The sequence below is a fragment of the Sinohyriopsis cumingii genome, chromosome 13 (assembly GCF_028554795.1).
Source record: "Sinohyriopsis cumingii isolate HCF-2022 chromosome 13, ASM2855479v2, whole genome shotgun sequence".
Lineage (NCBI taxonomy): Eukaryota > Metazoa > Mollusca > Bivalvia > Unionida > Unionidae > Sinohyriopsis > Sinohyriopsis cumingii.
Window position 1 is genome coordinate 31,949,895 of NC_142973.1, and position 72,089 is coordinate 32,021,983.

A 72,089-nucleotide genomic window follows, 5' to 3' on the forward strand; every position below is an offset into this window, starting at 1 on the left:
TGTCTCTTATTTCATTAAAAATGGAATTCTTAAGAGAAAATGCAGACCTCCCGATGTACCTGCTGGTGATGAGTGACCAGTGAACTATGACATTGTAGTTCCAAAACCTTACAGACAGGAAATACTTTGTCTGGCCCTTGCAACTCTATTGGCTGGTCATTTAGAGATTAATAAAACTTATCACAATATCTTGAGTCACTTCTATTGGCCAAAAAGTCAAAGTTGATGTTGGTAAATACTGTAGATTTTGTTATACTTGTCAAAAGGTAGGAAAACCCAACCAGAAAATACCTAAGGCTCATCTACAACCTATTCCTGCCTTTCAAGAACCATTTGTAGAATTGTGGTAGATTGTGTTGGTCCCTTACCTAAGACCAAGTCAGGTAACCAATACATGTTGACCATTATGTGTGCGTCAACAAGGGTTCCAGAGGCAATCCTCTGAGGAATATAAAATCTGAAACAATAGCAAAAACTTTGATAAAATATTTACTCAATTTGGCCTTCCTAAATCTGTCCAGTCTGATCAAGGCTCAAATTTCTCGTCTGGAATTTTGCAGCAAGTGATGTACGAATTAGGCATCCAACAATTCAAATCTTCTGCCTATCACCCTGAGAGCCAAGGGGCATTAAAAAGATTCCATCAGACTTTGAAGAATTTAATTCGATCATATTGTTTTGATACCGGTAAAGATTGGGATGAAGGCATTAATTTACTATTGTTTGCTGCTAGATAATCAGTTCAAGAATCTTAAAGCTTCGGTCCCTTTCAACTGGTTTTTGGACAAACTGTGCATGGACCATTTATGTTATTGAAAGATAAACTTCTTTCTAATAAAGATACCGAAATTAATCTTCTTGATTATGTTTCCAATTTTAAGTATAAGCTGTCAAAAGCTCGTGAGGTCGCAAGACCATAACTGCACTCGACTCAATCACAAATGAAGTCAGGATATGATAAAAATCAGAAGGAAATGAGCTTTCAGCCTGGTGATAGAGTCCTGGCTCTCTTGCCCATATTACAAAATCCTCTTCTGGCCAAGTATTATGGTCCCTGTACATTTGACAGGAAAATAAATGATTTAAATTACATCATAAATACTCCTGGGAGGCGTAAACAAAAACAACTCTGTCACATAAACATTCTGAAAGAGTATATTGAAAGAGATAGCCAGCTTAAACATGCAATTAATTTAGTTGTACCTGTCCCACTCATTGAAGATTTAAGTGAAGGAATGTCATCGGATTCTACTGATATTCGAGTGACACATCTTCGGAATTCAGAAATCATGAAAGATCTGGACCAGTAAGTTTCACATTTGCAAGAGCAAGAAAGAAATGAACTTATACAGTTATTATTTGAATATGAGCACTTATTTCCAGATGTTCCTATAAGAACAAACAAAAGTTTCCATGATGTTGAAATTTTAAATTCTAAACATGTGAAACAACACCCGTACATGATGAACCCTCTCAGACAGGAATACTTGAAAAAATAAATTCAGTATTTTCTGGAGAATGATTTTACAGAGCCCAGTAAAAATGACTGGAGTTCACCATGCATACTTGCTGCAAACCCAGATAAAACTATCTGTATGTATACTGATTATAGGAAGGCGAATAGTGTAACAAAACAGATTCATTCCCATTACCAAGAATCGATGACTGTATTGATAAGATCGGGAATGCCAAGTATGTCACCAAATTTACCTTCTGAAAGAATTTTGGCAAATTCCACTAACGGAAAGAGCAACGGAAATTTCGGCATTCATGACTCTATATGGACTTTACCAATATAAAGAAATGCCGTTTGGGACGAAAGGGTCGCCAAGTACATTTCAGCGTCTCATGAATATGATTACCTCTGGTCTAGACAATTGGGATGCTTACATCGATGATGTCATCATCTACAACGACACCTGGAAAGAACATCTAGCAACAATTCGGAAATTCTTTGACACTCATTGATGCATGTTTGACAATTAGTGAGTTATATCATGCTAGTGTAACTTTTCTAGGACATTTCGTGGGACATGGACAAGTTAAACCCATAGATGCTAAGGTCAAGGCTATCTATGAATTTCCTGTGCCTGTAAATAAAATGCAACCGATACGATTTTTAGGTATGGCCGGATAGTATCAAAAATTTTGTTCCAATTTTTCTATAATTGCTGAACCTCTGGCAAATTTATTGAGCAAAAAAAAAAACAAGTTCCTTTGGACTGAAAAATGTCAGGAGGCTTTTGACAAGTTAAAAACCATTCTTAAAAGTGCGTCAGTTCTTACAGCTCCAAATTTCAGCCAGTTATTTAAATTGTCTGTTGATGCAAGTAACGTTGGGTTTGGATCAGTTTTGATTCAAGTAGATGTAAATGGTATGGATCATCCAGTGTGCTATTTTTCTAAGAAATTAAACAAGCACCAAAGAAATTATTCAACAATCGAGAAGGAATGTTTGGCTTTGATACTGGCATTACAACATTTTGAAGTTTACCTTAGTTCAGCTCCTTCTTCGATTATTGTGTTTAATGACCACAACCACCTTACTTTCATCGGCAAGATGAAAAATAAAAATTAAAGACTATTAGGGTAGAGTTTGCTTTTACAGGAATATGATATTGCCATCAGGAACAGCAAGAGAAAAGATAATTTAATAGCAGCCTCACTTTACCGTGTATAACACTGTATTATTTCATGTACACTGTGTGTAATTTATGCGTTTTTTTTAACTTCATGTATAATTAGTCTGTGGGAAAAGAAAGCTTGATCATAAAAAAATCTTCTTTTTCTTTATGGGGAAAGTGTTATGTATGATTTAATTTATATCTTATTTAATTGCTTGTAAGTTTTAAAATCTTTTTATTTTATAATTTCATTATATGTCAAAATAATGTAGTTTTGCTTACTAGGAACTCGATACTTTCCCAGAAAATAGTTTTACCTTGACTGTTCATTTTTGTAAACACATAAGGCTGACCTTAATTCAAACTTAGTAACAGTCGCGTGAACAAGTTTTGTTAATTTATTTTTATTGCAGGAATAATACGGCTGAGATCAAGGCTGTGTTGGACACGTGACCATCGATTTGTAAATATTTTTTAGTGAAGTAAACAACTTTTTTTATTTTATTCTCGAAGTAAAATGATTGGCTTTTATCAGAGTCATACAGGAGCTACATGATTTTTTTATAAACATGATCACGTGATCCTCTTTTTAGCAATTCAGGCATTTCCGAAATTGCTTATTACTTAGTTTTAATAGTGATACTTAGCACGAGATCTCTCAGTCGGGCTTCTAATCGCAGAGACGTAAAGGTGTTTCTTTTGTTGTGTCATTTTGGGAATTACATTTTAATGTTTATTCGAATTATTTTGATTCTAAAGGTTTAATTCTTTTTTCTCTTGAAATATTTGTGTGCTTATACTGAATTCTGGACGAAAGACATTTCTTTAAAAAACATTATTCAGATTTTGAACACCGGAATATTGTTTGTGAATAATACCGAACTGTAGACATTCCAACACCAGAAAGGGTACAGTATATGTCATCGCCTTTCATTACTAAAATTTTATTAGTGGATTATTTTTGGATTATTTTTGGATTTGATTCTTAAAACCGTAAGTACTTAATTTTTATTTTTACAGCATTTTTCCAGGGAAATAAATAATTTGTTAATTTTTTCAAAGCTTTTAGTTTTCACTCTTTCTTGTGTTACTGTTCGAGCCTAAACACGTAACATAAGAATAGGCTATACATGGCGGCCCGCTTTGACCGAGCCTGAGTCTCGAACCCACGCGGGCAGAGTTGAACGACAGTGATAAATAAAGCGATTTCTCTAGACGACTGGACTAGCAGGGGTCCTGGACGAGATGGTACTGCCATCAATAAATTCTGTCCATTTTTACAAATTGCTGAAGGTCCAGTTGGTTAAATAACAAATAAATTCTTCTTCTTATTGCAGATATAAACAATTATGTTACTTCGTCTGTGAATGGCAATGGCGATATTGTTTATGATAATAATAATAATAATTGTAGCAATAATCATACTGAGGAGGAAAAGGAGAAAATATGAAGATGCAAAAGAGATGTATGGCATAGAGTGACTTGTGGGGCTTGCATCAGCATGAGGAGATGATTGTGTAGGTATCAGATTTACAATAACATGTGTGTGTGTGTGTGTGTGTGTGTGTGTGATTTATAATTCACTACACGTGCGTTTCTTCCTATGTGATTTGGTCGAAACGTGTTTTAATTTAATCCATTAAATAAATCGTAAACGATAAAATGAATGAGGGGAAAGTACTGAAATTACCTTACCAGTGAATAATTGAGACATGTAAATGGTTAACGTTTGTGAGGTAGTTCGCAACTGGGAATCATTCCCTTGCATTCAATGATGATAGGTTTTCAAGTCACTGACTGTGGTAATATCAAATTCGGTACATAGGCATGTATGGCTGCCAAAAAAGGTTGTACTTAAAGTGAACAATGTAGACATATTTTGAAATTATTTACCCTCAAAATGGAAGACGTTGCTGGAGATAATGTTAGTGTAACATTGCTACACAGATACGTGTAAATCAATATTATGCTAGACTCTCGACTGGACTCAGATAAAGGCACGCAAGTATTAATATCGCTGACTGCTTCCGTTTCAATATTTACATAAGGAATTTCTCTTCCCCTGCGTTAATACCGGATAAATTTTATTGTGTAGTGAAAATAAGTAATACCTCACAAGAGGCGATTCCACGAGCTAAAATTATGTATTGTTATTAATAAGAACAACTCCCTTTTCATAAATACAAACATTCCTTCTCAATAAAAGCCAAGAACCAATTAAGGTTCATGTTCTGTCGATCTCGGGAGTTCCCGGTCCATTTATTTTTAGCAACCCGCCCGAAAAAGTGTTGAATTTCGTGTTATATCATTATAACCATTATATTCCGAAAGAAGATTTTTACATTCATAAATGAGGAAGTTTTCATTTTATTGTTGAAGCAAAAGGTCAACAGAGCATGACCTGGGTGTTCGTCAAATCTCTTCATATGTCGGAGAGCTCTTTTTTTCTTTTTGCCAGACTGAGCAAAGAAGAATGCATTGCCATGCAATCCATCGCCATGAAAGGTTCACCCTAACTTGAATTGTATTACTGAGCATATCATAAAAAATAGAAAAATAGCAGCGGTTATTGAGAACATTATTGGATTACCTAATATGTTGCAATAAATTTGATTTTGAACATGGCACGAAAATATTTAATCGTATCTGATCTCAACATGTTGGATGTAGCGAGGTGAAACAGACGTTTTTACATTGCCAATGCCTACATTATACATGGCTTCGTAGTTAAGGGAACGGTGACGAGTCATAAGCAGCAACTTTCTATGACTAAAAGGTAATGGAGTTCATTTACGGATCGAACTATTAATTCATCTCCCATTGAACGTAATGCTAACATAATTTTTTTAAAATTTCCATTAGATTTGAATCAAATCCACACATGTTTCCATTCATGAGAGTTAAAAACACCCTTCTCAGTCTTGAAAAACTTGTTTCTGCGGTATTTCTTGGAACCTCGTACTGTTAAACAGGTTTGCACATAATAACAATTTGCAACAAGAGTTCGTATGTTACTTTGTCATTAGAAAATGAAACAGAAAATATAAAATAAAAGCAAGTATTTTGTGGTCAGTTATATTATATAGATTGAAGTGTATGAAATCAAAAACTGGAAGCAAACTAAATCCATTTACCAGCCAACGGACGCGTCACAGAGCATGCATTACTCTAATTTTGTATTACCCACCAATAGACAGCTACTATGGCTGTAAAACAATAAATATTTCGATATCTATACCGAAAATCAATATTTTTTTGTTTGTTTATTGACAACCTTAGACACCAAAATATGCACTATATAAATTTCGACTGTATTCTTAGCACAGAAAAAGATCATGATCAGTGTGTATACAATGCCAATAAACGATAATAATCAGTCTTATAGATCAAGGAGGCACAAGGATTTCATTTAATTTCTATTGCAACTTTTTCTGCTGTTAAACGTTCATCTCTGATATTGCGATTTGCATTGGCTTGCAAAAAATCCTCTGGGCCATGAAAATTTCTTTGATTTCACCATTTGTGCATGATGTGCTTTTACAGTTTCATGTGCGCACAAAATGCCGGGTTTACTGAGACATAATGCGCCTGAATTTATTCTTTTCATCAGTAACTGGGCGTCTACAAAATGTGTTTGTACATATATTTGTGTGTACGAGCGTGTACAACCCTCGCATATCCTGCGTGTGCGAGTGAATTTATCTTTATATAATATAACCCTCAAATTTTGCTGAGTGTGCGTGTGATTTGGATTTTTAACGAAGTTTTAAAAAAAAATTCAGTCATATCGATAGGATGTCTACAGTGTGTCAGTTTACAGTGATGTCTAGCACTGAGGTATCATGCCGCAGACATGTAGCATCAATCTCACCTAGTCACAGTATCCTGACACCAGGCCGACCAGTCCCAACACTTACCTCTAAATGCTGAGCGCCTAGCGAGGCAGCTGTTAGTACCATTTTTGTAAGTCTTTGGTATGACTTGACCAGGGTTTGAACCCGCGACCTCCCCCATCCGAAGCAAACGCTCTAACCACTAGGCCAGTGGAGCGGTCCTCAAATTATGCTGAGAAGAATATGGCAAACGAAAAATTCATTATTAAATCCACTGTCTTCACTAAGCAATTATTATTATTATTATTATTATTATTTGGGGTATAGAGGGCTCTGAATATTTGTAGTACCTTTGTTGTCTGGCAGCTGCATTCTCTGAATGGACGAACGCACTGGTCCTCATCCATCTCCCAAATCTCTCACGTCTGCCTCCAAGAAGGAATTATTCCCACTAAGAAAAACAAAGACTGCTTTGATAAAAATGACCAAGAAATCCAAGAGCTGCTTGCTAAAAAAGATCAGCGTAGCAAGCCCACCTCACTCAACCAGCCTGTTAACAGAAGAAAGCAACCTTCCGATTTATCTGCAGCTTCCTCCAGTGCAGGCTCTGAGACGTACAAAATGAATGGTGGACAAAGCTTACAGAAAGAACTCAGCTGTACGCTGACACTGGTGACTACAAAGGGTTCTATGAAGCGTTGAAAGCAGTGTATGGTCCTTCCTTCCAAATACAGAGCCCCCTACAGAGTGCAGATGGCCAAAAGCTACTCACTGACAGGGAATCTATCCAGAACCGCTGGTGAAAGCACTTCCACGCCCTCTTCAGCACTAGCCGTACAGTCCAGGAGGCAGCTACTGATTTCATCCCACAACGGCCACCAAAGATGGAACTCGATGAGGCACCCACACTGCAAGAGACTATAAAAGCCATGGAACATCTGAAGACTGGAAAGACTGCAGGAAAAGATGGTATCCCACCAGAGATATGGGAGAGTGGAGGCCCAGCAACACACACAAAATTCCATGAGTTCTTAGTTTGCTGCTGGGAGCAAAGGAAACTTCCACAAAACCTCCGAGATGTAGTCATCATCAACTTGTACAAAAAACAAGGGGGAAAAGTCTGACTGCTCAAACTACCGTGGGATAACTCTGCTCTCCATTGCAGACAAAATCCTTCCTATAGTGTTGTTGAACAGACTGTTGCCCACCATTGCAGAAGAACATCCTCCAGAGAGTCCATGTGACTTCAGAGCCAATAGGGACACAACTGACATGATGTTCGTCCTGAGACAGATCCAGGAGAAATGTCCAGAACAAAACAAAGGACTCTGCATCACATTTGTGGACCTGACGAAGGCATTTGACACGGTGTTCAGAACTGGACTGTGGAAAATCTTTGAAAAACTTGGCTGTCCTCCAAAGTACCTTACCATGGTCATCCAACTACATGAAGACCAGCTTGGTCAGGTCAGAAAGAATAACGACCTGTCACAGACCTTTCTCCTTGTAAATGGCGTGAAACAGGGCTGCGTGTTAGCCACCACACTGTTCTTAATCTTCTTCAGCATGATGCTCCAAAAAGCAACAGAAGATCTTGATGACGAAGATGGCATCTGTATCAGATTTCGCACTGATGGCAACCTCTTCAACTTAAGGCGCACACCAAGACCTTGGAAAAGATTATAAACTTCTCTTTGTAGATGATGTCGCCCTTGTTGCCCACACGGAAGCCGCCTTACAGCGCGTAACATCCTGCTTTGCAGAAGCTTGCCAGCTCTTTAGACTTGAGGTCAGCCTAAAGAAAACTGAGGTACTTCACCAGCCTGCTCCCAAGACATCGAAAAAGATACCAAGACTCCTTGAAAAAGACCCTCACCACCTGTGGCATCGATCACCACCAATGGGCATCACAAGCTGCTGAACATGAAAGCTTACGATGTACAGTTCAACGGGCCACTGCCACTTTTGAACAAAACAGATTGACAAGCTTGGAGGAAAAGCGATGGCGAAGAAAAAAAAGGGAGCTATGGACAGCACCCACCACAAGCCAGACAGTTCCCTGCAACATATGTGGACGGACGTGCCTGTCACGTATTGGGCTCTTCAGCCACAAGCGCGCGTGCAACAGACGCGGACATCCCCCTTCCTAAATCTTCGCAAGCGAAGTCAAGCCAATAACAATTCTTATTATTATATAGGGTGGTCTCCCATATTAACCATCTCTTATACATTGGTCCATCACATAATTCCAAGCGGTTGCAGTAATACATATGTTGTTTTGTGCTTCAATATGCTTACTTAACTAACTCCATGATGTAACATATCTTTAAACGGACGACACCTTCTTACTAAGAAACTGTATCACCATCAATTACTTAATCCAATTTGTTGGATCCGTTATTATTTCTTACATGGAAACACCACCCTGTTCATTTATCCATCAGTCTCCTACATCCATTCTTAATTCCATTCGTCCATCAATCAATCCATGTATTCAAATATAAATTCATACATGTGTATCGTCCCTGTCAAGTCACACAAATAAAAAAATTCAAATTTTTAAATTTTATTGTTCTATTGTCAAGATAACTTTTTGTGATTATTCTTATAGAACCTTAAAATGCGCAAAGGAACCACGTATCGCCATTTCGATGAACTGTTATTGTATGTATGTATGTATGTATGTATGTATAAACAACGTAAGTTACGCGTCGTTCAATTCCATGAATTACACTTGGAACAAATTTCCATAGAATTTTGTATACATTTAGTGAGTGAGTGTTCATTTATGCAAAAATAAATATAAAAAAATAACTATTGCTTATAGCTGATAAATGAAACGGCAATACTATGCAAGGGAAAAAACCTAGTCTATGTTGGTATTTTGAAAACTAAGAGTTATGCCGCCGGACAGCAACGAACTATTATTTCTAATGCGAAACATTGAAGTAGTAACACTTTCTAAAACGGTTGATAAAATTCGTAACTGAGTCATATATACATATTTATTTCTTTTTGTCAGAAGTTTAGATCTGAAAAAATGAGAATAAAATCTTACTGAGTTTTAGATTGTCATTCGTTATCATTATATAGAACGAGTACATCTCTCTCTCTCTCTCTCTCTCTCTCTCTCTCTGTACAGGTTGCGTAAAACATTACGATTGCAATGGAGCAATTGATAGAAGATGCAGTTAAACTATCCGTGCAAGAGAGGAAATGAATATTTTGTAAAAAGAAAGAAGTAAGAAAATGCATATTAATGTTAAATTATAGAACTTTGAGAAAAGGTGGATTCTCGTTACAGTTCTAAACACTTTAAAATTTAAATGAAACCCTGATTTCATAAATAATAATAATGATACATTACATTAAATATGTAGTCGCATGTCGAATCCTTGAATGTGAATTAAACGAAAATATTTATTAATTAATATTTTATTATATATTATAATTATATTATTTACATTTTATTAATACCCATTTCATGTTGGATAGGTGTTTTAAAATACGTAAGTGTTTCATTCTAGGTTCCGTATTGAGTGGAATCTTGGCTCAAAATACTCTTGGATGTTTTGAATCTCCTACACCGTCATTCAACTTGTCCGAACTCCTCAATAAGTCAAATCATACCATGGATGTGGAAAGTGACAAAACTTCGAGATTTTTCAGTAAATAACCTACATCAAACTGAAACATGTTATGTGTAATTAAACAAATACTTACTTATAATCAACTCTAGTTTCAACGACATTAATTGCAACAGTGTTCAGTTTCCGAAAGAAAACTGACGAGAACAAACGTATTATGAATATAAAAAAACTGATGGGAACAAAAGTTCCGCTTTACAGTTATTACGCACTTCTGAAACCGAAACTGGTACAATGTGAAGTTGTGTGCATTTGCAAAAAGAAAAATAGAGAGGATGTTGACATGTACTGTGAATATAATTACTTTATATGTGGTAGTAGGGAAACAAGGCGCTGACTAAAGCAGACGACAGCTCGTCGAAATGGTTGCTCCAACACGCTCTAAAATAAATTTGAAATAATCCAAAGCACACTAACGTTAGCAATTATTCTAACAGGAAAAGTAAATTTTGTCAGAGTAGACAACACTAAATTTTGAATGTGCAATTAATGAATTATAAACTAAATTTTAAAAAACTGACAAATGATATGGGTAAAAAGAAATCAGTTTGCATATGAAGCTCAGGAAGTGAAAATGACCAGCAGTCTTTTGAGTGGTGCAAAGACAAGACTGTATACTCTGTAACCACAATTACACCAAATAATCACACACCAAAAAAAGGGAATTAAAAGCAGGGTGACGAACTAAAACAAAACTGGGACATTTATTCTCTTTTAAAATCAAATTGTGTGCAAAACACGAAACTGTAGAGCGAAACAAAACGTCTTCAGTGGATAATTTGATCTTTATAAAACTTCGACAACAATTTCCCGGTAGCAAAAATGCTCATTTCCATTTTTTTAAATTGCTCTTTACGAAGACACGGTTTTACGTTAAGCCGGTATATGTAAGAGTCATTTTTTAAAAGAGAAAGCTTGTTTTCAATTCAAAAAATATTTAAATTTACAAATAAATATGATTCCATGAAATAAGATTGATTTATATTTTTTTATCCTTATTTATTCTGTTCATTTACACATGCTGACTTGAGAGCAAGTTGCAAGGGAGAACATTCTTCTATACGAAAGACATTAGCTTTACGACGACAAATACGTTACAAAAATGGCTGGAAACCGACCTTTTTTTTAGTTGTAACGAAAGTTGAATGTATTTGAAATCCACTTACACACGAAGTTTCCGAAGCTCCCAGTAAGAAGCAAGGTACTCATGATTGTCTCAAACATTTCAAGATGAACTCATCATACATAGTTCAAGAGATGAGAGGATTCGTGCAAAGAGAATTTCGGGCGCCGAGTCCCTGCATATCGCTCATGTTTCTACAAATGTCTGAAACCAGTCAGACGTGATCCATACACTAGGTGTCAGCAAGAGCTCCCTGTGTCCGGTTTCCGCATGTTTCTCATGACAAATCAAAAATATATGTCCGATCAACCGTGATCTACCCAAAGTGATTGTCCTTTCTGCATAACAATACAAGTTTCCACGAACTGATTTTCGAGTCTTCTTGCGCCTATTGCATGTCGATTTTTAGACCGAGAGGTGAAAGGACCAGGTCATTGGGACCAACTTATTAATTATTTTCGTTTACTTTAGATACGTGACTGATCAAAACTTGTTGCAATTTATATCACTTTTGTGCGCGAACGAGCTAGATAGGGGTGGGAGTATATAACAGCTGTAAAGCATGCGCATTGTGAGACTTGTACAAAATGTATAGCTCGGTTTTGCTAATAAACAACCCCCAACATAGCCTTATCCGCCAAATCTTCCAGGAAACAGTAGGAAGGTAAATAAAATAATGACGGACAGACGACAGAAAATAAAAGGAGTAAAAAAAAAATTGTAATTACGGTGTTTTAATACAAAAGGTGTTCAGAATGATTTTAAGCTTCTCGTTTAAACCAATGGATATATAACAATTTAAGTTATTCATTAAAAATAATTAGAAAGACAGACAGAAAAAATACAGAACAACAGGAAAAAGCAAAAATCACCGAAGGGAAAAAGGAAACATTTTAAAAGTTTAGCTCAAAGTAAGCCTCGAACCTCTGTTTAAATACGTAATTGAAAAGTCTACGACCTTTCAACATTTCCACACTGTAAATTCCATACTCAGTGGGTCGGAGAAGCCCCGAGTGTCCGAGTGGTCTAAAACATTCACCGTTACGGAACACTGATCTCATCTAGGTCTGCGTGAGTTCGAGTCTCGGACTCGGCTAATGTGGGCACGTGAGAAGTTTGCCAGTAGCTTCCAGTAGGTCAATGGTTTCCTCCGGGGTTTTCCTGTGTTTTTCTTTCTAGAGTTACTCTGGCAGCCATGTACATTAGATATGGTGCTGAAAAATGGCGTTAAACCACATAATGATAGCAAATAAATTGTTAGGAGCCTTAACTGTATTGAGATGCATGTTTACATATGAGGCTTCTTCAGGTAAGAATAAAGTTATCCAAAAAGTTCGATTCTCCTTATTATACATGCCATTTCATTGAAGTAGACTAAAATTCATACGTGCACACTACATACATTTCTTTGATAAATATTTATTTGAGAAATGTATTAATCAATTCATTTGTCCGTTCTATATCCTAATGTAGGTCAAGACAGTTTACGGTTTTCTCAGCTGCAGATAATACTTTGAATCTGTGTACCATTAAAATTCATGAAATAGAAATGAATATATAATATTGCTAACAATTATTTCGTATTACATTTTGTTCAATGCAGGTTTCGTGTTTTTCATGAATGTATAGGTGTGATTCCCATTATTATCATATTTTGATTATGTTCGGCAGAGTTCAAGATTGTGAATTCGTGAAAAGAAAGAACATAGTCTACAAAACCAATTAAAAATAAAAAATAAATATAAAATGATCAAGGAAAGGGAGATAAACGCGGGAAGTGTAATTTCTTATAATCATTCCTTTTTTTCAGACCACAATTTTCAAAGATAATATTATCAGATGTTTGTTGTTATTGTCGTTATTGTTGTTAGTCTGTTTCCTTCAAGTGCCTCTTCTATTTTAGCTGCATTCATCCCTAAACTCTTTGCGCTAATTAATGCCCGCAAAGCGCGATCAGAAAATAAATATATATGAAAAATGCAATCATACCTGCAAATGGTAATCGACATTTTCAGTTTCGATTTCATTTAAAGAAAGAGAAAATGTCATTTTTGAGATACCGTGAAGATGTTCATGCCTGTATGGCGTTAGTACAAATATAAGTATTCATACCTTTCGTTTTGATCTAAGATCCATCAATGGGGCATCCAGGTGGAGTTTATTTCACCAGTTCTACTTATATTCATAACAATCCATACATACTACCACAGAGTGAAGTCTCCTTAGTGTATTTCAGCTAGAAACAAATGTTTTGGGGGTTTTTTTAATATAAAAGACTAAGTGTCATCTAAGCTATTGAAGCGTAATATCGTAAAAACAACTAGGCAGCCATTTTGAATACAGCATTTTGTTGGATGAACGCGAATCACCGACAGAAAAAGTTCTATCTCATATAGACGCTCTTGTTTTGTAAAAGGAGAAACAAAATGCTTGGTAAATAGGATTTTAATTTTGTTTCTCAATTAACAACTATATGATCACTTTGTAGTTTCGATTTATCCAAATATCAGTCGAGGTTACGATATCGTTGCAACAATGGCATATGGCGATGGACATAATAATGGTTGAACTAAGAATACAGATTGTCTTCATTTTTCTGTTCGCTTGAAATGGGCGTGAATGAGAACACAATTTTTTTCTGTCAATAATAAAATATGTTCTCATTTGTAATGGTATTTTATGAGGACTTTGAAGATGAGAAAATGTGGCAAAATTTAAGGTTTTGGATGAACACGTAACGTTTTAGGAACACGGTTAATTTTTCATTGTGCCAGGTTTTATCATGTGTATATATGCTGCATCGGTATAACCAAGCACTTAATGTATCCCTATTTTGGGGGTCAAAATCGACTCTTATTCAACATTATCCCTTGAACATAAACTTATGTAGTTTCATGGGTTATCGACATTTTTCTGCACAACGTGACCAATATATTTTATCGAGTGAGAACCCCAGGAAAATCCCAGGAAGAACCTCTGACCAACGTGACGCTACAAACGAGCTTTCGCACATACCCGATCCTACACTCGAATCCACGCGGAGAGAGGATGAGATCTTAATGATCTGTAAAGGCGGACGCTTTGAACCACTTGACCACACGGGGTTCCACCATATGATAAAACAGTTAGAGAACAATTAAACGTTGTTAGAACTTATTATTATTTTACAATATCTGTGAAAATCACACGCGATAGAAAACTGCAGACCCGCCTGGAATATCTGTTTGAAATTCGCAGTTGTATTCTATCTGCGACTTCACCTCCATGCCCACCCCTTTCGCCTCCGTAAGGGAGACAACCACTAAAGTGTTGTCATACACCCTCAAGTTCACGATGTCGGCATAATCTTGGTTGTCGTCTTTATTATACGACGCAGTCACTTGCACGGTTGAAGTAATAACCTGACCACCGCTCTCTTCGTAGGAATCGAAATCTGATTTTATAAATTACATGAATAAATTACGAAAATCATGAAATGTTAATGACAAAAATCCAGGTACACACATGAACACGCACACACACACACTCCCCCTCTTTCTTTCTCTCTCATTATATATATATATATATATATATATATATATATATATATATATATATATATATATATATATATATATATATATATATATATTCGTAGATGTCGCGGCCATCAAGTGCATGTAGTAGACATCAAGATCACACCTGTAACGATAGGAGTGACTTTGAATGACCTATTTTGAATGTCACAGGCTACACATCATGTCCTTGGATGACAATGTTTTAAAGTGGTTCACTGATCTTAGGGTAAACTGGCCACAGGAAAGCATGTGCCCGATCTAGACGGTGCTATAATTTGATTGCCTAAAAGCTAGAACAATCTTAACGCTTACACATTACCGTTTGTGTCCAGTTGTTCTGGGAGCGTCCTGACTGTCAAACCCAGCTGCACAGTCTCGGTCTCCAGACATTTTCGAACAGATAGGGTCGGACTCTGTATCTTTGAGATTAGATTACCATATTTGAACTTTCAAAACAGAGGAGACTCACGAGGGTGGGTGTTTCTGCAAATTGCATCTATATAGATATAACAACCGAAAAGGAAGACATGTACTGGAAAAAGATAGCGTGATGTAAGTGCAAGCAACGTCCTTATTTCCTCGAGTAAAACAGGCGAATATCTTCTGACGTTGTAGGAAGGTAATAGCAGTTCTTGATTTTACTTAATGATTTGAGTCAAAGCCTTCTACCCTCCCCAATGACGTTGTCTTTACATCACACACGAGTTCCTCCGAGCCCGCGCGCGAACACGCCAAGGTTATCATTATGCGCCCATGCCAGAGGATAGTCGTGTGGTGTAGACGACTATATATATATATATATATATATATATATATATATATATATATATATATATATATATATATATATATATATATATATATTGATACGAATACTATATTAAAAGCATGTATGAGTGTATCTAATGCGGGAATAACATTGTCCGAACATCGGAGTGTTTATAATGAGACATAAGAGATTAAATCACTATTTCATTTAAATGCGTCCTACAGATTTTTCTGAGTGACTCAAAAAATAATTTATGACTTTTCAAAATATTTATTCATGGAATCTTGATAAATTAATCGACTTAGGGATTTTATTGGAAAAACAACGATATAAACTTGGTTAAGCTTATGACAAAGGGAGACTGAAAAGTCATTATATGATAATATGCGTGCAATCTTCAAGTCGCTAACGTAAGCCGTATAGCCAGAGAGTGTACCTAGCGACGAAGGTGATGAATGCGGTGCACAAAGCAATGACAGTGAATGTAGCTAGAATCACCATAATTAAAGAAATACTTTACGTATTACTATTGCAATGGCTCCCACATTCACTAACCAACGGAAGAAATTTTATGAAACCTTTCTATATCCAGAGGAACAAGGACCATAGCTGAGATATGCAAACAATTAAAAATGTTAAAAATTGTTTTTGTGCCGGGAGTGGAATTATGCTGGCTGTTGTACTCAGCATCACTGACCCATTAGGTCATTTGAACGCGTTGCGCCGACATCGACTTAAGACACATTTTACATAAGTTTGTGGATTTATTTCTTACTGATTATTCAGAGTGCAAACTTGTGTATTTATAAGACCCTGGTAGAGCATGAAGAACTTTCACTATGTGGTACTGTGTTCTTACCCAATCAGATAAAGATTTTGTGCAAATAAAAGTTAAATAGGATCAGAAGGCTAAGAATGCAAAGGGGTATGCCTTAGAAAATGATCTCTGTGGCAGAACATGAATAACATAAATCATCTGCTCACGCAACGTGTTAGTCTCGGTGCTTGACGATGTCTTAAATGTAGTATTGGAGTAAAGTCGTGTAATCAGCTTTGCAGGACTTGCGGGTTTGTTCGCGAGTGTTATCGTGCGCGCCGTAGAAAACCCATTGAACCTGTATTTGTAGAAACACCAGACTCAACACCGCTGAGAGAGAAAACATACAGTCAGTAATATAATAGCCAGCATTGAAGCAATAGCGGATTTTGTTCATGGCATGTAAAATAAATACTACAAAAATTATGAATATACAGTAATTTCCCTTGTATATTAGCATACCGATTATTAACCAGCTCAAGTAACTCGCTCAAGAGCCTGGGATAAGGATTCCAAATGGTATGAGAAAAGCACACATAACATGGCCGCTATCGCTTAACCGGCTTGAAGCAGCTGTTCCGTTTTTTTGTGCCGTTTTTCATGATATATGTGTTTGTTGCCTGTCTTCGTCTACGTTATTGTGTTCATCATGTATTGGCTGTTCAGTTATTATGTGTTTCTTTTTCTCCTTGTTTTGGAAACGAGAACAACTAGACTTTTTCTCAACTGTCTTGCTAAACTGCTACAACTTCTTTTGTTATTGAACAAACCGCCATCACGTGATACTCGCCAGTCAACCCGTTTATGATATGATTGACCCTCATTAATTGCTTTAAATGACCACTCCTTGGCTCTCCACACTACATTGTACTTTAGACTAAATGAACTGGGACTACATTCATCATTACTTAAATGTAAACAGAAGCGAAAAAATAAACGTAGTTTCAAAGCTGGCAGGCGTAGAATAGGAAGAAGAATTACAGTTATCTCCCTTGTGCCATTTCCGGCTCAACAATTTAAAAATTCGACCGTTAATTTAGATAACCTAATTCGAATCCCTATTAAGTCGTCATTATTCAATGCCCAATCAGTAGGACCACCGGAAAGCGCACAGAAATAGTTAATGATATCAACGATCAGTATATCGGCGTCTTTTTCCTGACAAAAACATGGCTAAAAACATCAGGCGATGAGCCCAAGTGTGCGGATCTAACACCCACTTGTTACTCCATCAAGTCGTTCCCCCGTAATTCTCGTGGAGGTGGAATTGCTGTCATCACAAAGAACTACATGATTAAACGTCTTAACCACACTACAACATTCAATGTATACCACACATCGTTTGAACTAGTCCAAACCACTCTCACACTGGAGCAAAGGTCAGTCCATGTTTTCTGCCTATACAGCCCTCCTCTTAGTAGACAAGACAAGCTGACTGAATCTCTCTTTTTGAAGCAGTTTCCGAATCTCCTGGAGCAAGAAAATTCGATAGGTGGCAACCTGATTATTCTTGGAGATTTCAACTTTCACTTTGACTGTCCCAGAAAACCAAACACATCAAAACTCCTAGATTCCATTCATGTTTTCAACCTCAAACAGTCATTTAACCAACCCACCCATAAACATGGTCACATTTTAGACTGGATTCTTCATAGACCTGATGATAATATTCTACGGTTCCTCCCTGGTATCCCACGAACTTGCATCAGATCACCTCTGCAATATATGCCACCTTCACGTATTAGTCCCTAACCCTCCACCTTTATTTACTACTAAGAGAAACCTCCGTATGAAAAATAGAACCAAACTAACGCATGACATCCAAGCAAACCTAACAACTTGCTTACCTCCCGAAGCAGAGCAACTTGATAACTGCCTGCGTTCATTGCTCGACAGACATGCCTCAGCCACCAAGGGCAAGCGTATCAATTCAAAAGTGTTCTCCGTGGTATAGCAGTGTTAGGGACCAGCTTCGCACTGCTAAAAGAGACCGCCGTAAAGCTGAGAGGCTTTGACTTTCCACCAGAAACACTATTCATAAGCAAATCTATGAAGCCACTAAGAAGAACGTCACAAATATAGTCCATGCATCGAAATCAGCCCACTACAGTACTAAGATCATGGAAAGTTCCAGCTGCAAAGAGCTCTTCGAGAATACTAACAAGCTAATGTCAAAGAACAAATGTACACCACTTCCAACTACCTTCTCTCCAGTCGACCTTCCGAACCCGTTTGCAAATTTCTTCCGCGAAAGAGTACACACCAGTAGAGATAAGCTTGACAACCCAATTTCAACTGACTCATCGCCACCATACAGTTGGGATACAGAATTTCAGCGGCAACTATTAGCAATATTTGAACTTGTTTATATGGATTTAGTACGTACAATCGTGATGCTGAGTGCACCAAAAGTCATGTGAACTTGATCCCATTGCAACATCAGTGCTGCTTGAGTGCTTAGATCCAGTATTGCCTTCACTAATTGATGTTATTAACACCTCTCTCTCATCCGGGGAATTCCCATCATTTTTCAAAACTGCCATTGTAAACCAACACTCGACCATAACGATTTGAAAAACTACCGCCCAGTTTCTAATCTCCCATTCATAGATAAATCTTAGAAAAAGGTTGTTCTATCCCAGTTTGTATCTCATCTGAATTCAGTCTTTACAGCAATGTACAATCTGCATATCACCCTTGCCACAGTACTGAAACTACTCTTCTAAAAGTAGCAAATGATATTCTCTCTGCTTTGGATAGCGGAAAGATTACAGTCCTCACCCTCCTTGATTTGTCTGCAAATGGAATACACCCCAGCCCAGTTAATCTATGTTGTGGTGTTCCACGGGGGTCTCTTCTTGGACCTGTTGTCTTCATTCTGTACACTCAGCCGCTCTCAAGTGTCATAGATCATCATCCAGTGTCTCGCCAAGTGTACGCTGATGCCAGTGATTGGCAGATAGCATATAGACCATTACGTATTTGAACCCTCATTAAATCTGCATTACGAAGTTTCATGCGGCACCGCACACAATTTGAATACATGATTGTGTCATGCAAATATTGATATTCAATAAGGAATCATGAAAAATCAATTCACCTTCAATGAATTCTCTACGCAAGTAAAGCCCAAACCACCCGAGAACGGAGACGTGTTTCCAAATTCTGTTAGCTTTTTAATCATTGGCCTGTCCGGATCCGGAAAACCCCAACTATTGTTAAATCTATTTACTAGATGGTTAACGTGTGAATACCTGTGTGCAATTGCGCCATTGGCAGACGATCAACCGTATTATGGTATACTCAAGCGCTTTAGTCGTCAAAGACGTCGTCATCATCAACCATAAATTTCTTTACCCCTATCGACGAAGTCATTGTGACTGATGATCTTGACCGAGCTTGAATAATATTGTGGTACACGACAATGGGATATTTGAACGCCAATTCAACCTAGCAAGAATATTTTCCTGTTTGCAAAACAACAAAATGCACAAATGTGATTTACATGACACAACGATCCTTGCAAATATTTATTGGACAAGTTGAGTCATCGACCACTCACAAGGTGAGATTCGGAAAAGTTCACTCAGAAATCGTATAGTTTCCTCACTATTGGTCTGACCAAACCTTCTCACAAATATCGAGCCGGATTGTACATAATATTTGAAAAGAAAACTTACCAAAACAATTATATAATGTCAAAATATGCCAGTGATATCTTTACAGAGTATTGGGATCGACGCAGCCCGCGAACATCATGAACAAATCCGTAATCCTATAGCCGGCCATATATGTGTAATAGATACAGACTGCACGGAGAGACCTCACAGAGAGTTCGAGCAAACGTTTGCGCAATTAATGAAACTTACAAAAAGAGATTATAGCCAAGACCTCGTAAAAATAATACGAGATAAAGAAAGTTTCAGCGGTGATGAGAGCAGAAGAACCGGGGATATGCTAGGGGCAGTCCACACCATTAAACGCTTGCCAGATACACTTGAGACACTAGAATGGATCACCGCAAAGACAATTAGGAATATTACACAAAGACAACAATCCGGGTACAAATTAAAGAGGAAAACAAAGCTCAATACTTTAACGAAGAATCTAACGCGTGAATCTATGAAAATCTTATGAATGCCGCTATTGTCATACCATTTATTTGGCAATCATGTATGGTGAAACTACAAAAGAGGACACATCCTCAATACATAAGTGATGAATGGCCCAAGTGGGGATTATGGGAGTTTATGGGTAAAAATCAAAAACTAATAGTAATGAGTGGCAGATTTTGGATCGCACGCTTAAGATATTTCTATATGGGGACCATGACATAGCTGATGAATTATAGAAACAATTTATTACAAACTATTATACACAAAAAAAAAAATTATCCCGTCTCTTCAGTATATGCAGCGCAGTCGTGGGCATTTTACCTTCACTTTAACATACGATTTTTTATGTGAACACGGACCTGAACCGAGATCTAAAACCTGACCATGATATAAACCTAACACCGGACCATCATACGAACCTAAACCACAACAATTATGCAAACCTAAACCATCAGTAGTAGGACCTTCCCAATCCTCAGATGTTGTTGAAAGCAATGCAGTAGCGGAGAAACAGGCAGAAACTATATATCGAACCGAACCTGTACGTAAACGCGAAGCTACGCGTCAAGAAATATTAGCCATATTTCAAGAAGCAGCTAAATTCTTTAGCAAGTGGGAGCAAAACGGAAGAAAAAAAAAACACAACTATACCCCCATGCGATGAGTCATCTATGATTCCAACGGAGAACAAAATCCAAACCACGGGAACAATAAGGCCTTAGTGGACTGTAAAACCCTCATAAACTTGCGGATCTCTTGGAACAACCATAGGGTCAGTTCACGGGGAAAACAATGCACATGAGGTCAGTAATTTGTCCGCATAGATTTGTCAGCGGTTGCTCACCAACGACACTACGGATTCTGAGACGCATACACTCTTGATGAATTCTTGTGTACTTCCTGTTTTAGTTCAAGTCAATGCAGCGATGAAACTTTCGCTGAGATCGCAACCCCGAGTATTATATCGATACCAGAATTTAGTTTGATTTTCTCTATACCATTTACCGCAGGGGAAAGTCACGCTTTCAAGACTGCACTAGCGTTGTTCGGTGTTTCTTACAGTTACCCTAATGTGCGATCTAGACCGTTTTTGCGCCTTGCCGCGAATGACCCGTTTGTGCTTTCATCAAAATATGACAACACTGGGAACGTTTTTGGACTTCCTACTGGCGCCGACGAAATTAGCTCAATCGAAGGATGATGTTGATGGTGATCACTAAAGACTCTAAAATCTATATACACGAACACGAGAATACCCTTGTCTCTGCCGCCTCTGTCGAATCTTTTCTGTACGTGGTTGACATCGCATAGTCAATGCAGAGAACAGGTCTCGGTTGACCAGAGGATAGCAATGAAATATGCAAGGACAAACGAATCTTACACACAGAACTTGGATGATTTGGATGCTATTTCGCACAAGTCATTGTAAGAATCACCACCACGATCCAGACTTTCTTTTAATCGTTACGCCATTAGTGGCAGAGACTAAAGCGGAGTTTCCACGAGTGTAGCTTCTTAGGGTTTCATATCGTTTGGATCCTCCCCGAATTTGCCCACGGGTAGTTTGCACTCGATTACTTCAACGGCACCAGTGTATCTTCCATAATACTATCCTTCGTTTTACCCTTGTGGATAAGGACTGGCACATGTTAGATCAATCTGACGATGATGTATAGGGATTAATCACGGGTGTACCAAAGATGCATGCAGCCTTGTCTGCGTGTGGTGCACTAATCGGAGAACAGAATGGAGTGCTAGTCTCTGATGCCATCAAAAACGTTGCTGTGGATAAGTTGAAAAATCTGGGATTGCGAGTGGTTCAATCGATTGAGATCGACTTCAGCGATTAGTTACTGCAGCACCATCAAAAGCGGCTGAACAAAAAGCACTTACACTTCCATCAACAAGAACAATGCCAGTCCCGGGAAGTAAAATTAGCAATGAAGGCGCTCAACAACGTATAGCTTTGTTGTTGTTGTTGTTCTGGGGTTTAACGCCATTTTGCAGCACACGATAGACTATGCATGGCGGCCATTATTTAATGGTGGAGAAAGAACCCGAGAAAACCCCGGGAAGAACCACCGACCCACGAGAAGATACTGGCAAGCTTTCTCACATACCAACATTGACAACGTATATCTAACACAGCGATTACAAATTTAGCGATGAGAAGCTGACAACGGACGTGGACGAGAAAAAGGAATTAGAAAAATACATAGTAATGTATAAGTGAAAACAATGGCCCAATTCAAAGCTGCACCCGATCCCGCGTTTGACATTGGCAAGCATATTTTGATAGTTTGAAACACCCAAGTATTATTTGTACAGTAGTGTCGCTGATCGGCAAAGGAATATAATCACATAGAAGGACACGTCAAGGTTGTTTTTTTCTTCGTGTGAAGCTTTCTCGAAATGATGGGAAAACGTGAGCTGGGAATGGGCATTGAGTATTAAAATATGTGGTTCTGATCTTTCTGTTTCTGTCGTTCCGACAGACAACATGTAGCTTATAATAAATTTCCAGCGCAATATTAAGCTCTTCCGGGGGCTATTAGCTTGCTTTCTGCCACTTCGTTGATTACAACCGTAGTGTATACCTTGTGCAATGCAGACCGTATTTCATTACATTTTTGGTTAAGCTAGAACTTTTCATTGGTGACAGCCTTGTCGAGTATCACCTAAGATATAGAATGTGCTGACTTTCGATTCATCCAAGAAGCAAATATCGTCGTGTTTATTAGCTTCCATTGACAGTTGCCGGCTGATGAAATTTTCAGCTTCAGAAATTACCACAGATTCAAGCTGTGATTTCAAGGGCAATTGCGATAAGCGCGGCAATGAAAGCTGATATTAGTACAATTTCGACCAAACCATGGCCGGGATACACAGCTTTTAGTGCGGTGTCAGCACTATAAACCGCGTTACAGCGCACTTGTTCTTTTTATATAGATCAACTGTTAGGTGAAAGATTAATAGGTTTTATCAAATAAAATTTGTTACCAAAGCTCCAGCGTAAGCAATGGCTATATGAGGAATTCTGATGACTATTGCAAATTTGGTTTAAGAAATGATGTTTTACCCATTCATGCTCTATCTCAGTCTAGTACTCTATCTTCAGCTATTCCACCTATTTCTTTTCCTCCTATTCCAAACCAATCACAAAAGCAAACATAGCCAATTATCTATGTGAACTAGCGAAAATAGCATCTGTAGTAAAACCTAATATTATTAAGTCTGATAAGATGGTCATTGACGAGGGAAAGCCAAAATGGTTTTCCTATTTCGACTTTCTAGCTGATGAAGTGTTTCGGCACTGGTATGTTTATTGATTGCTTTGCTCAAAGGTGAAAACAAACTATCTATTACAAAGAAAGGGTTTTAAACCATTTAAAGAGTGGTCTAAAACAGTTCATGAAACCACATTCATCACTGTAAATTATTGTGTATTTCAAGATAAATAGTTTTGTCGTTTCTAAATGGGCATGTGTCATAGCACGGAAGCTGCGAGGCACGGACACACCGTGTCCCTTTAACGAGTGCCAAAAACGATCGTGTTATGAACAGGCTTCCACCATCCTGACAGGAAGATGTCTTGATCATTATCATTGTTCTATTACATACCTTTTATATATGTTGTTTTTCTTTTCCTCTTCTGTAATGTCTGTCGTACCCTTCACAGATTGTTTATCTGCCTTTGTAACGTTGGTATTTTCTACATCAATTATAATGGGAGTGTTTCACTCCAGTTCAAAATACAAGTCACCGGATTTCTGTATCAAACGATGCTGCTCATTTGCATTACTGTGTCAATGGGTAATAGAAAGATTCCTTCGCCACCAATAGCATAGACAAGTTTTTTTCTTTACAAAATATTTATTCCTCATCTGTTTTAGATGTTACAAGAAATCATTTAATGATTTTGAACGTTATCTCTTCTCATTTCTTCCCTAATTTCATTTATAACCCGGCTATATTATTGTGATATTGCAGTCGTCTTATCACATTTCTGTCAGTATCATTTTGTTGTTTATGGTAATGTGTTTAGATGTGCTTTCCTGTAGCATTTCCCACGTTAGGAAGTTTTAATTTCTTCACTTTGTGCTGCATTATTTTTCCAAATCTGTCACAGATTAAAACCTTATTATCTTTCATGATTATGCATTGTCGTCATAGGAGATTAAGGTTTTGGTAAATCATTTATTCAATGGCATTGTAGATTTATTTGGTTCCCAACTGCTAAACGATTCATCGTATCCTTTCACAAGAAAATACTCTGCATTTCAGGTGTTTGCCTTAGAATATTTCATATTTGTATCTTTCACCTTTTGTGTCACAGAGAAATTACTCTTGCTCGTAAAACATACCCTCTCGATTGTCTTCCTTAAATATACATTCTTATCAGCAATCCAGTTTAAACTGGCAGGTGTGGCCAGAAACCCCAAACCCGATATACTTTATGAATCAGAGTATTGACCTAGGTTCAGTCTTGTTCATTCAAGGTCACTCCAACACCACCAAAGATGTGACCTGTGACTTTTAGCAAATGCACTCGATGACCATGTTATTTACGTACGATTTATCTATCTTTTTATCTCCATTTATATTTCGATTTTATTACCCAAACATTAATATTCGTGAACTATTGAACGACTGTTAAATGTTTACATCGTGGGTTTATTTATAAGAATTGACCAATCAAATTAGAATAGACCACCGACACAAGCCTACTTTACTGAAAAATTCCAAAGGTAGAATTAAATCTTTTTTTATTATTCAGTATCCAAAATTAGAATCATACTGGAAATGTGTCTACTCACCCCGAATACTGGAAATGTGTCTACTCACCCCGAATAGTACCGCCCAATATCTCAAAAGGGTGTGGTCCAGATCCCTGACAGAGGAAAATCATAGAAGAAAAATGAACGATCTCCCCCATATGCAATGCGTATATCAACTCCTGAAAACTGGTCAGACGTGTTGGTTCCTGGGATTCAGTAAATAGATCTACAGCTCCGCTGAAAAAAAGCAGAAAAAATATTCGCTCAGACACATGATATCGTAGTGGTAACTCATTACGTTGTATCTCAGCTGTCCCGGGTTCGCGCAACCTTGAGTGAAAGGTCTCCAATCTAAGACCCATCTTCCCACTGTTGTCTGATTTCTACAGCTCAAGAGGCACCTCAACATTCACCATCAATACAGCTGAAAGAGCTTATTGTTGGAAGTGGAGTTGTTGTATAGCATATGTCAAACGGATACACATTTAGCTTTCTGAAGAGTATCTCTTCACTAGGATGTATTGTTTTATTAGAAGAGGCTTAATGTCTTTGTTTTCATATAGATACCTGTGTGTGTGTGTGTGTGTGTGTGTGTGTGTGTGTGTGTGTGCATACATATATGCTATTGCATTTCTAGCATGTTTCTCCTTGGCAAGTCTTATTAGAACGGTTGTCAATTGGGAAACCGGTATTTTGATATCAACATAAAGAGTAACCAAAGGCAGTTTCTGAATTTCAGATCAGAAGCTGATGGGATGTAAGGTTTCTACGCACCCGTTTGTTTGTCAAGTTTCTGAACAAGTCCTTGCATTTTGGAATAAAGAAAAATAATAAAAGTGCATTCGGTGATTTTTTTTATACTTATATTATCCATTTCAGTACTTTGTACCCATAACAATAACATGGGCTTCATGTATGTATCTTTCCGTTCTTCCATGAAACCAGGTCTCGCAACTAGGATCTTAAACTAAAGATAGGCGAGAGATTTCCGTCACCTTGTATTGCTTGTTGAAAGTTCGCATTTATGAGAGTATTTGTAGCACAAGTCCACGAAGCCAGGATGATACACTGACGTCACCAGATCCAGGCTTCCATTCTGCCAGATTCTCATCTCCCGCACCAGCTGTACCAACCGATCTATCATTGCAGAATTAAAGAATGAATATATATGTAATTAACATGATGTGCAATTTTTCATATTTACCACTCATTTCACTTTACTACTGAAACTACATTATAATGAGGGCTTTGCTCTCGATAATAACAACAGCGACCTTTCTGTGCCATTCTTTATGGTATTTTTTCTTCCGTAAACTGTAAATAATGATAAATGTAAATGAATGGGGCCAGAAATAAAATCAAACTTCATAAGTTTCAGTGTTTTTCAAACCGGATCATTGCTCTTTAGGCATTATGGGATTGCGGACTACATGCAAGATTTACTAACTTCCGAAACTGAAGTGCTTAACAATGTTCAAAAACTACGTGCATCCGAAAATGAAGATTCGATAATGGAAGTACTCCAATAAGCATGGTCAATTTTAAGCTTTGCAAACACTCATATTTGCACATTTGTTTTAGGAAGAATTATGACTTACTTTAAATTACAATCAACAGATATGTTAGATTCGACCTTAGTAAGTTATAAAAAATAAATAAAGTAATGGGGACACGTGATTGGAACTAATATGTTTCTCACAATGTACAGACGTGACCTCCGATTCGGTCGGCGCAGGGATGGTATCTAAAGCAGGATATTAAGTCGAAAGATAGCAAAGGCAGTTAATGAGCGACTATGACGCAGAGTGAAAGAAAAGAGACGAGATGGAAGAATGTGGAACAACAACAGATTTAGTCAGTGAGCATTCATTTGTAAATGAAATGGTGGAAAATCATTGGCTTGTCATTACATAGTGGGAATCACTGATGATGAAAGGTTACAGTGTAAGTGTGTTGTGATACATTTCATATCGTCAGACAATCAATGCAATACAAAAAGTACACTAAAGTCATTTGGGGGAAATTGAAAATCACTAAAAGGAACATATGAAACGGAGGGAAAAGGACGCTAAAGAGGAAATGTGCATATCGTCGAATACAATAGCATTTATCATAATGAAAACTCAATTACAATGTGTCACTAATTTTAAAATAAATAACGTATAAAGGCAACGTTTGGGGTGTTTTGTACTATTATCTCCAAAGTAATGTAGTAAATGCTGCTACAAGTAATTTAACGACGAAAATTAAAAGATAAAATCAAGTGCAGTGAATTGAAATAAGGTAAGACTCGACAGTCTACATCTAAATTACACAAGCAAGTGAGAACAACATTTCCGTGCTAAAAGATTTAAGTCACACATGAAGATGACCAGTTTCAAGCATACATAGTTCACACAGAAGCATACGAGAAAGATTAGCGTGGACACAAATAAATTTTGACAATGATTGATATCTTCTCCAAATTTATCCAAATATGCATCGGCTGAGCATGTTGCATACGCATCCATCCATCCACCCGTGCGTGCGTGCGTGGGTGGGTAAATGATTTTCCTTGACGGATTAAAGGGTATCATAACACTCATCATAAACCTATCGACGTGGCCATATTTAAAAGCAAATAGTACATATTAGATAAATCTGAAGTATGGACAGATTTATTTGGCTACTTAATAGCTAATTCAACTGGAACATCATTGCAAAAGGTTACCTACCTAATTTCACGGAGTTTTTAAATAGGTGAAGATAAAATAGAGTATATATGGGTTTGGATTGCCAAGAGTGATTGGTAATAAAAGTTAGATTATAAGAAAAACAATCTTTTGAGAGGTTATCTTAGTTGTAACTTTAAAAAAATCGAGACATTGTGTTGTTGATATTGTTTTCAGTCCCTTTAGAGACTTGAGTTTGAAAGACTCGTTACTGAAATCAGCAAATGACTCTTTGGTACGGTATTTAAAGCAAATGTTTCAAACACACGTAGATCTTTTTTTTAAAAGAGCATAGGATCATACAGATTTCTCTACACAGGGGCTATCGTCAAGGATTTGTATAAACTGATAAATACTGGGGTAAAAACGTTTGATCATGAGCTCTCAAAAATGTCAAATTATTGAATTGTTAAAGTCATGGTGTATGGATAGGTTTACTATGGAAACTGAATTATACCGTGAGTCCTCAAGTGCCGGTAAAACCAACCAACCAACCAACCAACACACACACACACACACACACACACACACACACACACACACAAGAAATGTATTTTACAACTAATTTTGCAATGAATAAGTAGCAATGTAACAAATGGATTCGATACGAGAAACTCAAATATGAAAAAAGAAATAAATTATATCCCTTGTTTAATCCATCATCCATATTAAAATGGAATTATCACCAGAAGGCGATTTGGACAAGACTAAGAAAGCTTAAAACGGGGTAATTAATTTAATCATTTAGGGAATTATAAAGTGCTCAAACTATACAGACTAATTGAAATTATAGCTGTTCTGGAACTCCTGTGAATTTATTTAAAGACATTTTGGGATTATATCAGTGTGATTCATTCATTACCTTTGGTGCACCAACCAGTACATTAGTGAACATCATTCGGAATATCACTGGAACTCACTTGAATTATTCGTTACTTCTGGACTTGATTGAACATTTAGGACTGTTTAGGATTGAATTCACCCTACTGTAACTTATTTTTACTTCTTTACTTTGGTTTTTTTTTTTTGGGGGGGGGGATTATATTTTCAATTTTCAAAACTTGTTGGTTTTCGCTTATTTTGTTACTTATTTTAAGTCCACAGAATCGTAACAGCCCATTTAAACAACAAAACGAAGTTGTCACAACTCAGACTTGGCGTACGCTGATTTAAACAATAATATCAACTGTCAGCTAATCAGACTTGACATATACGGAGTTAAACAATAAAATCAAGATGTCAAATAATCAGACCCGACATGCGTTGATTTTATTTAACACTGATTTAAAGAATAAGACCAAGATGTCAAATAATCAGACTTGACATACACTAATTTAAGCAAAAAATCAAGATGTCAAATAATCACACTTGACATACACTGATTTAATAAACAACAAAATCAAGATGTCAAATAATCACACTTGACATACACTAATTTAAGCAAAAAATCAAGATGTCAAATAATCACACTTGACATACAATAATTTAAACAACAAAATCAGGATGTCAAGTAATCACACTTGACATAACTGGTTTAAACAACAAAATCAAGATGTCAAATAATCACACTTGACATACAGTAATTTAAACAACAAAATCAAGATGTCAAATAATCACACTTGACATACACCGATTTAAACAATAAAATCAAGATGTCATATAATCACACTTGATATACAATAATTTAAACAACAAAATCAAGATGTCAAATAATCACACTTGACATAAACTGATTTAAACAACAAAAGATGTCAAATAATCACACTTGACATGCAATAATTTAAACAACAAAATCAACATGTCAAGTAATCACACTTGACATACACCCATTTAAACAATAAAATCAAGATGTCAAATAATCACACTTGACATGCAATAATTTAAACAACAAAATCAACATGTCAAGTAATCACACTTGACATACACACATTTAAACAATAAAATCAAGATGTCAAATAATCACACTTGACATACACTGCCTTAATAAAATCAAGATATCAAACAAATTCGATATTCGACATATACTAATTTAAACAAGAGTCTTTCAGCAGAAACAGACAAAATTCAAAAGAGATATACAAGTATATGTTAACTAAGAACTAGGAATTGATATGATATAAGAATGAGATGAATTAGATAAAATAAAAAGAAGGACAAGGAAAGGTTTAAATTATTATTTTTAAATGTTCAATAATCGGAAACTGATACTTTCAAAACTAAAATAGGTATCACAACTCATGTAATAAGTGGTTACATTAATACAATTAAAAAGAGAAGAGACAAGGTCACAGCAACATCATAAGCTGAATTAAACACGGAAATATGCTTAAATAGCATTACATTTAGAATGGGTGAAATAAACGAGGAAATTGATAAATACGAAAAGGTTTTGACAGAACGAAATTAATACCTAGCTTTTGTTTCTTTATTACTTCGTTTCATATATTCCTTTTAATGTGACTCTCATTTTTGTCAGTATCTTCCCAGTTACCTTCCACATACTTTTGATGTGCCTTGTTTTGCAATGTTTGTCAAACGATGGTGAATTTATCGTCATGATTTCACCTTTCATCGTCAATGATCTCCAACATATAAAATTAGGGAATAAATTGTCCACAATCATTTTTATAACTGTATGCCCACTGTTGTCATCCTTGGTACTTTTTTCCACGCTTTTACTATCTCTTCCATTTTCGTCTCCCTTTTACAACTGTCACATTTCAAGTTTACATTTAATTGCTTGACTGAATCTAACATAATCGAAGTAAAGAAATTAGGTTATATATATATATATATATATATATATATATATATATATATATATATATATATATATATATATATAGACAGATAGATAGATAGATAAATATTCGTTCTCTTAATTTTGTTTCCTTTCGTTACGCGTGAAGAAAGAAGCAAAACACAAAAAAAATAGAGTGCATACATATATGTACGGCTAATACAGAATTTATATATATATATATATATATATATATATATATATATATATATATATATATATATGCAAATACGTGTCAGATTTTAATAACAAATACAGAATTTAGACATATATATGCAAATACGTGTCAGATTTTAATGACAAATACAGAATTTAGACATATATATGCAAATACGTGTCAGATTTTAATAACAAATACAGAATTTAGACATATATATATATACAAATACGTGTCAGATTTTAATAACAAAATGATTTTACTTATACTGATTTAGTTATTTGCTTCGTTCTTTCTTTAGACTAAGTAGGCATTCCAACCTGTACTATTCCATGTCAGCTTGGTGTCATATATCATAAGGTATGGAATTGGACTCAGTCTGTGGTCATTAAACATGCGGTAGGCATCCACGGTGTTTCCAAATGGCGTGGCTAACTCAGGATCATCTGGTCCTGACTCCTGCACACATAATGGGGTGTTCACGAAATATCTCAACATCCTTCCCGATGCCAGAGCATTGTAAGCGCCGTCAAAGCCAAAAACCTTGTTCACATCGCTATTTGATAGTTTGCTGCAACATATTGACATTATTTTGAGTCACCTGTAACTGCGGCCATGAAGGGTAATTAATTATTATTATTATTATTATTATTTCTGGAACTCTACTTTTCAATAAGGTGTGGGGAAATAATACATGTACCCAGTCTTGATTGGAACCCACTACTTTTGGTTCAAATGAACCCACTACTTTTGGTTCAAATGTTAATCTATAAAAGTTGTCGATCACGAGCGCTTAGTCATTAGAAAGCGAAAAGATTTCGTGCTGTTAAGTGACTGACCATTTAATTTTCTGACGGGGAATAGGGGGTCTTGTGATTTTTTTTATAGAAAAAGCTTCCGGTCATTAAATAACTTTTAAATTATTGCTCTTATGTTTATAAGAAAATAAAAAGAACTTATTACATCATTTATATTAGTTATTATTGTTTATGTTTAATGCATATATCAGGGTTTTGCCCTTTGGAAGTTTTTATATCATAGAGCCCAAATCCTCTCTCTCTCTCTCGTCCTAAAATCGTTTTACACAATCCTTTCTTGTTTTGTTTCATCTATATTAGAAATATTTCATGGAAATTATATTTTTTGCGCAAAGAAGCGTGAAAATATGATAGACACAATCGACTTGGATTTATAATAAACTAGATTATCCAAATAATTCGCCTTTACCAACAATGCACTGTCCCTGAAACTAATTATTCTGTCAGCCAGCTGAATCAAGAGAAGCTTTAATAAACGGCAGTACAGAATCATTTTAAAACCCGGCATTTCTTCGATGCCAAGAAAACTTACCTTTAGTAACGAAATGCTTCATTTGTGCCTTTATAGGTTTTGTCATTGATTGATTAGGTAACGGCATATCAAACATATGAAAGTAACTGGTTATATTTTGTCGAGGCTTTTGGAGTAAAGTGCCTTGCCTGGAAACACCACAGCGCCACAGTGATTCAAATCTTTCAAATGTAGGATAGGATATTGACTGATCCATCAAAACCAAACATTTCGCTTCATATACACCAATGAATACTTAATTAGCCAACAAGACCTATTTTGAAGCATACTTATTATAGAGCGCCATGTGTCAATGATCCCTCCGGATAAAAGAGTGTCCTTTAACAATGAATTTGGACAATTAAACCGATGGCTGAGAGCAGGGAGTAGTAGTGGGGGATACTATACGGACACGTATTCAAGTCAACCACTTGCAACACTGTTCCTAACTGCTCCGCCTGATTGAGGTCAGCCCTTGCAACATTGCTGCAGTTGTTTCCCCGGTGTCCAGTACCGTGACGTCACCCCTCTCCAATTCCCTTTGTCCCTATACAGTCCCAATACATTGCAATGCCCATTGTCACTATACATTCCCTATGTTAAATTTCCCTTGTCCGTATATGGTCCCACCCATGTTAAATTCCCCTTGTCCGTATAGTACAACCCCCCAATTTTAACATAGAACGTGTCCGTATAGTATCCCCCACTACTAATCAGTGGCTGTCAATAAACAACCGTTTCTAATCACTCGTCTAGGCAAATGTCTACCTAATCGCATTCCAGCCTTTATTGTTTTGGTTGGTGAAGCGGCCAGACGTCACTTCAGTTGGTCACCTTTAATTTTTTTTTTTTTTTTTTTTTTATTATGTAGCATGTAGCATTTCAAGTCTTAACGTCAAAATCTCTTGTCAAATTTTCACGAAATCATCACATTCTTAAAATTCTCTGATTCATTAACATTATCAGTGTTGCGATGGGCCGTCAAAGGTCGTGCATTGCCTATAATGCAATACTAATGCAATTGCTAGCTACGAAGTCGTAACGTTAACGTTGTTAAGGCTACGACATATCATAGACTTTGCAATACAGCAAACAAAACTATTGGCAAAGACAAAATGGTGACTCTAGTTGAAATCTGCCACCTAAGTAGACTTATGGCTTTCTCGACGTTTGGCTAGTGATAAAGTTATTAAGCCTATATCAGTTAAATTATATTAGTGTGTTTACGCTAACCGTACTTTGTCCGCCATGATAGATATAACACGTGATTCTCAATGTAATTCGTTTTCCATATAAGGCTTGCTATGTCATATTTGGATTTTTTACGATACATTATTCAATGCTTACCACATTTACTACGATCTGTTTACGTTTACAAATAGGATGCAATATTCTTATATGGCACACGAAGAAGAAAAAACGAGGCTGACAATGGAAGTAGTTATCAGTTGAACTAATACTGCGGACGATCCAAAGTAAATTATGGGATAAAGAAGGTAAAATATATTTTATTCGTATTTCTATAGTGAGATCAATTCTGGTAGTATATAAGAAGACTTTAATTTTTTTCTTCAGTATTTGTAAAGAACATATTCAAAACTTTTACACTAGACTGAAAAAGCGCGACGTGGGAATCACATCAGGCTGCTCCGTTGATACACATAGGCTAGTATTAATACCAACGTCCACGAAGTAGGGGTACTAATATCAGTAATATGCGTGTGTCTGTGTGTGTGTGATTTAGATGTTTAACGTAGCTTTAACAATATTAGTCATATCGCTATGATGTATGCAGTGTGGCAAGTACTAAGCAACAAGGCAGAATAGTTCTATCACTTACAAAACAGGTTACATGGGTGAACAATACTTCCTTGATTTTCTAAACATTTTTGTGGGGAGAAAAACAAAGATCATTAGCATTGTAAAGGGCAAAGTAATATGTTTTGATTTGTAATTAGAAAGCTGGATGTTTTCTTAATTTTAATGAAATACGGGGATGGGAATGGATTGGGTTAAAACGTTCTGAATATTACTGCGATGTAGAAAAAAAAAATATGCTTTTATGTTAGTGAATAGAACGTCAGTGCATCCCTCAATATCAGGTGTGTCCAAACGTCTTGCAAAGAGGGCCAGATCTGATAAAGTGAAGATGCCCGGGGGCCAATAGTTCCTTCTGATGTTTTGTTTTTAAACCACAAAAGTTACATGCAAATATACACGGTTATATAACAATACATAAATAAAAAACAAATAAACAATAAATAAATAAAACAATTTTCATTGTCACAATTATCTTTATTTTTCAAATGGCAATGTAACTAAATATAAGCCACTCAGGCAGACATGAACAACTCTAAAAACACAATTCTGTCTTTCATTCATATCTGGAGAGTCAGATAACATTGAACTGTAGATAATACCTTAAATTTCCATGAGTTAGATAAATATCTTTGCCTCATGGTCCTTTTAAACAGGAGTTATAACTAATGCAAAGTTTTCTGTTATCATTAAAGTTTAAAACAAGTGAATTTTGCTTTTGTCTTTTAAAAGATCTTTCAGAAATCGCTGTTGTGATGCCAGAGCAGCTTGGAGTTGCTTCACTTTTTCAGCGCGGTCACTCCCTGTTAGCTTGTCGTATGTGTTAGCATGTTTAGTCTGGTAGTGTCTCTTTACGTTGAAATCCTTAAACAAGGCAACCGTTTCGTTACAAATGAGACAAACACAATTTGCCTCGATTTTCAGTGAAAAAATGCTGTAATTCCCATCTCTCATGAAAGCGGCGGCCCTCATTGTCAACTTTCCTTTTTCTTTTCAGTCGCCATGGCAGAAATGAGCGGAGAAGGGTTCGCGTGCTAGCGGGCCATAAATAATACATTATATGACCGAAGCTGCGGACCGTATGAAATCTTACCGCGGGCCGTGATTGGCTCGCGGGCCGGACTTTGGACACCCCTGCTGAAAATGCTCTCCAGACTTTTCAGTCTCATTATCCAATCATGCCTCAAATACAGATGCGGATGGGTGGTTCGGCAGTGTTCCACTACGTGAACAGGCCAAGCTTAGCGCAAAAGAGAGCTGAAACGTCACTAATATGAGGCGCCGTAGCGGACAAAACCTGGTCCAATGAGAAAGTTGCAGTTGAAATTTCGATGTCGTATGTCGAGAAATCCAATATCACTTGTTGGATCAAAGTGCATGTCCTTAAAGTTCAATTTTCTAGATCGAGATTTTAGATTTATATGCTGAATTATACAGTGGTGGTTTAAAAGTTATATTTCCTTTGTCGACGTTTTACAGTGTATATTTTGAATTACACAGAGGTGGTTGAAATTCCAATATAATATGTCGAGAATCCCTAACTCACACATTGTATGCAACTGTTTGTGAGTATTTAGATTTCATCTGTTGAATTTCACAGCAACGAGAAGCAGCCTCCTTGTTTAAAACTAACGCGGTCCGTTCACGAAAGTGACCTCTAGCGAACAAATTCATAGTAATTCTCGACCTGTGAATGGTAACTTTCAAACTGTAAGTGCATGAAATGTAATGGCGCCTCATAATTGAATACACAAATAAATTATGTATCCTAACATTCGATATTGTTTTGAATTGTTAAAGTGGACATCGTGTAATGTTACTTTCAACTCCAACACATCTTTTCACCATACAAAAATAAAAAATCTGACAAGCACAATAAAATGTCCAATCACCACTGTGTAATTCAACGGATACAATCTAAAATCTCAACATACGAAATGGAACTTTTAGCACAATAAATATGATTCAACATGTTAAATTGAAACTCTCGACATTTGACATTAAAATGTCAACAACCGCCGTGTAATTCAGAAAACTCGACATTGGACATCGAATTTTCAACCAGCACTGTATATTCAACAGATGAAATCTAAATCCTCAACATATGAAATCTAAATACTCAACATATGAAATGGAACTTTCAACATAAACTCTTTGAACCAATACGTAAATTAGGAATTCTCGATGTATGACATTGAAATTTCAACCACCGCCGTGTAATTCAAACGAATTTGACATAGAAAATATGACTTTCAACCACTACTGTTTAGTTCAACAAATACAATCTTAAATCTCGACATGGAAAATGGAACTTTAGGGACAGCATTTTTGATACAACATGTGATATTGGAATTCTGGACATATGACATTAAAATTTCAACGGCATCGTTTTGATTGGACCAGCTTTTGTCTGCTACGGCGCCTCATACACTAATACATCAAAGTATCATCTATAAAGCAAATACTTAGCTGAATTATAGTCCGAGTTTCCTCTGACCCTTGCCACCCCATTTTTGATATTTGGACATTTATGTTGGGGTGTAGGGTCAGTGCGCATTCCCTATCGAAAAGAATTGGGTAGCCGCTTACTAGTCGGCCCAGCAAACTTACACGACCTTTCATCGAGATATACCTGCATGAAATCGATAGGAATATGATTTAATTTCTCAGAAATTGCGATCATAGCATTCGTTATGTCTTTAATCCGCTGATACACGAGACGAAAGTACATCGTTGCTAACATTTGACCCGGATCTGGCCATTTGTATTCCTAGTCACGTGACTATACAACTCTCGTAACCTACATCTCAATGACATCATAGGTCATACAGTCACGTGATATCAACAACAGACCATCTCTAGCGTTGCTGTGGGAAAACAAATCGAACATATAAATAAAAATCATGTAATTTTTACAGAAAAATAAAAAAACATAAACTTCTCAAAATATTTAGTGTGAAAACAACGACGGAAATCTGTAAATGGTGCAGAAATTTGAAGAAAACCAGATTCACCACGAAGAGCACGTGTCAATGTGGTAGTCACGTGACACCAACAAAAAAGCATCGCTTACACGTGCTCGGTACTTCTTGAAAATGGTTTTCTCCACCCTGCTGCGATACCGACAGTTGTCTGTTCGTTGTTCTCAGAATAAATATGTTGAGAATTAAGTGTGCATTATATTTATTTACAGACATTAAGTGACTTCTATATAATATGTCCAAATTCTATGGACAACAACTTGGAAAATTTGTTTATTGTCGATATCACGTGACTATATGACCTCTGATGTCATTGACATGTAGGTTCCGAGAGTTGTATAGTCATGTGACTCGGAATGCAAATGGCCAGATCCAGGTCAAATTTCAGCAACGGCGTACTTTCATCTCGCCTGTCAGCGGATTAAAGACATGACGAATGCTATGCTCACGATTTTTGAGAAAATAAATCATATTCCTATCTGTTTCATGCAGGTGTATCTCGATGAAAGGTCGTTCAAGTGTGCTGGGTTGGCAAGAAAGCGGCTACGCCATGCCGACACCAAATGGTGTCGGCGAATTCCAACTTTTCGATAGGGAATGCGCTCTGACCCTACACCCCAACATAAATGTCCAAATATCAAAAAATGGGGTGGCATGGGGCAGAGGAAACTCTGATTAGCTGAATTATTAACTAGAGCGTAGAGGGGGATGGGGAGGGCCGAGGATGGTGCGTACAGTCATTTGTCAGTAATGTTTTTAAAAATCAACAAAAAGTATGTTCGTTTAATTTGTCATAATAATGTAAGATCACTACTATGGGCACCATCGTCGTCGTCTGCATCAGCATCAGCATCGTCATCTTCGTCGTATTATTGTTCTTAGTTGTGGCATACGTAGTGAGAGGAACAGGAGTATAGGGAGGAGCAGAAACAGCAAGATAGGTTTACCTTAATCTATCTTGTGCTCGTGCTGAAACCAGTAGACCCAGAATCAGAATGAAGCCTGAAAGAAGTCGGAAAAAATTCAGAATCACTACAAGTTTTCAAAACAATTCACTTGCAATGCCAACTACAAAATGCGGAATATCTCAGGCCAATATTAACACTGAGATTCTCTTTTTTGTTTACCCAACATAGCAGTGTAATTCATCCTATCGAGAAATATACATCGCTCTGTGTCTTATCTATTTGTATACCTGACCACATGTCCTGATCAAGGTTAGAAATTTTGAGATAAGAAACGATAAACTAGTCATCTAGCGAAAGAACAGGAATAAATACTCATTTAGAGATTCCCCCGTACATTGTTTGGCTTTCAGATGACCTTATGATCTGAAAAGGATAAAACGTTATTCGAGAGACAGGGACAGCGATTAAATCAGCCATCGGCTAATTTCAGATTGCCTCTGAGAGTAAAAAAACACATATTCACTCTCATCTTTAGAACCAAACGATTGGTTAGGACCATCTAATATGAATAAAAAATAAAATCTGAAAAGAAAATAATCTGAGCAAAGTTGTGTCGTAAAACTTTACTTAATAAAGAACTAAATGCATTTCTCTCTCTCTCTCTCTCTCTCTCTCTCTCTCTCCGTCACTTGGCTACCATGTCGAAAATTTTGTTTCAAATAATATATTTTTTTAAAAACATTAACAAAAAAAGCCCAAGATAAAGTTCTTTCCCTGCTATCTTATGCACCATGAACAAACTTGTTACAGTACTATATTTATATTTCCAGTGTCGCCGATTACAGTGCACCCACTAGATACACACACACACACACTACAAACACACACACTTGTAAAAGGTGTCAAGTAGTGACCAATAAAAAATACCACTCACATGGAGACCTTATTAAATACTAATCATACTGCAAAAAATTATTTAAAAAAAGAACATTAATAGGAGAAGAAATATAATTTGTAAGGTTCAAGACATTGACATTTCCTTTCTTTGCATTGTGTATAAAATTGCAAGTAGTATAAAATTGGAGCTTTTGCCTTTATTGTCACCTTTGTGGCTCTTCCACCCGTCCTCGCCTCTATCCCCCTAGTGAAAAATAAGCCCATAAGTGACCCTTGCCTGTCGATCACTTTCAGTTTTGTCCGCACACACTCACGTCACGTGAGTGAGCCAGTCGAGGGGGAGTGGTAGAGTGTCGTCCAGATGAAAGTGCCCCAAAGGGTTTCCAAAAAGGGCAAAACCAGCCATTTGATACTACTCTGCTGTGAGTGTAGAAGATAAGTCCCGCAGAGTGTACCTATTTCAGGCAAGCCTATAGTATCAATCAATACACATAATGTGATTTAAAGTGTTTTCGATCGAAAACTAGTTCTCTGTGTGAAGATTGTTTTTGTTTTTATTTGACTTTCTCGTTCTGTAAATCTGCGCTGTTTTTTATTTATGCCTGTAACTTGCTGTGATTTTTAATTTATGCCAGCAAAGTCTCAAACTCGGCCTTACTGATTAGTTTTAATCTCAATTTCAACTCAGTACAGTTTTACTGATCGTATTGAGACTGCTTTGTGTGGCTGCAAGAAATTAGGAATATGTACAATTTCGTGAATGCAGTCGCATCAAAATTAATTTGCTAGCACAACCAGAGACAGCGGTTACTATCGATATAGCTGGGACGATTATTCCAAATGGTTCACCTACAATAGTTGATGTGTCCGTGATTCCAGTCACACCAAGACCAACAGTTGCTGCGGCAGTAAGCATATAGCATATAGCATCTATGACCAAATACGCGCGTTTGTATTGTACGATCAGCTCGGTTCTCTTGGTAATTTCATTTCGCAACTGTGTTTCCGCTTCGATTATTTTTTCACGTTGGTAAGACTGAGGGTCCGTCATAGTTCTTCTATTAATAATATAATAGCGTATTTTAATTGCACGAAAGGCAGGCCTTCTCCGGTCTCATCACATGTATGCGCAATACCCACTGGCACAATTATCATACAGTTATTTTTTTATAAAAATCTCCTCTGCCTCAGGTATACTTAAATCTCCGGCGATTTTGCATTTTGGTGTTTTGGCACCTATCTCATTCAAAAACATACCGATTTATGCATACACCTTTTACATCTAACGATCGTCTTTGCCCAGTAACTGTTGCCCGGACAAGTACGTCCTTGTTGAATAACAGTCGAATCCTTCTTTTTTTAGTTGAGTCAATGTTGGTTTAAAATATTCGATGTTGAACGTAACTGGGGTTGATAAATCAGTGAATACCATTTCACCATTCTAGAAACAATCCCCGAGTGCTTTTGCATCTGATGCTGTAGTTAACACTTCGGCGTTTTCACGTGTACATGCGATGTTTCCAGCTGGCCTCGAGTTGGTATTGGTACATCAGGATGGTCCCTGCTATCAATTTATATTTGATCCTTAAGAAGTTTTTATTTAAGTGTGTACCTCTGGTAACGCCGTTTCTTTTACACCAATATTCATTTAAAAGTGGAACGAAATTGTTTTCGATATTAACATCCGCTGATAACTGATTTAACACAGTGTCTGTGGCAAATTCCGCAACTGCATCACCATCGCGGTCAGACTCATTACTTATATAATAATGTTAAAATCTAATCTTAAACACAAACACCAAAGACGGTTAAGTAGCCTTTGGATAAATGTGTAATTCTTCAAACTGAATTTCATTTCCGGTAACAAATGATGATGAAAATGCAACTGTGAAATGATTCATAGCCTGCCTGTCCGGATTGGAATCAATATATAGTATTCCTGGTGTAAATTAAAGACCAAGATTCTTCTTATCATTTATCAACATTTTTTTTTACCCCACGTACTTTTATTTCCACTTATGATAAACAAGTCTGATCCGGACTCACCTTTAAGATGTGAGGTCTAGGTATATCGGCCACTTCTTAAGATTGGGAGGTCAATATGTCTCACTCCTTTGACTAATATTCGGTTAAATATACCCTACGTATTTACTACGCATAGTAGTGCGGGCACGTATGCTGATCCACGTATTGTTTCATTCCACCATTGTCATCATCAGTATAGTCTTTGATAAACGCAATCGACACGAAGCTGTCTCTGATTCCACCGTTTTCAGTGACTTCAGCCAGGTGTTTTTGCAACAGCGACTTTCATGTGGACAACAATATATTGAATGTCCACGTTCGACGTTTTGTTTGCCCGTTTGATCTCCAAAAATCACAAACTCACCTCGATCGACACCACCAACAACACGACATGTAAACTCAGACAAAATCTGCTTAAGTGGCAAATCCGCTCAGCTGCACATCAGCACCGTGTCGTCGAGAAGAGTACCGTCCGTAAATGTTAACAGACATTGTTGTATAATATCACCTGTACTTTAATTTTAAATCAATACGTGTTTGCAGTGTCAATCAACGCTCCAGTGCAAGCAACGCTTCAATGACATGATGACTGCATATGGGACCATCCAACTGAGTTTGTACTGGTACATTTGAATAAAACGGTTTTCGTCCACGTCCGCCGTGTAGGGAACTAGTGCCCCTGGATAAATAATTGACAACTTCAAATGGCGACGCAAGTCAAAATATAGACTATGTTGAGGTGTTCCAGGGCCTGTTGATGAATCCAGATTGACGATGCTAGTATTACTTGAGCGTGGCACCACTGATGTAAGTTCATCTCGCATAAATAAACCACGTAAATGTTTGACTGAGTTTGCCATCGCGAGTAAATCAAGATTGGTCAATGGTATTGTCAATGGCTCGATCTTTTGCGTTCTGGTAATCAAAAACCTCTTCCCGAGATTACGACGAATCGTGCCTGGCAATCGATGGCCTCGTCCTTTTTTACACGGCCGCGAGATGCTATATGTCCTCCGACTGTCTTTTTCAAAGCCATTCATGATGCAGTTCCGACAGACCCTAACGCTGCAGCGTTTGAAACCTCCGGAACTGCTGATGCGAACAACGCAGGAATCGCTTCAAGGAATGGAAATATTCCACCATCCTTTGCATTTGTGCCACCTCTGAATTACATAACTTTAATATCAGTGAGGTGTTTTTGTGTTTGGCTGCATTAAGCTGGGCCATCTGTGTTTGGGTTAACCACACGAGGACATTTCCAGTTAATTTTTCCGGAGAAAGTTTTATTGTGACCCCACAATTGTTTTTGATTGTGGTTTTAGTTTTCACAAATTGATTTTCAGTAAGACAAACCTTTACTTCGTGATAGAATATTATGAATACAATACGTAATAGACTTAATTATGGATTTTCCACAGGTCCATCGATGACCCTCATTCGACCACCGTCACCAACCAACAACAGTATTGTGAAAGAAAGTATCACAGCATAACATCTGTAATTAGCACCAGCTGCACTTACTTGTACATGAAAATACATGTCGACAACTGATTGTCTGAAGTCGTATTGGGCAATCTGTAAACCAGTGTTTATGTTTTGATGCCGATCTATGTACGACCACAGATTATGAAATGCACGTGAAGTATGAATGGTTTCAAAGTTAAGCCGAAATTCTTCAGAAGGTTCTTGATGACCGTTTAACCGCTTAGAAACCTTAACCACTTTTAAGTCGTCGAATATAATTTTGCTATGAGTCAGGACATTGTCTCGATTTGTAAGTTGAAACGCCATAAGCACATGTTTTGGTGTAGTAAGACCATGTTGGGTACTTATTTGCCAAGTAAACTGTCCTGCAATAGCAGTTGGTGGGTGTGCTCCTGCGGTATGTGCGAAAAATAATAAAATTGAAGTGGTTCCCGACTGCATAAACGATAGCAAACGTGATTCTGTAGAAGGGGATAACACGGGAATCAACAATGTTGCTATTTCTAATACAAATGTACCATCAGCAGCAGCTGCACCACGCCACATTGCATCGCTGGAGTTATTTTTGCTGGTTAATGTAACTGTGTTTGGTTCTAAAAATATCCTTGCGATCATCTCTGCAAAAACAAAGTATGTGACTGGGAGGAATTGCACACGAACATCATCATGAGGCTCCACGAAGTTGCCCTCGGCGCTGAGCAAATCCACCATTACAATTGCCGTTAACGCCTACAAACTACATCTTGTGCATCTGCATTATTAGTAGGGTTGGTGTGTGTTTTAGGTCGCCTATTTGTATACTGTTGAGAATCCGTATTATCAGATGTATCCTTGATAAACATCATTGTTGGACCTGTTCCCGTGTAATCATCGCTATATCTGGCATGTCCAATAATTGTTGTGGCCACATCAACGTTGTCTGAAATTGATTCGATTTCCTTTCTAAAGATGGAGTAACGTGCACTGTTAAACAATCCCAGGATGCCATTATTAACAAATCCAACTGTGGTATTGGCGGGATAATCGGTATCGTCATTCTGTACCATTCTCCCCTCAACTTCTATAAAATGCCTCACATGGAAGTAAAAACCTAGATGTGTCTTGTACTTGCAATTCTATTTTTAAATGATTTTGATTCCCGACTGGATATGAATAATACTGAAAATCTCTCTTGCTTCGATCCATTAACACAGACGCTGTCATCTCAAATGCTGAATCAAATACTTCTTTGAACCGAGTCATTGCAAAAACTTCGTTTCCACTTATACACTGCGTGACTGCTTTACCACTCATGTCCAAATCCACTCCCCATTGCCAGGTTTGCAATCTCTGAATCTGACAATCGTTGTTAAGCAGCCTCGTTAATTACTTTACCACCTGTAGGCGGCATTGATACTGTCGATGGTAATTTGCCTTTGTAATAATGCATAAGACCAACTCGAAACTCACCATGCATTGTGCATTCACATCCAATAATTTCAAACATGCTATATTCTCTGTTCATGCATGTATGAAACCCTACTGTTAGAGTACCATGCTCGCGTATTGACTCCATTATTGACTCTACTGGTTCTGTATCTTTGTATCGAAATAATTCTTGACAAAATGCTGCCATGACCTCATCAAAAGCTCGCTTCAGACGCAGTGGAGAAGTTATCTTTCTTTTGCGGGTACACTCTTTCATACACAAATTTCGGCATATTCTGTCAGTTTATTTGCCTCAAAAGTCTGCCAAGTTTATTTCATTCTATTTCCAAGGTCACTCCCATGTTAACCAACTTATCAACGTGCTCTAAATATATTTCAGAGAATGTGTAAATCTTCCGTGCTTCTTTGATAAACCTATATGATGCATTCAAATGATATAGCGATCTTAGTTTATCAGTCACATTTTTGATATTCCAATCATTTGGTAGGTTTATGCCACTATTACACTTTGAGAGTGAATGGCCTGGCTATTGCTTGAGATTTGTATATAAACAGCCACATGCATTTCTTCAATACAGAAATATTCACAACTCAACTATATATTTCTCTTTGTCAGTACCAGAATCTTGCTATAGAGACAGTGCAAGCAAAGCTGTGGAGGAAAATCAATACAGAGCTTTTTGTTGAGATAGTAATACAAATCTGTCTGTATGTGGTAGATTCATTCAGTGTGTGTATTGATCGCTACCATAGACTTGCATGAAATAAGTACACTCTGTGGGATTTCGTTTCTACAATCACAGCAGAGTAGTATCAAATGGCGGGTTTTGCCCTTTTTTGGAAACCCTTTGGGCACTTCCATCCTGACTCCCCCCCCATGACTAGCTCACTCATGTCATGTGAGTGTGAGTGGACAAAGTTAAAAGTGATCAATAGGCAAGGGTCACCTATGGGGGGTTTCGATGTGAGGATGGAACCAAAGGTGACAAAAAGGCAAAAGCACCACTTTCATACTACTCTGCAACAACTCAAGTCCTGGTTGGTGTAATTTCTTAATTAAGCACTCAAGTGAAGACCCCAAGCATAACATGGCATCTTAGACAACAGCAATTCATGACCTGCCTGGTGTATTTTTTTAATTAACAAGTGAAGACTCCATGCACAACATGGCATCATACATCATAGAAAATCAGGACTTGTGCAATTCCTTACATAAGCCACATATACATTTAGGGTTGCCAGATGTCCCGCATTTTGCCCAAAAATCCTGTGTCCTGCTTTATAGCTGAAATGTCCCATTAGAAAATATCTTTGAATCAAAATTTCTCGAATGAAATAATTTTTGTTTCCCAAGTGACTTTCAGTCCTACTTGAACTCTGAAGATGGAGCAAAAATTTTGATAAATATAAATTCTGAAAAGTATGAATAATTATTTTAATATGGTTAGATGAATAAAGCTCTTCTCTCTCTCAATTTTTTCTCATTGTTCTTCCTTAAGTGCTTTCTTAAAAAAAAAAAAAAAAAAACCTTAGAAAAAAATTGTCCTGCATGGGCATGTAAAAAATCCGGCAACCCTACATATATCTGATTATAAGATTTTTTAGGAATACCAGATATAAAACAATAATGAGCAGCTGCACTCCCTTCAGAATCTTAATCACGTGCCTGAATCAACCATTAGTTTTGCCCTTGTTGGCTCGTACCCAATTGTCCTCTTCTGAACTTTGGTGCATAAGATGAAGTAAATTTATTCAAGGTTAAAGAGCTACAGTAGCACATAAAAAACTTAACAAATAAATGTGTTCATAGAAAATAATATATCATCCAGTTTGTTGTACTGGTGAAGATGCTTTCATTCACTTATTTTAATAAAATCAATTGTTTTCTGCTAAAAGGCTTGAATCAAATTTTAGCAGCATTTTTGCCAAATTCTGTTCAATTACATTTAAAGAAAAATTGGCATTAATTAAATTACTGATACCTAAAATTATCCTGCAACTCAGAACTGATTCTGCTTCATCTTGTACTTGTAGACAACGAACACAGACTTACAAACTTGAGTATTAGGTTACATTATGTAACGAAAATATGATCAAATAGCCTTGGTCTGTACCAGCGGCATATGACTTGCCCAGGGAAAAAAAATTCACTAATCTGTACTATACATGATAACCTTAAAAGAACAACAGGGCATTTTTGCAGATAAGATGACAAAGATTTCAAGAAGTGAAGCTCTCTATACAATCATGCTAAGATCAAGATCAGACAAGTACTGCAATATTGACACTTCATAATAAAGTTATGTCCATGTCTCAATAAATCAACTTAGCCTGAAATTCACACTGTGATTTTTATGATCCTCTAGGTCAAAATTAGAGGCACTTCTTATTATGAAAAATTCAAAATCACCAATTCTAGGCCTTGAAACATTTGTTCCCCATTATTTCAATTTCCTTCAAAACAATCTGTCCATTTCCTGAGATCCAAGAAAAATCAGTGTCAAAAATGTGAATAGTAGCCTTTTCATATGATATATTACAAAAACACATTTCTTTAAAGAATGTTGCTTTATTTGTCATTTGATTGGACATTAAGTTTCAAAACAGTAGACAAATCAAAAACTGAAAACAGCGATTTTCTCATGTTAACAATGATTTAAACTTCCTTTCAGTGTCATTAATACTTACTGTAGCACCTCAGCCAATAAACCTAAAATAGCAACCTGCAGGAAGACACTTTTTCAACAATGATTTCCCAATAATAACTAAAATTTATTCCATACTTCACCAAGAAACATTCACATTGAAGTCCAAGTACATCAACATTTTTACAGTCAAACAAATTTATTTAATTTTACAGTGTAACTGTATTTATCCAAACTATGTTCACCTGGGTACTACTCTAAATTTTAGAACAATTTTGAGGGCATATTAAACTGTTGCAAAATAATAATATAAATCAAATCATTTGAAATTCTGCAGAGGGGCCATGGGAGGCCAAGTGGCCTAAAAGCACTCACTTTTACCGATCACAGTCTTTGCACCTCTGTCTTCGTGGAATAGAGCCTTGGGCTTAGCAAATGTGGGTATGTGAGAAAGATTGCCAGTAGCTTTTGTGGGTTGGTGGTTCTTACATGGGTTTTCCCAGGGTTCTCCCACCATCAGTTACACTGGATGCCATGTACAGACTATCATGTGCTGAAAAATGATATTAAACCCAAAACAACAATTCTGCAGAATTTCCTTCCCACAAAAGAATTGGACATTAAAGACCACACACAGAGGCGTAGCTGGGGGGGGGGGGGGCAGGGGGGTACATATGTCCCCGGGCGCCAAGGTACAGGGGCGCCAAAATGAGGCTTACAACGTTACATTATAATAAGTAAACAAGGGTAATATTCAAAAATGTGATTAAACGGGGAGGGGGCTGGGGTGCCAATTTTATAGTTCGTCCCCGGGCGCAAAATATCATAGCTACGCCTCTGACCACACAATTTAAAAACAAACTCAGACTTGCAGTTTGTCCGAAGTTTAAGTTAGACACCCATTCCATCCTGATAAGTCCATGTCATAACCTACAAATTTTCACACAAGTCATGTTTATCTGAAACTTGCTGGTGTCCCCAAAGGGGTATGTTATATTAATAATACAGCCAAAGCTTTTTGGTCACAGGTTGAATACATTCTATACAATTTTAAACTGTTTTTGCAAACACATTTTTTATGAATGTGTCAACAATGGTAACGTAAGTCTGTCTGATGTTTGTGGAATTGTTCATCAATGTCAATCACTATAACTGTCCATGTGCTACACTTATATAAAAAAAAGTTCTGCTATGAAATGTGTCTTTGTTAACTATTAATTTATCTGTAGTTTCTAAAAACATTATATTCCAGGCAGATCAAAATGGGACAGTACTTGTCAGCATCATTTTTTAAAAGCTTTTGTATCATTCCAAGTACATAAAACTATGGATGTTTCTTATAAACTTGTGTATGATGGTATCTAATCTGTAAACACTGTGTTGCTGGTTGGAAAAATAATTTAAAACAAACTGATTTTTATCACCCCATTGTTTTATGTGATGTGTCAATAACTTGCCCTGTCATAATACTTTCAAAAAATTACATAAGATCTGCATTGTGGAATCTTTTTATAAAGTATTTGAATAAAGAAAACTGAATTTATTTTTTTCAATTGTCATTTAACAAACTGACAAATTTACAGAAACATTGTCAGTGTCTGTCAGTGAGGAACTTCTCTCTGCACTTGAGATGATTTTGACCGACTTAAAATATTGGCCTCATGTAACCTCTATAGCATGTCAGTCCATGTTAAGTTGTTGTGTATTTTTGATTAAATTATTTACCAATTTATAGAATGTACATGTCTGTAATTAGCCTTAATACTGGCATTTGCCAGTCTTTATGCAGTACATTCAAATCTTTTTTAACTTACCTGTGTCAATCTCATAGTTACATTATTGTCATGCATTCTTATTGTAAGAGGATAATGCTGACATAAATTGTTTATATACCAAAACCTTGCTAACTGATGTGAAATAAAACTGCAATGCATATATATATATATATATATATATATATATATATATATATATATATATATATATATATATATAACATTGAATAGATGGAAGGGGGTCATGCGAATAAAGTATCAGGTGCTGTGTTAATTTTCTCTTAAAATATTCAACTTTTAAAAGACTTGTATTTATATCAACCCCATAAAGAATTAAATATTACATATACCTTGTATGATTCATTTATTTTATCATGTATTTGCAATTTTCTGTGCATATGACATTTCGTGAAATGATGAATCAATAACACAAATACCTGAAAGTACAAATTATTAGTAAAATCTACCAAAATAGTTTCATACAACATAAATTGAAGCAAAGACTAACATTAATAACTGACTCAACATACTAAATAATTATTACATTATAAATCAATTGATGTTTCTGTTTCAGATTATATGAGAATTTCCATTGGAGGCATTTTTTCTTCTCAAGAAAATCAACAAAACAAGCAAATTAATGGTCATGGGAAAGGCCAAGTAAAAAAAAGTATTTTCACTTGATGTGGTTTCAGTTCTCCTTCAACCAAACCTGTCCATTACTAGCTCCATACTTGTCATTAAATCTGAAATAGTCAAATAAAAATTTGTTTGTCGTCGTTATAAGGGTTACATTTTGAAACAATGACATGTCTTTTGTAACTTTTTATTAACTGCAAAAGACATGGTTTCCATGCTTTTCTAAATATAAATTTCCAGGTCTTTTCCAGGGTTTTTTCCAGGATGAAATTAATTTTTTCAAGGTTAACATATGACCGTTACTGAATGGAATTAAAGAATTTTTTGGATTATAAAACATTTATTTTCCAAATCTGAAGATGTTTCTCTTTCAAGACTCTCCAAACATATGTCGGAAAAGATGATCATGTACAAAATGAGTCACAAGAAACACATCAGACTATTCCTATAAATTGGCATTTAAAGCCATTTCAATGTACAGAATACAATTTCTAACTTTACTTTGCTGACCTACATTATGGTGCTACATGGAAACAACATAATGAGCATAAATTATGTTGTTTCCTTTCAGTCCTTTAATTCTAATGAATTCGAGACATTTCCTATCACAGTATGAAAAAACCCATAATAAATGCAAAGTATTTGAATCTTATTTTATAGCGAAAAAAGTTTAACCTTGAATTTGTGTGTGTCAATAAAATCTCAAAGAAGATTTTTCAACCAACCTAAACTCTTTAAGACGATTCGGTTAAACATTCCATTATTTAAAGACATTTACAAAAGGGTCGATTTAAATTTTGACAAAAGACCTTCAAAATTATATATTGTTGAACAAACAAGGCCTGAATGTTCTGTAAATCAACTTGTCTTCTTATAATTCAATACACCAGTCCCAAAACCTATATTGATACATGGGCTGTTATCATTTCTTAATATATAATAAAAGGGCCGACAATTTTCCTTTTCTCCTGCATTCCATTTAATATCTGAAACCAATGTTTCAAGCTACATGTCACTGTATAATAGTTTTGTACCAAAGGTCAGCTCAGAGATTTGACATTTTTATAATCCGGGTTTCGTCCGAATACTCCAACTCCATTTTTCATTTGGACATTTAGGATGGAGTGTGGGTTCAGAGCAATTACATATAATATATTTGAACTCTGCCACCACTGTAAGATAGATTACAAGCAGGCCTAGTAAATTTAAACTATGTTAAGTCGACTTATACCTGCATGAAATTGATAGGAAAATGATATATTTTCTCAAAAATGGCAAGTATTATAATCGTTATGTCTTTAATCTGCTGATAGACTAGATGAAACTCATCATAGATGAAACCTGACCCGGTACTCGCCATTTGCATTAACAGTCACATGACTTCATAAATCTCAAACAACGACATTGGAAGTCCAGTAGTCAGGTGATATCAACAGCAAACTCCTTTTTAATGTTCTTGTACAAAATTTCAATTGTATTAAATGAAAGTCTAATACCTCTTGTAAAAACCAGAAAGAACATATAATTCTCAACATATTTATTTCGAGAACAACTACAAGAAACTTGGCCAGTCTGATTCATCAAGCAGAGTAGTCTCTTCGTATGATCCCTACGTGAGAGAGCACATATCAGTGTGGTAGTCACATGATACAACAAACCTCCAAAAGTTGGTCTCAGAATAAATGTAGAGAGTTTTGTGCTCTTTCGTTTTTGTATTTTTATTACAACCAGTATACAACTTTCATTTAATATTTTTTCTACAATGTTTGAAAATGACGGTTGTGAGATTCTGTGTGCTTGTACCACTAGCAATCGAAATCTCTAGTACCAGCTCAAATTTCATCAACTCATTAGTTTTATCATCTTTCAACAGATTAAAGACAACGATTTTAATACTCGCAATTTCTGAGAAAATAAGTAATTTTTCATATTGATTTCATGCAGGTATAACTCGATTTAACAACGTTTAAGTTTGCTAGCCCATTTGCTAAGCCGCTATGCTTTAACGCCACCATGTTGGCCTCTTGTGATGCTAGACTGGTTTTCATACATTCCATGATGGAAAAAAAAATACGGATATCGAGTTGTCTGTGAAACAAAAAGTCTACTAGATGAATCTAATCCACTGAGCGTTTGTATTGTCTCAACAAATATATTTATGGCAAGCAGCCAAATGATCCATACTGCCAACCTCCTAATATTCTGGTTAGAACTCGATAAATTTAACTCACGATCAGTTCATTTACAACTCAGTTACGTCAAGTTGTGGAGGAAAATTCCCGGGTTTTTCCCGACTTTCATCAATATTTGCGAATTCAAGGACTTTTCAGTCGGGAAAAAATATCATTTCTCGCGACTTTTTCCCAGTAACGTGGGAACTCTGAAAAGATCACTAAATTTAGAAAAGAAATATTAAGAAAATGTTTCATGAGAATATTTGTCAAATCCTAATGTAATATTTGAAGATGTTACTTGATGGATTACGAACAGTTGATACATGGACCCATTTTATATACATCTAAACCATGCTGCTTTTATTCATTATGAAGTTGTAACAGATGTTGATTATTATTCCAATAGCAAAAGAAATCATCAGTTGAATATCGCATTTTGTCTGTCCTGTTTTGTGAGTTACAAGTTTATGATGATCTGAGAATCAATATTTTGAAAGGAAAACCCGAGTTATCTTCCAACTATTATTTTAGGGAAGATAGGATACTAGACCATTACGCCATGGCAAATTTGATATGACAATGAAGTATTTACAAATTGGAGTATTTAAACATTTACAAATTGGTGTATTTGTCCCAAAGGCTGAAGAGCACATCATATCTGATAGCCAATGAACATTGTAAAAATGAACTCTTCTGTGATCACTTTAAGGATATACAATCTACTAAACTGTATACTTTCATAAACCCTTTGTATAATTTTATCTGACCTTCAATAGGCAAACAGCTTGTGCATAAGAAATCAGTTTGTCAGAATATAATGTTGATTTACTGTTAGCCATATTGGGTACGATATAATTACGCATGCATGACAACAATGGTTGCGCATAAAGAGTACAAGTGATCAGACAGTAAGTTGTTGTTGTTATAGGGTTTAACGCCATTTTTCAGCACAAGATAGGCTATACATGGCAGCCAGTATTAATGGTGGAGGAAGAACCTGGGAAAACCCCGGAAAGAACCACCGACCCACAAGAAGCTACCGGCAAGCTTTCTCACATATCCACACTGGGCAAGCCCGAGACTCGAACCCACGCAGACAGAGGTGAGATGGCAGTGATCCGTGACGGAGAGCGCTTTAGACCACTCGGCCACTTGGGGCCCCTGATCAGACAGTAAGAGATATGTTTTGAACTGTAGTATAAAAATAATTACATGTACCAATTTTAAAGTTATATAAACATTGGTTTTCAATATTTGCAATAGCTTGTGCATATGGGGTGTCTCAATTACAAAGAATCAGCAAGATGTTCTAAAAGTGTGTAATGGATAGATAAAAACCAAGTCATACTAGTCATATCAGTCTACATTTTCCATTCTGTCTTAAACTGCCACAATATTTTACAATTTCAATGGATGAGATAACACTCTTACTGCTTATTTTCAAGGCATCTTGTAGTTTATATTATCAATTTAAAGAAAGAAAAAAATATTAAAATCATGTTTGTAAATCTTTGTTTTGGAAAAACACCAATGAGCAGTCAGAATGAAATATCCCTTTCTAACATTTAAAACATTATTAACAATGGGAAAATACTTATTAAATTTTTATTAATACCACGCCTCTCTAAAATCTCATTCTTTGGGATCTTGGTTACACATCAGAAACCAGTTTGCATATTGCTCAGTTCTTCTCCTTACTTAATAATTTAGATAATACCTTAAAGAAATATGCATATTGTCCCAGCTCCACATTCACCGATACATTATTTGTATATTGTTTACTTATAATAGCCTTGTAACTATATGAATGGTACTTAAATTTATTTTCCAGTAATTGCTCTTGTAAATAAATTAAAATGTCCAAGAATCTGCACACAAAAGTACACAATTCAAAATGAACAAACATTGCACTAATAATAGCAATTACTAATATTTTATCATTTAATAGTTATATGTCCAACATCAAACACCTATATGTGTAAACCTAACACTTTATACTCTGTCTTAAGGTAATGAAATTTTCAAGTTACATCAGTATTCACAGTACACCATTTTAACTTCAACCCTCATTTTTTATTAAAAAATGTGAGAAGAATCCACTGTTATGGTTCTGTGTATGATAGGAAAATTCCACTTGATGGTACGAATTCTGCATCAGACACTTCTCAGCAAAACCTCGTATCTGATACAAAACTCTGATCCTCCAATGGAATTTTCATATTTTACACCAGTTCATATGAAGGTTTTTTTTAGTGTTTACTCTGTACAACATATTCACAGATTTAACTCTTTCAAAAATGAAGGTTTCGCTGAATAGTTTAAAAAATACTATAATCAAGATTGTAACAAAAGGGGATTTTCAAATTTTGTGACACATCATTCATTTAAAGCAATCTCATACCCACTAACATAAACAATTGCAACATTCTTATAAATATGCATGAATTGATTCCATCACTCCCAAGGATCAAGCATGCTCATATGAATACAGAAATCTTTAACCATTTGAATTTGAATTAAATTAAAATGGTCTATGTCTAAAAAATGTAAAAAGCAATCATGGTCCAGTTACTGGCCTAAAAGCTAACATTATTTTAAGAGCAGCAGAACTCATTGAATTTAACTAGACATAAAATATTTAATTCATCACTCAGTGAATGAGCTGATATCCACATGCCTCAAATGATTATAAATCTAGATTTTCTGTGTGTACCTATTTGAACAGATTTTTTGTAAATTAGTCCTACTTATTTCTGGGTCCCGCAAAGGTCTGGAATTCTGAAAAAGGCCTAAAATTTGAAAATTGATTTTCCAGGTCTTGAAAATATCTCTAAAAATTGAAAAATGACTAAAAAGTCTTTAATTTTCATTATTAGAACAGTCGTTGTCTGAAACCAGTAACGTGACTGCTCTTTTGCATTTGGGAGAAGTTTTAGTATATAGATTCAGAGCTCTTAGAGAGTTCTGGAAATTATTATTTTTTTGCATGAAAAAGGTCTAGAATCTATTTTTAAAATTGTGGTGGGAGCCCTTTATTTTCTTCATTTTATTTTTGTGCATATGTAGATTTGGTTTTTACATATATTAGTTTCTTTATTATCAACATTTTTCTTATATGATTAACATTTTCAAAAATGGAAAATTCAGTGAAAAAATTTGGAATAAAATAACCCTCAAGTACCATGACCAGTATTCCAGCTAGGGAGATACAGCAGGTCATGTCATCCTGACCTCAAAATCCACATGCCCTGCCAATGTTTCTGGCTTCTAAATCACATCCTGCCCTCCAAACACCCCATTCCTTTGCAATTCTGACATCCCACGTTATTGTCCTCAGTATGGAGTCTCTTTGGGTTGAAATTTGAGTTGCACAGAGTAGCATGGGCAATCATGACTATCTATATGGAAAATAATTTTAAGTTACAGTGGACATTAACCATGATAAGCTTGCTGCCTACTGCAAAAACTAGATGCAACCAGAAACTGCTGGTTGACTGCTTTATCTCCCGACAATGTTACAAGTAAGTGCAGAAAGATAAAGTGTGAGGAGAACAGTTTGTCAAAAATCCCATCAAATGTTTGTAAAGTGCTGAATGATATTGTAAAGGATCTATGTCTGGATTGTACAAGTACAGAAATAAAACCATTCCTCGAGTATAGTTTACTATTGACACTCTGTGAAGGTTATACAGGGTTCATAGAGGTTTATGTGAAAAACATTAAAGGACAATTCAAGACAATTCAAGGCCAGAATCCAGGTTCTCAAGGTTACTGTAACAAAGAATGAAGATACAAGTTAAAATGCCTCTAAAATAAGTAAAGTAAAATAATATGATGAAATGACTGTACCACAAAGCATGCTTCTATTTGCCAACTACAAGTAAAAAAATATACAAGTACTGCAATCCAAACTGATATGGTTTATAACTAACACAGGCACCACATAAAAAACAAAAACAAACAAAAGGCAAAGTCCAGAAAGCATAAAAATAGGGCAGAAAAGGAACATCTTAACAGTCTTTCAGCTCATCTGCCTTCTGCTGATTTTCATTTTCTGGAGAAAGCAAATTTCCTTGTTCTCATCTGCTTGTCTCTTCAATTTATTTGACTGACATAACAATGACAACTGCTCCTGCTGTTCAACTTCATCAGCTAACTTGTTAGCTGATAATCTGAGACCATCAGTGTCTTCCTTCAAACTAGCTTTCCTGGTTTTCAACTGGCCCAACTCTTCTGGTACACATTTCTATTTTTACCCTCTTTGCTGTCTCAGCTTTCTCTTTTTGTTTCTGCAGGTACTCATGGTACTTTGACCTGGTTGAGGAAACTGGCAGTAAAAGTTCCTTCGTCATATCCACTTTAGCAATCTCTCCAACCTTTCATACATGATCAGTAATTACCCTCTGTGCTATTAGAGAATGTTTGGCAAGATTCTCCACTGTCACCTCCTTGTTAATACCCAGAGTGGTCAAATTCGGGCCAATGTGAGCTGGGGATCCTCACGTTGGAACAGTAGCAGTAACTAGCTTTTTGAAAGCTGATTAATTTTTTTCTAAATATCAACAATAAAACAATAGAAATACATAAACATTTGATTCAAATATTTTATTTTGTTCCCATTTTCACAAAATATAAGTATATTCAAGGACTCGGTTAACATTTGTTCAAATTCAAGTATACTCAAGGACATGAAAAGGGATTTCAAAATCCAAGGGCATTAAAGGGCATTTAGTGCGAGTACAAACCTTGATATAGCAATTAACATTTTAAACAACATAACAATGACCTACATGCCCAAGGGTGGTTGAGAATGAAGCAACGGTCACCACTTTGTCCAAAAACTCACCAAATCTGGTTGACAACTTGGGATTTTGTCATATAGTGGTATCAGACAACTAAGCAGAAGTTCCCCTTGTAAAACTGCTTTTGATGACTGACTTGTCAGATCAAAGAACACTCAAGCCAGGTCCAATTAAAATGCTATCAGTCTACAACTGAACCATTTAAGTACTACTAACAAAACCTAAACAGTGACACTGCCAGCTTTGATATGGCATAGGACAATCATAAAAGTACTCACATATCTTGAGACAGGGCTTTACAACTTTGTATTGTTTTGCCTAATGGTACATGTACCTTGATTAAGACGTTTTTGACACTCAAAATTCTGTTCTGAATAAAATGTTAAATTTGCTGCCAACTTCTGATGGCAAAAGCAGCTTTTTAAACCTTGGCATTCCCACATTGCAACTTTTCAGGTAGTTTCCTGGATTTAATGTAATGATTAAACTGATGTTTCACAGCCTCCTGCCCCTCTCTAGTCTGCAATGTTCGCTCTCTGTGTTTTCTCAGAACCTGCAATGGATATAATCGTTAATATAATCTAACAGTTATTCCTAACAATCATATATACGACACAGTTATCCCAGAAATATTTGAAGTCATGGTGGTAGATGTCTGAAAATATAAGTATCCGATAACAGAAATCATAGAATCTGGTCCAGAGCTCTCTAGTAGCAACAATAATCGGAAAGATAGAGAACTTGATTAGCTACACCAATTACTTACTCTACAGACAGTAGCGATCAACATCTCTGTTTGAATTAGAGTCCATGCATTTTTAACTTAATTTATTACATTTCCTCCCATAAGAACTTAGATGATCAGGCCCCAAAGTCTATTGGTGAAATATCTTCACTAGCCAAGGTTCCGATGTGTTAACATTACATTTTGTGAATGTGGCAGCAAGGCACCACAGCCAATCACAATCAAGTTGTTCAAATTTTAATTCTGTTCCTGCACGATTGATACAAGGTGAGCACACAACTGGAATGGGCTGACAAATAAGCATTTTCCACTGCTGGTCCACATTTGTACAAATACATCTTTACCCTCAAATACATCTGTAATGGCTTCTCTATGCCTCAACTATTTTCAACTGATATACAAAGTAACAATTCACCTCTGTTACATGCTACTGGTTAGTTGGCATTACATACTAACTCATGAAATCCAATAAATTTCACTATGACAAATCACAAAAATATCTGATCATTCCACCAAGATGTAGATAGGGTTAACATATCGGAACCTTGGCTTTCAAAAATGTTGCTGAGAGTGAAATTAAATTTTTTGGAGGAAACATTTTCCTCCAATTACTGCCCTTGCTGTTGTATGATTGTGTATCATGACTGCTACACATCAAATGAATACTGACATGTCTTATGTACAGCAACAGTTATACGTCTCCAATCCCTGAAGTGGCACATACATACTATACATTTAGGTTCAAGAGTGTCATGCTGTCAGTGTAATAAAATCTTAACAAGGAAGGAGGATCTCAAGAAATATGACAAGAAACACCACAGTTCAACAGACTCCTCTTCAACTGGATTTAAAAATGGAGTTATTGGAGAGATGGATACAATTTGTGAGCCAATCCAATTATATCTGTGTCTGATATGCCAAACACTACGGAAATTGTCGTATAAACGATTCTCCTTTGAGGACATAATGAGTCCTACTGTGTATTGGAATGTAATGCTAGCAGATATAATTTTATTAGATTTGGCCTGTGTGTCCCCCAAACTGTTTCAGGGAACAGATATGCCATTCAAGGATCCATTCAACGATGATACAATTCGTCTGTTTCTTAATCATGTGGACAATCTCATAATCCCACCAGGATGAGCATTATATAAACAATAATTATAATTCCTTGGACACAAAAATAACAAACCTATAAAACATATGGATGTTTAATATTTATCAATACCAGCATAAACTCCTGTTTATCTACATAATATAAAATACACAGCCTTGTAATTAATAAAATTATATATTTCAAAAGAGTTTTCTAGTCACTTCATATATACCCCATTTTCTACATAGAAATATATTTGTTTTTATGTTTCTACTGCTATTTCAGCCAAACCCCATGACAATTATTAAATTATATAATTCGAAACCTGGCTGCATCAATGTAGGCCCCAAAAAAGCACACCAGCTGCAACAATAGGTCATGAAAATATAAATAATTGTCATATGACCGAAAAGAGGTTGCACTGGCAGCTTATGGGTATTAAACCTTCTCACCAACAAGACACGGTGATCAGTTAAAAAATGAATCAACAAGACCATTTCTCTCTGATCAGTTACAAAAATAATAAAACCAGCCATGGACCTGGGGTGACGTAGATCACCCCAGCAAAAGGAAGGGTACACCTCCACATCCTATCAGGCATCATCTTCTACATGTTGTTCCTGACTCTAGGATTATTCCTCAATAAAATCATAAAGTATGACCATGAGAGATTTATAATTCCTGTTCTTGGCATATGTTTATGTTTGTCAATTTGAAATATTATAACCATTAATTCAGATACAGTGCAACCCCGCTATAACGCGAATTTGAATATAACGCGGTCGTGGCTTGGCTCCCAAAATTTCGTATATTCATTTGCACATGAAAAAATATTTTGTTTCAAAGTACATGAAATAGTGTAGAAAATTTGTATTATCATTACGGGGAAGAGACCCCGTATGAATTCAAATTTAATATGATCGTGGCGTGGTTCCTGAAATTTTAAATACATGTATGTGTATTTTTCTCGTACCGGGAAAAAATATTTTTTTAAAAGTACGAGAAATAGTGTGTAAAATGTTTATTATCATTTTGGGGAAGAGTTCGTGATGAATTTTAATATAATACGACCATGGCGTAGCTTTTGAAATTTAACAATATTACCAGGTTCTTGAAGCGTTATGCCAAAATAAACATTATCGGAAATGTTACTTATTACTGGTCCATGAGTAAAGTCATTAAGTCGTCTTTGTTGATTGTCTTCAATTAATTCTGTATACAATCGTTGCTCAAACAATAGCTGACATGTGTTTCTTCTTTAACTGCATACACAGACAAGCAGCAGCCAATGCGGTGGTTGATAAAAGATTCTCACAATTTAATAAACATCAAAAAGAGAATGCCGCCAACATGTTTGCTGGGCTTGGTGGTGTTTTTAGACGCAATCAGTTGACTAGTAAATAATGTCTGCTTTATTAGCTGGAAATTGAAAGGGTATGAAAATGTACATGCATTCAGCTTTAAAATTTTTTTTATAAAAGTGACTCATGGCCATTGCAGGCCTACTACACTTAGTTCTCGGGTTTTATATGGGTATGGTGTTTGTTTATGAACTTGTTATTAATTTCCTATTTTTTGTTAAAATATTTTACCATTATGGGAAAGCAAGTTCACAAACGCAAGTCATTCTCTGCACTTTGGGCAATGATTAGTATAGTAGTTTTCACACGTTTCTTTCGATATTCACAAAATCTGAAGTAAAAGTTATATGCACGCTGAAAGCATGTGTTGATTTGTAAATTATTCTTGTTGTAGTCATTCAAACAAATAGGCGTACAAGCGTTAATTATTGGAAATTTGCAATGGATAAATGTACATGGAAACGCATTTGAGAAACTATTAGCATTATGAAATTTGTACTGACACTGTTCATAGACCCTGGAACGTAATGAACCATACACGTGCTTTGTCTTTCTAAACCTAATTTTGCTGTTATTTTTTCCCATTGAATTCAGATATATAATGATGTGTGACAAAATTATTGAATAGTTTAAATATGTATGCAATGTTTGCAATGGAATTCATATTTTAGGGATTAATTTCAAGCCCCGACGGTACGATATCAGATGGCAAGTAAACGGTGATGATACTCTGTTCATGTTATATATTAGAGGTTGAATTCAGACACAATGATCTGGGAAAAAATATTGAATATTGTAAATCTGTGTGCAATTTTTCAATGGAATTACATGCATTATAGATGAACTGAATGCCACCACGATAGTAAACGGTGTTGATACCCTATTCATCGTATACATTAGACATGAAAACACATATATGTGCCATTGAGTTGTTCTCTGAAAAAAAGTAAAATACTGTACAACCCCACATTAACGAGACCCCGATATTAATGCGATCCAATTTTTTGGACCCCAATTATTGCGTTATAGCAGAGTTCCACTGTATATTCTCCCAATGTATACAAGATACACAATTCCATAACATGCTGTTTGAATTCCTGTTCAGGGTGTCTTCCTAGTAGGTGATGACCAACGTCTTTGGGGAGGGGGGAGCATATGTGTGAAAACTTGGCAAATGACCCATTCTCTGCAAATAAATGAATAAATAAATTAAACCTGTGTAACATTTAGGGCATGTTGTATAAAGTAAATATGCTTCTTATTGCATGGTAAATAACTCCTGATTCCTTAACAGAACCAAACCAAAATTTATGGACACAAAGTTAGGAATTTCAAGAATTTAAATAGTTAATTTTTTATCCTTCATAGCAACTGCAAAGTTATATGCAAGTGAAAGAAATTACACATGTGAAGATTTTCAACTGGACCCAAGGTGCAGGCCAAATGTTCCTCATATTGCTCATGTATCACGGTACTATCTAAACTAAACCCAGAACTCACCTGTTAAACGCAACACAAAAATTCATATGTTGTATCAGTTTATTATTCATTAATGTTTTAATATATACACACATATATATTAAAATTCTGTTATTGGCTAATGTGAGTTTCACCTGTATACATGAATGTTAAGCAAATTAGCTGTACATGCATATCACAAGAAAACGTATCTGCAGACTTTTTCCCCACATTATTCAAATTGCTTGGCCTGTAATTTGGACCTATGTTATAAATGGGGCTTCATTTGATGATTTTAATTAACAAACTTATCAGCGCCTTTGTCAATGCACTAGTGATTTTGAAATAGCTACAGCCAGGATTTGAACCTGGGACCTTCTGTCATTTAACAGACGCTCTGCCACTGAGCTACTGGAGCAAGTACTCAAGTCCAAGTGGTGACAAAGGTTTTTTGTTGCTTAGGGACCAACCATTTATTTCCCCAGTGGTGAGGCTGCGATTGTCAAAAATAAATCTGGCTATCCTGAAGACAATATTCTTACTCCACTTTTTAAGCATCCCCCCCCCCCGCATTATAGCCATTATAACAGTTAACAGAAAAAGAAATAAATACAACAAATCAAACTAAAATCGCATCCCCCCACCTCAATTAATCATCATTCCTTACTACTGGTGTTATCTACCAAACAACAAAACTAGTAATTATTTCATCTAGATACAAACTGACAATTGATTTAAGTATAATTGTTTCAACTGTTTGGTAATAATAGTTTGCAAAGGTAATAGATTTGTCTCTGAATGTAATATTTTTAAAAAAATGTTATAGGTGCAGCAAAATATATGTGAAATGGAATGTATACAGAACCAGTACTCAACTCTTTACGACTTCCCTGATCCATTTCACATCAATTAAAACAATGGTTAATATACTATGTCAATCACGTTCCAAAATAAAATTTACCGTAGAATCCGAATTTTCAATCTGATTTGAGATGCACTGGCGTTAAGAAAGAAAATTTTGCAAAATTATTCTCTTAAATGAACACTCAAGACCCATCTGACCCGATTCAGGATTATTTTCCCCATAATGCAACAGATGTTTTTATCACTAAGTTTTCAGAACAGAGTGTATACAAATTGGTTGCAGTATCTGTGGTAAAAATCTAGGATTAGAAAAATAACATCTGGCATATTCAATAGCATATTATGCTACCTGGTTTCCATAATCCAACATATTGTTTTGTCACATGACAACATGTCTGTGGCTAACACCTGACCTTCATGTGTTTTGTGCTTTTAAGATTTCTTAATGTACCTTTAACAGTTTTAATTACTATACTGCAAAGTCTGCAGTGCGGTAGTTTATGGTAATGTCTAGCACTGGGGCATCATGCCACAAACATGCAGCATCCTATCCCACCCAGTCGCATTATCTTGACACCAGGCTGACCAGTCCTAATACTAACCTCTTATTGCTGGGCACCAAGCTGCAAGTACCATTTTTATAAGTCTTTGGTATGACTTGGCTGGGGTTTGAACCTGTAACCTCCTTCATCCAAGGCAGATACTCTAACTTCTTAGGCCACCGGAGTAGTCCCAACTGTCGTCATGAAGAGAAGCATAGTGTATGTAGACAGTCAGGATACCAGACTACATATCAATGTTTTATGTTATACATCCTATCGTTGTCGATATACATATCAAATTTGATGGTCTTTTAATCTTCTGAAGGTATGTTAGTGGTGGGGTGGTGTCATTTAATGTGCTTGAATTACTGGTTGTATTTCTTGAAAACAGATCAGACAGACAGAGCACAGGGCCCGACTGGGTCAAATAGGTCCAATTGGCATAAGGCTATGATCTTTTTTGTTGTTGCCCATATAAAGTTAATGACCTGCATACATTTGCTCATGATTCAACCATAAATGTTGTTATCTAGGTACATACTGAATAACCTTGACCTTCTTATCATATCCTCAACTGCAGGCATGACCTTATGCCGATTGGACCAATTTGGCCCTAATAGTCCCTGTGTGCTTGTAATTGATTTTGCTGTTTAAATCATAATATGTCAAGTCTTATTGTTTTACATCATAGTTTTGTTGTCTAAATCAGTGTATGTCAAGTCTGATTGGTTGATATACTGATTTTGTTTTCTTAATCAACGTTTTATTCCATAACAATATAGGTTTGAGAAAAGGGTGGAAGTATTTTCCTGGGGGTCAATTAAGACAGAGTTGAAGCAGCACCAATGGATCAAAGTATCATCTATTAAACAATTGCTGGGGCATTGGGGGAGGTGGGGTGGAGGATGGGATACAGAGTTATTTAACAGTAATAATGTTTAAAAATCTGCAAAAGCTGTGTTTGTTTCATTTGTCATCATAATTTAACATTACTATGAGCACCATTGTATCGTTCTTAGTAGAAGTATTTGTAGTAGGAGTACCAGAAGCATAGGAAAGAGCAGAAACAGTAAGATGGTTTTACCTTAATGCATCTTGTGCTTGTGCTGAAACCACCAGACCCAGAATCAGGATAAAGTGTCAAAGTCAGAAAAAATTCTGAAACAATACAGTTTATCTAAATAATTTACTTGCAATGCAAAATACAAAATGCAGAATATCTCAGACTAATATTAACATTCACCTTTCCTTTTTGGCTTACCCAACATAACAGTTTAATTCATTCTACTGAGAAATATATGTGCTATAACACTTATCTATTTGTTACCCGACCCCACTGTCCAGATCAAGGTCGGATATTTGAGATACGTAACAATAAACTGGTCACAAGAGCCAGAATTAATCAAAATTGATAAATTCCCTCTATGTTGTTCAGCTTTCAGATGCCCACTAAATCTAAAAAGGGTAAAACAATGTTAAAAAAAAATTAGTTTGGTTGAATCGTTGATCAACCGATTTCATACTGTCTCTAAGAGTAAATATATACCTATTCACGCTCTCATCTTTAGAACCAAACAATGAGATATGAACACGAAATGAAATCTGAAAAGAAAATCTGAAGAAAATTATCCTGCAAAACTTTACATGATGAAAAACTAAATACTTTGCTCTCTCTCTCTCCACATCAGTTGGCTATCATGTGCTAAATTTCATTTCAAATGTGAATATCTCTTTTTTTATAAATCAACAACAAAACACAAGATATTGATCTGCATAGCCTTTGTCATACTTTTCTTTTGTGAGATATCCTCTTTCTTAGTAGAGTTGCTGCGCCTCAGTGACTTGTTGAAAGTTGCAGGTTTAAATCCATGATAAGATCAGTCGGTCATCTGCCATCATGCTTGCTTTGGTAAAATATTAAACTTTGTGTTGATGCGACACAAATCATAAAGGAAAGAAACAAATACATTGTGAACCCATTATAACACGATGGTTGGTGTCCATAGAACCCGACCGTTTAAGTACCGAACTGTGTTATAACCAACCAAGCCAGTTAGCTGAAGAAAATAATGGATTAATGCATGTACCCAAAATGGCTAGGGGTGGGTGGGTGAATATTAAAAGCAGGTGCAAAAATATGTGCTTTGATTAAATGATTTGGACTCTTTTTAACGTAACTTTAACAATTTTTCAGTCATATCGCTACAATGTCTAAAATGTGGCAGTTTATAGTGATGTCTAGCACTCGGGCATCATGCCACAGACATGTAGCATGATGTCCCACCCAGTCGCATTATCCCGACACTAGGCCGACCAGTCCTAACACTAACCTGTCAATGCTGAGAGACAAACGAGGCAGCTGTTAGTACCATTTTTGTAAGTCTTTGGTATGACTCAGCCTGGGATCGAACCCACGACCTCCCACATCCAAGGCGGACGCTCTAACCACTAGGCCACCAGAGCGGTTATGATTAAATGAAGACAAAACTAGTCTGAAATACACTTGTATATTGACAACTTAAATTTGTGTAGTACAATTCATAATGCATTAAGCACTATACACACAGATGAAAAATCCATGAATTTAAATAGTCAAACCAAATTATCTTGATTACATTGGGGGGTGGGGGGTGTAAGAAAATTGTTGACATAAATGGGTCCCGACATGCCAGGGTTCAGTTGACAAATCCAGGGATGTCACTTATATTATTTTTTTGGGGGGGGGGGGCAATACTGTCACTGGACAAATCTACTGCAGAACAATAATATGCATCTGAAGTACCATAAATGAGTTTTGTTTCTAAAAAAAACCCTGGCATTTCTAATGCACAACAAAAATAATAATTCAGTCATGCCTGGTTGCAGAAAAAAAGATTGGAGGTCTTTTAAATGAGATTAAGTAACAAGTCACATATTTTTACAACACATAAGTTACTGCAACAATGTCAGTGGATTTTATTTCCCTAAGAATAACGTCATCCCTTTGGTAGCCTCAGCAAGATGATTTTCTCATGCTGTCCAAAATATTGGCCAATTTAAGTACATGTACATGTAGGACTACACATTTTGTTTAAAAGTATTTTCTTTTGTTAGAGTTTACTTGTGACTAGCAGCAAAATGTACCTGACCAATATTGTGTGTGAAAATCAATTGTTTTTGTTGATCGTCAGAGGTTCTGATAAAATTTGCCTCTGTACCGGAAAAAAGATGAGGCTGTCAGTATTCATGTACCAACAAACTGTAAAATGTGTTTCAAGTCTTTCAAGTTAACTGTCTCAACATCAATTTCTGTATGAAGCCAACTTATTTCATTCATACAGTTATGAGCCAACTAATATTCCATTCATACAGCTGTAGTCCCATATCCCTCCCAACTTTGATCATTTACTGTCGGTAATAACACACCACCGGAAGGAGAGTCAGCTAATATCTTTGATAGACTGCAAGACTTTGATATTCAAGATAAAAACAACACAAATGAAAGCACTTCTCTTTCTGTTTCATAGACGATAATCCTATCAGTCACTTTCTGCTTCATCAAGTTTATGTTGAAGAATATGTAATCATGGCACAGCGATCGACAATTTCATTAAAAGAAATCTGGACACTATGGATTTCTTTTACAATACCAAAATAAATTAATAACTCTTATGTTACGTGTTTAGGCTCAAATAAACAGTTACAAAAGAAAGAGTGAAAACAAACATTTTTGAAAACTTTAACAAATAATTTATTTCCCTGAAGAAAAAAAACCTAAAATTTAAAACTAAATAAGAACTTGCGGTTTTAAGAATCAAATCCAAAAAATAATCCAAGAACAAACAATTAAGTTTTAGAAGACCTAATAATGAAATGTTCTAATCAATTCAAGTTAGAATCCCGACGAAGAATCCAAAATGGAAGGCGATGACATATAATGTAGTCAGTGTAGAGCTGATGTGTACAGTCCTTTGTGAACCACAGAAAATAATATTCTGGTGTTTGAATTCCGAATAAAATTTAAAACAATGTCTTTGTCCAAGAATTCTGTATGAGCACTGAAATATTTCCAGGAAAAAAAAATTAATCTTTTAGACTCCAAATAATTTGAATAAAAATTAAATTGTAACTCCAACTGACACAACAGACACTTTCCAGTGTAAAGAAAGGGCCCCAACTGCCGAATTTCTCTATAAACAAATGTTATACAGTACCTTGAAACGCAAAACAGATTCCCAGGCGAGGGTCAACTCTCCAGAATTTTCGATAAGTATTTACATCTAAAAGCATGTATTCCCAATATGACCCTGACAAAAGCCAATCATTTTACTCTAAGAATAAGATAAAAATAAAAAGTTATTTACTTGTCTCAGTGATTTCTGAATTAAGGTCGGGAACTAGGTCAGCATAAGACACAATGTTCGGTATTTACGATTAAATCTCAGGTCAAACTAACTTCTGGAAAATATCAAATTACTAGTAAACAAAATTACCTTTTTTTATACATATAATGAAATTAATTTTTTTTGTAAAACTTACAAACAATTAAATGAAATCAAATATAAATTAAATCAAATATACATAACAATAACCAAGTGTTGGGAGTCTATGGAGGGAGACTATTCTGGGGACGAGGATCAGAGTTTAGAAGTTTGCAGGTTTCTATTTATAGACTATTGTGAGTCATGTGATATAGCCATGCTGAAGTTGAAGGCTTACCCTCGCACCAAGCATGGAAACACTTCAACTATAACCAAACTCATTTTAAACATATTGTATAAAACAAATTAGGTATTTTTAGCTACATTTAATGTTAACCTCATAATTTTCCAAGTTGCAGATAAGATCAAATTTGTGATGAAGAGTGGGACGAACTATATTCTCGTGGTTTTGACATGTGAAAATGTCCATTTTGTACGTTGCTTATATAAAGATCAGAAACGCATTCAATTTCCTTGCTCTAAAGTATTATTTACAAGATAATTTTCCTCACTCTATGCAAGTGATAAACCATACATTAATGAGATTGGCTGATTAGCATTTGTACTGGTATAATTTCGTCTTGCACAGACCTTTTCCATCCTTGCTGGTATGAGGTACCTGTAAGAGCGGAAACACCAGATCCTTTCTTCTAACATTTCTCTGAGATGGACATTAAAAGTTGCATTTCGTCAAATTAAGCGGGTCCACATGTTACTTCGGACTGAAACTTGTGCTTGATATAACGGGATTATTGACTTAACAGGGGTCAAGGTAAGCAGGGAAAAATTAACATAACAAAGAGGGATCTTTTTCGGGACCAGACCAAAACGCTCAACATAAATCAGGTTATGATAAGTGGGTTTGACTGTATAGACCAATTTATAAAAATCATCTATCAGTCACATCTAGTTAGAAAACACAAACACAAAAATGGTAGTCCTCATTTGATCTATATCCCATTGTCAACTGACAAGTGTCACTAAACAATTCACTACAATATTGTTGCCACTAGCACATGGCTATAGTAGCTACGATGAAACAGGCTTTACTGATGTGACTCGTGGATGTTATACAACTTAAAATGTTGAGAGGGATTTTGTTAAACTGAAGAACATTTTGCATTACAGACCTCAGTGTCTACCATGACAGAAAACATGAGACTCTCGCCGTGACCCATTTTCTATATAAGGCTTGCCAGACCATATTTGGATATTCTATGTTATTATCAATCAAGTGACGAATAATGTGTTCTTGGTGGAATTTCAAAGTTGCCGATGAACCGTATTTACTTTTAATGCGCAGAATTTCTGACTCATACCGCGCCATATTTTTACTATGATTTATGTTTCCAAATAAGGCCACAATGTCCTTAAATGGCACACAAGCAAATGAGGCTGAAAACAGAAGTAATCATTATTTGAACTAATATGGAGGACGATCTAAACAGAAATTCGGATAAGAAAGGTAAACAAGATTTTACAACTATTTCTAAAATGATTTGTGATACTTCTGGTATTTTACAAGAGGACTACTCAATTTAATTCATTATATGCAAGGAATTAGTTCAAATGGTTGATATTAGGCTAAAAGAGTGCTGGGTGTGAATCACACCTGGCTTACTCCATTGACACAGATATGCTCATGTTAGTACCCTGTCCTCGAGATAGGAGCTGGGGTAATAATATTAGTACCAATGGCTATAGTTGTTTACATGCTACATGTAATAAAATTGGCCTGCATTTTGGCCAGCTGGAAACAGCTATCATCTTGCCAAAGCTACAAAGAGGGTGAGGCTATTCGTAGGGAAATGAAAACATGAACAAATTAAAAAGTGATGGTCAGATATCTATAGTTTCAAAAGATTTGAAATTTAATTTGCATTTTATGCCAAAGTTAGTACATGGTTCTCACGCTTTTCTAAAGATAAATTTCCAGGTCATTTCCAGACTGAAATTACTTTTTCAAGGTTCACATATGAACATTACTGAATGGAACTAAAGAACATTTTAGATTATAAAACAAGCATTTTCTAAATCTAAAGACGTTTCTCTTTCAAAACTCTCCAAAAACATCGAAGACAGAAAAGATGATCATGTACAAAACCACAAAATGTATCACATGAAACCAGTTTGATTATATTCCTATAAATTAGTATGTAAAGTCATTTCAATGTACAGAATACAATTCTAACTTTATTATGCTGCTAAATGAGAACAACATAATGAACATAAATTATGTTTTGTTTCCTTTCAAACCTTTAATTCTAAAGAATTCTATAGCAATATATATACTGTATACATCTCATAGAAAGTAACATTTCCTATAACATTAAGAAAAGAAAAATAAACGCAAATAATTAGAATCTTGCCTTGTAACGAAAAAAGTTTAACCTTGAATTTATCTGTGCCAATAAAATCCCAAATAAAATTTTTCAAACAACCCAATCTCCTTAAGACGATCTGGTTAAAAATCCATCATTTAAAAAACATTTTCAAAAGGGTTGATTTAAATTTTGACAAAAGACCTTCAAAATTATATATTGTTGTATAAACAAGGACTGAATTTTATGAAAATACAACTTGTATTCTTGTAATTTGTTAAACCAGTCCCCAAACATGTATTGATACAGGAGCTAGTATCATTTTTTTAATATATACAATGCTGTCAGGCATTTCTGCACACCTAAGGTTTCCATCTCCAATACTGAAGTAAAATGCACACCGAATTCGACCGATTGACGAAAATAGAATACTGTAATGCTTACCATTTGAAAAGAGGTAATTGTCACTACAATATTCTGTCCAAAATAATATTAATTTATCCATTGGGCTACAGAAATCAAATACATTATTTTGGACTGTTTCTGTCAGCAGTTCAGTCAAGTAATTTGATCAGGGTTATAGCTAGTTTTGCAAAATTCAATGTAACAATGCCAATAAATGGCAAGCAATATTAAGCCAGCTAAACCGATCTTGTACATTTTTTTTTGGTGTAAAATTCAATATTTTATAAAAAAAAGGAGCTATTATATGGAAGAGAAACAACAATGAATGTGTTTACAACGTCTTGTTATGGGGAAAAAAACTAAAGAATTTAGAAACAGACTATACACCAGGAACTTTCGTGAGAATCGTGTTCTAGTGGCAAGCTAACAAGTTGGGCAGCAGATGATTTTGTACGTGTGGGACAAATTGAAAAATTGGAAACTTTGATTAAGATGCATAATTTTTTTAAGGTATAAATTTCCATCTTTTATAAAATGTAGTTATTTGTATGATTCAAATAATTCTAACAGATACATAGTAAATATGATTTTCTGGGTTACAGGTTCAAGCAGAGGAGTCTGATGTTTTATCAATAATGTTTGGCCAAATCTCTGACAACATGAAATCACCTTATCGGTAACATAAATGAACACAAGGAGTGCAAGCATGACTACAACCCTCCCGCTCGATTCAACTTTTCTCACGCGTCTTTTATCGCTTCAGAATCGCAGAAGACTGAAAACTACACATATACATTCAAAAGACAGTGACGTACCAATGCATAACTCTCGGGCGACCATCGCATGAATCCAATCTGGCGAATTAACCTTTATTTTCACCATTATTTTCTCAGAAATGGCAAGTATTATAATCGTTATGTCGTTAATCCGCAGCCAAACTTGACGAAACTATGGCATAGATGAAACCTGACCCAGTACTCGCCATTTGCATTACTAGTCACATGACTTCACAAGTCTCAAATGAGGACATTGGAAGTCCAATATTCACGTGATATCAACAACAAACTCCTTTATAATGTTGTTGTACAGAAGTTGAATTATATTAAATGTGTTACTGTTTATTCAAGCCTAAACACCCAGACAAGCCCCCAATTTCTATGTTACGTGTTTAGGCTCAAATAAACAGTAACAAAGAAAGTGACAACAACAAGCTTTTAAAAATTTAACAAATCATTTATTTCCTTGGAAAAATTCTGTAAAAATGAAAAAAGGAGAAGAACTTACGGTTTCAAGAATCAGATCCAAAAATAATCTAAGAATAATCCACAAAATAAATTGCAAAAGTCCTAGTAATAAATGTTCTAATAATTTCAAGTTTGAATCCTGATGGGAAATACAAGATGGATGACGATGATGTATGCTGTAGTCAGTACTGTGCTTATCTACAGTTCCTTGTAGAAAATACAAATAATGGCACTCCGGTGTTGGAAATCCAAATTAAATTTGTATGCAAAATATTTCCAGAGTAAAAAGAATTAATCCACTTGAAATCCAACTGATCTGAAGAAAAGTATAACTCAAAATCTGGCTACAACAAAATAACTTGACATCAGTGTAAAACGCCCCAAAACTGAGAAATCTATCAAAGCATCTCTATTAAAACTAACAAATGCATAGTAATGGAAAAACCGGAATTGCGAAATCGAAAGGGTGGGTGGGGGGGAACATGGTCGTGTTTATGTCACGTACATCAAAAATGACCCTGACAAAAACCAATCATTTTAAAATAAAATTGAACTTGTTTACAAAGGTTGCTACAAATTCTGAAACAAGGTCAAGATTTAGATCAACACCTGGTTTTTTACAAAAGAATGATTCAGGTCAACTCATTTTCTGGAAAAATATCATCTCAAGTGAATAAATTTATATTATAATAGCATATAACAGAATAAAAAATGTAAAACTGGCAATTAAATTAAAATAAATAAGAATTAAATCAGATATATGTAACAAATGAAAGTCAGATACTTTTTGTAAAAGCCAGCAATCTGGCCAGTCTAATTTATCAAGCAGAGATCACATGTCAACATGGTGGTCATATGATACAACAATGCTCCAGAAGTTGTTCTCAGAATATATAAATATGGAGAATTTTGTGTTCTTTCGTTGTTGTATTTTTATTACAACCAGTATATGACTTTCATTTAATATTTTTTTTAAAAAATTTCTCTACAACATTTGAAAAGGTGGATTGTTAGATATGTGTACAGTACTCATGAGACTAGCAATGCAAATCATGAGCACAAGGTCACATTTCATCAATGACGTAGTTTTATCTTGTCTTTCAGCAGATTAAAGACATAGCGATTTTACAGCTCACAATTTCTGAGAAAATAAGTAATTTTCATGTCGATTTCATGCATGTATCACTTGATCTAGCAACGTTTAAAGTTTTCTAGGCCATCTGGTAAGCGGCTATGCTTTGCCACCACCATGTTGGCCTCTTGTGATGCTATATTGGTTTTCATACCTTCCATGAAAGAAAGATACGGATATCGAGCTGACTTTGAAAATAAAAGTCTACTAGACGAATCTAATTCACTGGGTGTTTGGATTGACTCAGCATATGTTTATTGCAAGCAACCAAATAATCCATACTGCACCCTCATAATATTCTGGTTAGATAAAATTAACTCACAATCAGTTTAGTTACGACTCAATTACGTGATTGTTTCGGGCGTCAAGTGGTGGCAGAAAGTCTATGGGGTTTTACCCGACTTTCATCAATATTTGCGAAATTCCAGGACTTATCATGGTCGGGAAAAAAATTATCATTCTAACCCATGACCTCCCACATCCGAGACTCCTCCAGCATCCGGATGCTCTGACCACTAGGCCGCCGGAGTGTTCTTGCACTGTTAAGATGGTTGGTCAATATGAACAAAGGATTTGTTTATGTAACAATAGATTCTAAATGTGTCAATGGGTACCAGCATACTT

At 35.9% G+C, this 72,089-nt stretch overlaps 2 protein-coding genes across 2 annotated transcripts; one reads left to right on the forward strand and one right to left on the reverse strand.

Moving 5' to 3' along the window:
* Positions 1-7,729: 7,729 nt before the first annotated feature.
* On the forward strand, positions 7,730-8,143 carry LOC149785153 (uncharacterized). The gene has a single exon (XM_089931279.1). It carries the CDS (start codon positions 7,730-7,732, stop codon positions 8,141-8,143), a length of 414 nt encoding a protein of 137 aa, XP_089787405.1.
* Positions 8,144-14,381: 6,238 nt separating this feature from the next.
* LOC149785154 (uncharacterized) lies at positions 14,382-38,247 on the reverse strand. Its single transcript, XM_089931186.1, has 6 exons — positions 38,187-38,247; positions 38,007-38,061; positions 31,252-31,502; positions 26,259-26,400; positions 25,331-25,500; positions 14,382-14,660 (listed from the first exon to the last, which is right to left on the reverse strand). Exons 1-6 carry the CDS (start codon positions 38,206-38,208, stop codon positions 14,410-14,412), a joined length of 891 nt encoding a protein of 296 aa, XP_089787312.1. The 5' UTR covers positions 38,209-38,247; the 3' UTR covers positions 14,382-14,409.
* Between the last annotated feature and the right edge of the window lie 33,842 nt (positions 38,248-72,089).

Excerpts from the sequence above, each read along its gene's own strand:
- LOC149785153 (XM_089931279.1), top strand. The coding sequence starts at position 7,730 with ATGATGTTCGTCCTGAGACAGATCCAGGAGAAATGTCCAGAACAAAAC.
- LOC149785154 (XM_089931186.1), bottom strand. The coding sequence starts at position 38,208 with ATGAATTACACTGCTATGTTGG. Across the intron at positions 31,503-38,006 it reads CGAGCACAAGATAGATTAAG|CAAACTATCAAATAGCGATG; the intron begins GTAAACCTATCT and ends AATATGTTGCAG. Across the intron at positions 14,661-25,330 it reads ATTGGGCGGTACTATTCGGG|ATTTCGATTCCTACGAAGAG; the intron begins GTGAGTAGACAC and ends TTATAAAATCAG.